The 71,470-nt window shown below is 41.4% G+C and overlaps 5 protein-coding genes and 1 long non-coding RNA gene across 8 annotated transcripts; 3 read left to right on the plus strand and 3 right to left on the minus strand.

The window, feature by feature from the left end:
* Positions 1–1,545: 1,545 nt before the first annotated feature.
* LOC124089723 (trafficking protein particle complex subunit 2-like protein) lies at positions 1,546–3,057 on the minus strand. Its single transcript, XM_046439958.2, has one exon. The coding sequence runs from the start codon at positions 2,678–2,680 to the stop codon at positions 2,351–2,353; it is 330 nt and encodes a 109-aa protein (XP_046295914.1). The 5' UTR covers positions 2,681–3,057; the 3' UTR covers positions 1,546–2,350.
* A 3,213-nt stretch (positions 3,058–6,270) lies between these two features.
* On the minus strand, positions 6,271–25,697 carry Slc19a3 (solute carrier family 19 member 3). Of its 3 annotated transcripts, none has more exons than XM_046439956.2 (6): positions 25,612–25,697; positions 13,801–13,952; positions 10,305–11,118; positions 8,855–9,047; positions 7,127–7,268; positions 6,271–6,517 (listed from the first exon to the last, which is right to left on the minus strand). In XM_046439956.2, the coding sequence occupies exons 2-6, from the start codon at positions 13,948–13,950 to the stop codon at positions 6,359–6,361; spliced, it is 1,458 nt and encodes a 485-aa protein (XP_046295912.1). In that variant the 5' UTR covers positions 13,951–13,952; positions 25,612–25,697; the 3' UTR covers positions 6,271–6,358. The 3 variants fall into 3 exon arrangements, with proteins under 3 accessions (XP_046295912.1, XP_046295913.1, XP_046295911.1); XM_046439957.2 differs by lacking the exon at positions 25,612–25,697 and adding an exon at positions 22,554–22,635; XM_046439955.2 differs by lacking the exon at positions 25,612–25,697 and adding an exon at positions 21,431–21,702.
* LOC131423985 (uncharacterized) lies at positions 13,936–20,027 on the plus strand. Its single transcript, XR_009226282.1, has 3 exons — positions 13,936–14,175; positions 16,965–17,033; positions 19,219–20,027. It is a non-coding gene; the product is annotated as an uncharacterized LOC131423985 (long non-coding RNA).
* A 6,884-nt stretch (positions 25,698–32,581) lies between the features above and the next one.
* On the plus strand, positions 32,582–34,348 carry LOC124089550 (small cysteine and glycine repeat-containing protein 8-like). Its single transcript, XM_058577472.1, has one exon. The coding sequence runs from the start codon at positions 32,630–32,632 to the stop codon at positions 32,933–32,935; it is 306 nt and encodes a 101-aa protein (XP_058433455.1). The 5' UTR covers positions 32,582–32,629; the 3' UTR covers positions 32,936–34,348.
* A 13,505-nt stretch (positions 34,349–47,853) lies between these two features.
* LOC124089603 (small cysteine and glycine repeat-containing protein 7-like) lies at positions 47,854–49,879 on the minus strand. Its single transcript, XM_058577484.1, has one exon. The coding sequence runs from the start codon at positions 49,831–49,833 to the stop codon at positions 49,477–49,479; it is 357 nt and encodes a 118-aa protein (XP_058433467.1). The 5' UTR covers positions 49,834–49,879; the 3' UTR covers positions 47,854–49,476.
* Positions 49,880–51,735: 1,856 nt separating this feature from the next.
* On the plus strand, positions 51,736–54,054 carry LOC124089601 (small cysteine and glycine repeat-containing protein 5-like). The gene has a single exon (XM_058577485.1). The coding sequence runs from the start codon at positions 51,763–51,765 to the stop codon at positions 52,036–52,038; it is 276 nt and encodes a 91-aa protein (XP_058433468.1). The 5' UTR covers positions 51,736–51,762; the 3' UTR covers positions 52,039–54,054.
* Positions 54,055–71,470: the final 17,416 nt, after the last annotated feature.

The following is a 71,470-nucleotide window of genomic DNA, read 5'->3' on the forward strand; positions in this document are numbered from 1 at the left end:
GAAGTCACACACTTTGCAGTCCCTTTACAGAAATCATTGTTCCAGATCTTAAAATAATCATGCTCTGATTAAAGAAAACTGTGAATCCCTTATGCATGCCATCTTGTTTGATAGCTGGAGAAGCTGAGAAAAGTAACCCTGATGTTGCCCAGTACTGGTTTTGTGCAGTAGCTCTGAGTATGTGGTGAAACTTTGGATAAGGAAATAACAGTGAGTTAGTTTGATTGACATGTTCGAATATAATTGCAATTATATTCCTAACTAAAAGGATCAGCAGGGACCCTAGTAAAATTCTGTTGCCTTGGAATCATTACATCTGACTCAAAATCATGGCTCATGCTTCTCCTCAATATTTGCATGGGTGAATATGCCTGCATCCTGTTTTTTGTTTTTGTTTTTTTTTGGTGTGTGTGTGTGTCAGCAGCCATTTGGGTTGCAGGACAAGCTTTTCTATTTGCTTTCTTGGCCTTTTGGCAGGTACAAAGGTGTTGACTTGTTTCATGATAAAAATGCCATAGAAATGAAAGCTGTAAGTGGGTCTTTAAGCACTCAGAAATTAAAAAGGTCATTTTTGACTCATTGTGGGTGCTGTGGTCAGGAGCAGCTCATAAAAAAAAGCAAGGAAAGTCCCACTTCACTTTCAATATTCGTTTTTACTTTCTCTGAGAATGTTTCCATTTAGTATTGAAACACGCAGACATGATTTGCACTTTCTTTTCCTGAGCTCTAATCAAATTTCTAAAAGGCAACAAAATATACAACCAGCAAATGTTAAAAGTCAATAAATAAAACATTTTTCATACCAAGGAAAAGACCTAACTAAGCAATCCCAGAGGAAATTTGAGTTAGCTCTAGAGATGCATATATGGAAAGTTGTTCTACCCATTTGAATCTTTTATGTGTAAAATTATCAGAAATAAAAAAAGGAACTGAGGCAAAAGGCAAAGATTAAAAATGTTGATGATCTTCATCAGGTATTACTTTGCCAATATCACTGAAATGAAATTCTTGAACCTATTCTGATATTGAAAGACATTTCTAATATGGCAGGAATCTAATTTCAGAGTCACACACAGCATTGTCAGCCTCAGCAGACACTTTGGATACAATTCATAGGACGCTGGCACGGTGTCAAGCGAAACGTGAACATAGTTCAGGATGGGCAAGAGGTGCTGGAGCCGCAGCATCCACAGATCATCACTTAAGCTCTATATTGAACACTTGAACTTCAAATGCTGGAATGAAAGTTGATATTCTCTATAACTTAAAATTTCCGGGGATAGAAGCAGTGTGAAGGACCAAGAACTAAGTAGAAGAGTTAGCATGGTCAGGCCCCCTATATGGACAAGGCTGTAGCAGCTCTCAGGGGCTGAATCTAGGCTGAGCTGGTCCTTTGTTTTGACTTAATCCTTCTCATCCTTGCACTTTCTGGAGTGCAACTGTATCCAAATTTCAGTTTCTGCTGCAAACTGCATCCCTCCCTGCCTTACATTTAGTCTAACCAACCCGGTGGTGGTATTTAGGTTTCCAATCAGTGCTGGTTCTACACATACTCTCTCCGCTTTACCTGGATTCTGTACCTGAAAGCGACACACCTGCTCGTTTGACACACACTAATCAAGTTGAGCAGAGCGTTTTCTTATTTTGGTGGTAACAGGGCAAGTAGCTGATCATTCAAACAAAGAAGGGTGATTTGGGGTAGGGGAACAGTGCCTGGAAAAGGGGGCACATTTCTTATGCTCCCCTGACAGGCAGTCAGTTCCACAAAACTGATGTAAGTGACATTTCTATTTCAAAGTTAATGAAATGCTGTAGCACCTTATTTTCTCCCATTTATATTTCAGGGGTCTTCAGATTATTGGGACAAATCCTAGGAGTGGATAACGTACCTTGTAACGTTGTTAAAATATAGTGATATGACTTCAAAACAGAACACGTGCCTCTCTGGCGGGCAATATCTTTATTAAAGACTTCCGTTACCTTGTGAGACTTTTTCTGTCAAGGGTAATAGCACCATTTGAAAGACCAAGGACAGACTCTACAATCTCAGATACAAGCAAAGCCTCGGAATGTTTCAGATCTCAACCACCTACTGCCTTCTTTTTGTATGTACAGAAAGATGAACAGGTAAGACTATGTGAAGCTCACTTAATCTTTTTCATGGAGATTAAAAGAAAATCAGCCTTATTTTTTTCTTTTTCACCTTGAAAGGCCTTTAGTGGAGAGGCACCAAGCACAAGCCCCACCCAGCCCCTAGGGCAGGTCCTAACACTCAGGATAGAAACAGCAAAAGCAGAGGTCTCTAAGCACAGTTCTGCACAAGCTGTGTCTCTTCAGTGCAGAGTTCTGCTCAGCACACCTGGATCATTATAGACGTCACCACCTTGTCAAAGGCCCTGGACTGGATGCGGTCTCCAGAGTTGTAGAAGGGGTTGCACACCATGTCTGTGCAGAAGCTATGCAGCTTCCGAATCATGCTGCAGATTTCATTGTCTCGAAGGGCTGTGTTGGAGGAATCTACCACCATGACAAACTTCACCTTGGAGTTGGTCACATAGCCATATGCCTTATAGTCCTCTATTGGGTAGAGCAGGCCCAGGTAGGGCTCCCTCTGCTTCACCAGGGCCTTCCCCCTGGTGGAGATCGTCTTATCTGCCACATCCATGGAGGTGTGCACCATGTAGTGGAATTCAGCTCATTCTCCATGGGGGTGCTGTGGATGTACAGAGGGTAATTCTCCTTGGCAATCACTGCGATACACACCACCAGCGTAAGTGCAAAATAAGCATCATGTATTCATACTTCTTTGAGGTCACACCTCTATCTCAGATACAGTTGTTCTTTCACAGAAAAAAATCTACCTAAAAAGATGATCACAGCAGTTTTCAAGATGGCGGATTAGAGGAGGTCACTTTCCTGGCTGATCCAGGGAGTGAGGACAAGAAAGTTGACAGGCAGCTTCTGAGCAGGTGGGTGAACAACAACAACAAAAGGGCGGGGAGATTTACTGGAATTTAAAACTGGACATGAGCAGATGAGGGACTCAGAAGGTTGGATGTAATAAAATAAAGGAGAAATCCCCAGCGGTACAGCTGCTGTCTTAGCCAGGCTAGAAAGGAGTGGTCCCTCCATGAGAACAGTGGACGGATCAGGGAAGGAAAGGAACCTGAATGTTTGGGAGGCCTGAGGCTCATCTGGGTATGGAGAGAACAAGGACATGGCCCGACTAAACTGAAAGGTGCCCTGTGATGGAAAGAAGCTGCCATCTCTCCAGGTGGCGTGCGGAGGACAGAGGAAGGAATCATTTTGCAGCCACAGTACAGGCCAGCTGTGGGAGCTGATTCCAAGTTTGGCCTGAAATACAGACCTGGCCAACCCCGACTTGAGCCCAAGTGGCCAGGGGAAAATCAAACATGGAAAGAGGTTTACACAGGGGACAACTGGTTGTGGAAACCCCCAGGATCTCCCACTCCCCCTCCAATCTGGCTGCTTGCAGGACAAATGAATAACCCAATCAATAAATGGGCTAAGGAACAGAACAGACACTTCACAAAAGAAGAAATAGGAATCGTCCACAAATATATGGAAAAATGTTCAACATTGCCACAGTCCGGCTGGCTGGGCAAAATAACCGGGGGGTGACGAACAACTTGTGTACATTACAGCAGGAGTGGGAGCCGTTTATTGTAGGACAGGAGCGGTATATATACATTCCACACAGCTTATCTTAATTAACATAAACTCAATACAGCAGTCAACCAATAAGGAATCTCCACACTTAATGGCTCACTGGCGTTACTGTTACTTCACAAACCACTCCCTCTGGCAAAATGCCAGGCGCCATCCTGACTTGTTTACAGACTCTAACATTTGTCAGGCGCCATCCTGACTTGTTTACAGACTCTAACACAACATCACTAGCAAGTAGAGAAACGCAAATTAAAACTACACTGAGATTTCATCTCACTTCAGTCAGACGGCAGTTATAAAGAATACATGTAACAATAAATGTTGGCAAGGATGTGGGAAAAAAAGTACACTCCTACATTGTTGGTGGGACTGCAAATTGGTACAACCACTCGGAAAAGCAGTATAGAGATTCCTCAGAAAACTTGGAATGGAACATCCTTGACCCAGTTATCCCACTCCTTGGCATGTACCCAAAGGACTTAAAATCAACATACTATAGTGACACAGCCATCAATGTTCATAGCATCTCAATTCACAGTAGCTATAACAGAACCAATGAAGGTGTCCTTCAATAGATAAATGGATAAAGAAAATGTGGTATGTATACACACTGGAATATTACTCAGCTATAAAAAAAGAATGAAATTTTGGCATTTGCCTGTAAGTGGATGGAATTGGAGGCTATCATGCTAAGTAAAATAAGCTGATCCCCCAAATCCAAAGGTTGAATATTCTCTCTGATATGTGGATGCTGACTCACAGTAGGCTGCGGGGAGGGAGGAGTGGGAGGTTCACCTGACTGAAGGGGAGAAATGGGGGCAAGTATGGAGGGATGGGAATGGGAAAGACAGTAGAATGAACTGGACATAACTTTGCTGAGTTCATATATGAACACACAAACAATGTAACTCTACATCATATACAACCACAAGGATGAGAAGTTACACTCCATGTATGCGTGATATGTTGAAATACATGCTACTGTCATGTATAAAAGGACGACAACAACAGAAATACATGATTACTATATGAACAACCCAAGGTAGGCTTTGTATATTTTGGCTGTGATCAAGGATTGAAATGGCAGGAAGCAGACTGACGATTGTAATGTCCTCATTAGAAATCAGTTTGGTAATATTTTATGAAACTAAATTACTTTCCCAAACCCTTTTATACCTGAGGTCATGATTATAGGATAAATCTGGTAGAGTGACTACTGGGTGAGTTCCATGGATATGCTGGACAAAGGGTTGATTCACGTCCCAGGCAGGACAGAGAGAAGACCAGGATTTGATTTATGCTACTTGGAACACCATTCACACGCAGTTTAGTGTATGAATTGTTCAGTTCTGGGATTTTCTACTTACCAGACTGTAGCTGACCCGCCTGAAACGAGGGAAAGCAAAACTGGATAAATGGGAGCTGCTGTGTTGAGTTTGGGACTGAATATTATTTTCAGTTTAGTGAATGAGTTTTGAGATTTCTAACGAAGTGTGTTTGAAATAAAATCTTGCGTCAGTGTTCTTTATTCCCAAAGTCTGACTGCCAACACAGTCTCCACTGTAAGTTCCAAATGGCAGATATGTTCAGATAACTTACAGCAGAATTCCAACAAAAAAATTAGACTCTTTAAAAAATTTAGATGCACTTTATTTAGCACAAGCTCTGCCTTTTAAAAATTAAGTGTTTCTGGGATGGGGGTATAGCTCGGTGGTAGATCTCACGTTTAGCCTGTATGAAGCCATGGGTTCAAATTTCCAGCACCAAAAAATTTAAAAAAAAATAAATACAAATTAGGTGTTTAATTCCCCCAAGTTTATATATATATTTATATATATAAATACTGCTAGAACCCCCTGGAAATTCCCTGTACAGTTTCTATCGTAGATATCACACTGATGCAGCATTACCACATCTATCTGAGGTCATGGTGGGGAGGAGGCTCCCTGCCTCTCCCAGGCCACTGAGAATTGATGTGACTATCTTCCCCTGGACATGCAGGGGTATACAGAGCTATTCCTGAGGTAGAGTTTCAACACAAAATCTCAGCAGAGCACAAAATAAAAAATAATCATGAAAAAAATTAAATTGGCAAAATTATCAAATCAGAGCTTGTGAATAATACTGTTTTCAAAGTCCAAGAGCAGCCCTTAGAAATGGGACCAGATCTTGTTATTCTATCAGAGAAGTGCAGAATTGAAACAGAGATATACTCACGGGAAGAGGAAGAAAAATGGCTCACCAGACAAGACAATGTCCCGGGTGTTGACTACTTAGATCCGATGAGCACCTAAGCCAAGCAACAGCGTCAGCACAGTTAGTATGTCTGTTCAATAACAGGGACATCACCTCCAAGATCATGGTTTGTTTCCATGCCGTTTGCATGTTCTTACAAGTGACTGGAACTAGAATTTCCAGTTACTGCTATTCAAGGGGGTCCCCAACATGGGCTGTTCGTCTGTGATGAGTCCTGCTGACTACACACAGCTCAGCCGGGCTCACAGACATCTGCTTCAAAGCTGAGCTTTTGTTGTGGTTTTGAAAAGGCTCCCTGGAGCCCGTAGTTGCAGACCGTGTCGATGTGTGGCCACCTGTCTCAAGCTCTCCTTCTCAAAAGCCTGCCTTTCCATTCACTGATTTGAAAACCACCACAGTTGATGTAATAAGGTCAGAGCTTTGTCGCCATGCCCATGTTCCTGGGTTCCTCTGGTTGTGGCTGAGCTGGGCTCTGTACTTCCTTTCGGCATTTGGCAAAGTAGAGAATGTATATGCTTCTCATCAGGAAAATGCCAGCGATGACTGCAAAATAACTCCCGTAAACTAAAAACTGGAGAAAAACGAATAATTAGCCACATATAAAATCTGACCACCTATGTCATTGACCTCGTGGAATGATGCTGTCAGTTTGCTTGGATGATGGGGTAACTGAGACCCAGGATCTGAGGATGGGTCATGTTGATTAGACAATCCGCTCTTCTATCTTAGAAGAATCAAGTGTGAAAATATAAGCAATTCAGGGATAGGGAGTCGCTGGTTTGGAGGCAGATTGTCTAAACTCTAATCCCAGCTGCTGTTATCAATAGTGAAAGCACATTAGATCCTACCGATTTATCTGGGTGTCCATGTTTGGAGGCTGGAATAGTGCTTTGTGCTATGTCTCAAACTCTTGGCTTGTGCCACCAGGCCTGACTTACGTGCAGTGTCTGTAAGGGAGAATTTAAGACCCCAAGGCTACTTCTTACCTCCCTTACCCAGGTAAATATTGACCTTCATGGTGTTATAATATAATTAAGGAATCGTGTGTTTTTAAGTTTGCCTAGCCAAGGAATTTAAGAAATCAAAATATTGTTAGCTGTTGAAGAACTTTGGAGGTAACCTAGTTATTCTACATTCCCAGCAACTACATGAGATGGAAAACAGAAGTCCTGGAGCTTACCTGCGTGGTGACTGGCAGGTTGAGCCCTCTCTGATCCACCACAATCACAGTCATGACAGTCTGAATCACTAAGGCAATAAAGGTGTTCATTCCGAACACCAGGGCATAGCGCTCCACGCTTAGGTTCACCGCGATCTGAAATCTACCATGAGATGTCAGACAAGTATTTTAACCACAAGATACAGGAGAGTCTTACCTTCAAACGCTAGCAACTGGAGAGAACACAGTGTTGTTAATTGTACTTCTTGTCTAAATCCCTCAGTATACACGGACAGGCAGAGCAAAGGAATTAATATCATTAAAGGCTGAATTAAGGATAACATGGGAAAAGTCCTCCTATCCAACTTAGTGCGTGCCAGAAATTAAGCCTGAGTGTTCTAGATTCTCATAACATAAGAATATTGGCTGTCATCTGATCTTAGATACTGTTTCCCAGTGATTTTTTTTTTTTTTTTAGTATTATCTGTTTACTGCCAATTGCTGGCATTGACAAAGTTTGGTGTATGAATTATTCTTTGGAAGATCTAGACCTTGAGTGCTTGTACAATTGAGTAAATCTGAATTTAATTTGTAATTATATAGATTTTTAAACTCTTAATACATTCTTTGAAATACAGGTGAAAGGCTTTGGTCTTTGAATTTTTTTTTAATGTAAAGAAAAAACATAGTCCTATCTTAAAATCTTTACCTTAAAAAACAACAACAATAAAAACCTCCAGACAAGAGTTTGACCCATTAAGCCAGGGCAACACAGGGGAAAAATAAACTTGCCAACTTGTTTCTTCTCCTTCCTTTGTCCCATGATGCTTTTCCTGCAGCTCTAACTCTATGTCTTGTCAATTGTTTATCAAAAACTTTTCACAAGTTAAAAACAAATCAACCTGATAAAGCTGCCTCAACTTTTTTCATGCACCTTGAAATTCAAGTGTTTCTCATCTCTTTAGTTACTACTAAAGCACATTTCCTGTATCCAGCTTTAACTATACTTATATGAACCATATCATTCTTTAGTAATTTTCTAAAACATCTCTCTGAAAAAAAATGCAAAGATTATTGGAAATTCTATATCCCAGAGATGTTCTTTGAGAAATAATTAAACACCATTTGGTTCCATGTATCAGGGCAACCACATGCTTCTTTTAATATTTTTATCTACTTTATTTCAGTATTCAATTTTTTTATAACTTTCCCGAGAATATTTGGTTCACAGAAAAGTATGTGCTTGGAATTACTAAAGCAGCTAAATGAGATTAGGGATGAAATCTAAACTTAAGCATTTAAAATTAAATCACATTACACCTTGTTATGGAAAATTGTTGGAAATAAAAAATAAAACCCTGATGAGGTACCATTGCTTCTGTTTTATCACGAAGAATTGCTGGAGATTAAAAAAAAAATCACTGAAACCAGACAATGTATCATTGCTTTTGATTTAGAAGGTAGCAGAACTTTTTCCCTGAATGACTAATCTGAGCAACATTCAGATAACAAATGGTTAAACGGAAAGATGACTTGGTTGCATTGGGTTTAAAATTAAGTAGTTTTAATATTGCAATTAAATTTAATATCGAAAGTAAATATTGCAATCATTAAATGTCACAATTGATTGCAATAGTGTGTTTTAATATTGCAATTACATTCAACATTGCAATTAATTAAAATCCTTCTGAAGTTCTCAGAGGAACTTCAGGAATAGAAGAGTAGAAAAAAATGCTTGGTAATACTCACACTGCTATGGTTATGAGAAGCATATAGCTGGACTTGAACACCAAATAGCCAGTGTAGCACACCCAGATGCTGAGTGTGTAATGCATGAGGAGCAGAGACCCTGCACTGAACGTGGAGAAGATGGCCAGAGCCATCTCCCCTAGGAGATCCCAGTTGATTTTCACATAACCCACTGCGAAGGCAGCCACGGCCCCTGAAAACAAAGCACGGGGAAGATCAACATACTGACTTTGCACACAGAAACCATCAACACACCTCAAACACTCAGCTCTTGAGCAATTCTGAAAGATGAATACATTGCTTTCACCAAAATTATGTGATCTATCTGAATGAAGATCTATCCTTATTCATCCAGGTTTTCTTCTCTTTTCACTTCCTATTTTCCCAGTTACTTTGTCATACACTTTAAATTAGTATCTATAACATACCAGGTATTAGACTAGGCAGAGGGTCCAAAAAGGTTCCTACTCACAGCAGGAAGGTTGGATAATTGTCAAGAGATTGGATAATTGATGGTAATTAGGGTTAGTAATTGTGGTTCTCCTTAACAAAGTGAAAGGCATTTAAGTTTCAAAAGACTGAAAATTGATGAATTAATTTTCCCATATGTTATCTAAGAATGGGCCATATCTACAAAGGAGTATTTCCCCCAAGAATTTGGAAGGTAGGAGCAATCATTCCAATGAGCCAATTTGGGCACAGTTTTGGTTTTCAGGAGTGACACTGAAGCCCCCCCAAAGATAGACAATAACAAAACAAAGACCACATGAGTTTTCTGAAACTTTTTGAATGAGGGTGTGGAAAGACCTCACTTCCTAAAAAATATCTTCAAAGCCTCATTTGACATTTAAGTTTCCATTTACAAGGCTGTAAATATTTATTGTAGAAAAAACTTCAAAGGCAGATTTCTCTCTGATATTAGAGTCTTGACTCTCACACCTCTTCCATGTCTTATTATTTTTTTTTTTTAAAAAACAACATAAAACTACTTTTAAAAATTGGTGGTGTATAGGATTGCTGGGATGAGTACTAGTTAGATCATTGACAAGACTCTTTCAGTGAGATTTTTGGAAACCTTAATGTATTTTCTAAAATGATTAATTAAACACTCATTACTTAGGCAAATCTTTTTCCTTTTGATATTAAAAACAATTCTGAAAGAACAGGGAATACTACGTCACTTGTCCAAATGATGAAATGGAGCCTGAGGAATTCAATAACAATTTATTTGGTTCTAAGGTCTGAGATCTCAAATTACTTTTACCTATACCCAAACATTAAGTAAAAGGTTATGATACTCCCATTTTTCCAGAATATTCCAATCTTGAAAAAAAAAATTAGCATGCTTCTGAACAGAGCTAATTATTTACCACTCTGGAAATGTTTAGTACTAGGAGAAATGAATTTAAAATGTAGCCCATCAAAGGAAGATAAAGTGATGTTTACCTACCTCCAAATGTTGCAATAGCTTCTACTGCTCCATTATAGATGGAGGAATCTTGGGATGAGGCCTTGTCATCCCACAGGATCTGCACATAGTTCAAAACCTGGTTAAAACCCGCTGTGGAAAGAGCCCACCACAGGGACCAGTAGAAAAGACGCTTGGAGGAGTAGCACTCCCGCAGATCCTGGAACCACTGCACGCAGCTCCTCAAAGCCTCATGTCTGGGCTTGGGGCTGCTGGGCTGGCTCTCCTCCCCATGCCTGGAAAGGGTGCCTGCTTCTTGGTGGGCTGCTTCGTCACCTCTATGGGCTTCCTCTAGGACAGCAGTCTGTCCTGGTGTCTTCTGAGAAGCTGGTTTGCTGGGTTTTGCGTGGAAAAACATGCTCTTCTTGGGCATTGGCAGAAAGAGTGAGAAGAAGAAAGCCACGGAGACAGAGGCCAAGGTGGTGACATTGAGGTGGAAGTAGGACACGTTTGCCAGGGAAACCAGGAGCTGGGCCAGCACCGAGGCCGCTGTGTAGGCCACCAGCGTGACACTCCGACAGTAGCCGCTCACCTTCTGGTAGTGCTCTGGGCTGACCACACTGTAGATGTAGGCATAGTAGGCCACCTCAGTGGCCGAGACCAGACCATAGACAAATTCAACAAGCTGCATGATCTTCACTCCTTGGCCAAACAAGAGCAGCAGCCAGGTGACGATGAAGCTTATCCCCTGTAAGATGATGACCGGCTTGTAGCGGACGTAATCAGTGAGGACAAACACGGGGAGCAGCAGCACCAGGTAAGAGTAGGTCCAAACAGGAAGGATCTCGTTGGTGATCTGCAAAGTGAGACACAGCGTGACCACGAGCCCCGGCCATCTCTAGGGGACCTGCAGTGAGCATCTCACTTTCCGTAGCTCACCAGATATTCTTGTGGAATCACATGATTGAAAACAGATTTTTAAGGTAACCTCTAAAAGATATTCCCCTTTCCCATGGGGGTCCAAAAACAACCAGAACCTTTCCCTCCACCAAAGAAAGGTGGGGGGATCCTATCTAACTTACATACTTACACTATCCCAGTAGAATATATTGGGAGAGTGGGTAATCAGAATTTTATTTTATAGTAAATTTAAGTTTTAATAATATGTACAGTTAAGTGTATTAGTTAAAAAGCTACCTCTGCCCCTTTGGTTTTCCAAGTCTTAAAAAAAATAATTCTTTTTTTTTTTTTTTTTTTTTTTTTTTAGTATTAGGGATTAAACCCAGATGCACACTACTTTTGAGGTCACTCTAAATTCAGAAGGTTGGCCTTGAACTTGTGATCCTCTTGTCTACGTGTCATGACTCACTGGGATTACAGGTGTGACTACCATCCCTGGCTCCTTTGTTGTCTGCACTGCTTGGAGTACTGAAACCGTTATCCCAAGTGATTTTACAGAACAGGCTTGCCTTTCAGCCCTGCCACCTCACCACCAATCAGCCCTCTAGGTGGAGCCACCCATAACGTTTTCATGGCTGTGGCTGGAGCCGGTAAAACCAGCCCAGGATACTTTTCTAGCCGGTGGGGACATTTTCTGGTTGCATTCATTATAAAGAAAAAGAATCTTTTTGGGGAGAGGGTACTGGGAATGGAACTCAGGGGAGCTTAACCACTGAGCTACATCCCCAGCTCTTTTTATTTTAAGACAGGATCCTGCTAAATTACTTAGGATCTCACTAAGTTGCTGAAGCTGGCTTTGAACTTGCCATCTTCCTGCTTCAGCCTTCCAGGTTGCTGGGTTATGGGCATGTGCCACCCAAGTCCAGTGAGACAGATCTTTTAAGTAAGAGAATTTGGCTTTCTAGGGAAGGAGGGAGTGCTGGGAGAGAAAGCTGTCAATGTCTCACCTGCTGCTAAATAATTTTTTAAAAATTGTTTTTGGTTGTACATGGACTCAATACCTTTATTTTATTTATTTTTATGTGGTGCTGAGGAGAGAACCCAAAACCTCATACAAGTTAGGCAAGTGTTCTATCACTGAGCCACAACTGCAATACCTACTAAATAGTTTTAAAACTGAATAACAACCTAAAGAAATATGGAATGTGTCACTTAACAATGAGGACATATTCTGAAAAATGCGTCACTGAGCACTTTTCATTGAGAAATTTTCTTTGTGTACTTACACAACCCCAAATGGCATAGATTACTACATGCCTAGTATGACGTATATATGGTATAGCCTATTGCTCCCAGGCCATGATGAACAAAACACCAGGAGATTAAATTACATTCAAGAGAAAAAGATGTGGTCAAGAGATGGTGGCAAACAGGAGATATGTAAACACACACAAGCAATAGAGATGTATGAGGCTGCTGCTGGTGGTCCTGGGCATGCTATTCATACTTGTCTTGTTACAAGTAGGACTATATTCTAAAACAGTGATTAAAAACCACAAAGTGGTAAATGCATAAACCAGGAAGTCATTTATTATTATTAAGAAGTATTAGGGCTAGGGCTGTAGCTCAATGGTAGAGTGCTTGCCTCGCACCACATAAAAATAAATAAAGATTTTAAAAAAAGAATTATTGTTATAGCCAGGCATCACATACATGCCTGTGCTCTCACAAGTTTGAAGCTACCCTGAGCAACTTAGTGAGAGTGTCACTCACAATAAATAATAAAAAAAGGGCTGGGGGGTGTGCTATGGCTGTGGCTCAGTGGTGGAGTGCTTGCCTAGCATATGTGAGGCACTGGGTTTGAGACTTAGCACCGCATACAGAAATAAACAAATAAAGGCATGATGTCCATCTACAACTACAAAAATAAATAAATAAATTTAAGAAAAAGGGCTGGGGATATAGGTAAGCGGAAGTGCACCTTGGGTTTAATCCACAGCAAAAAGAAAGGAAGGAAGGAAGGAAGGAAGGAAGGAAGGAAGGAAGGAAGGAAGGAAAAATACATATACTATATATGGTACACAATTATACACATTATATTTTTATATGGATGGCAGTGTGGTAGATTTGTTGAAACTCATATTGATACAATCACAAGAGTAATGCATTGTGCTGTTACTTAAATTGGCTATGGTATCACTAGATGAAAGGAAGTTTTCAGCCTTTTCAGCTCTGTTGCAATCTTATGGGACCACCATCATGTAGATTCTTCGATGACTTTGTTATGTGATGCATAATTATATTTAAATTTTCTATTAGATATTGTTTATACCCAGCAGCCTTCCAGTTCACTAGGACTAGAGCCTGTGCTTAGAATTGACATTTTTTAGGGTAAGTATAATGAAGTCAATAAAGATCTGAAAGGTTCCTATGCATTGAGACTAATGTCAGGACTATTATACAGGTAATGTGCTTGGCTGCCCAGTTTTGCAAATGTGAGGAGGAAGCATAACTCTATTGTGTGACAAGTACTATGAAAATGGAACTCACTGAGGTTTTCAAATTAAATGAGACCTATGTCCTTGTTCAAGTCCTGTAAAACTGAAGTCCATTAAGATATATATGTGTATTAACTTACCTCTGTGCTGGTCAGGTTTTTACTTGGTCCAGATAAATATGGGATAAGGAATGGTTCTGAGGGTCTCATCATGGAGAAAAATCCAAATAAACAGAGGATTACAGTGGGATAAATCCAGGAATTGCTCGGTGAAGTTCTCAAACAATCCATGGCTAATCAAATGGAAACAAAAACAAAAATTAATTTCTTTCTTTCTTTCCTTTTATTTGGAGGTGCTGGGGATCAAAACCAGAGCCTTATGCATGCTAAGCAACTGTTCTATCTCTGAGCTCCATCTGGGGACCCTCTACATGTTTTATGAAAGGCTAGAGTTTCATCCATTTGTGTTGAAACAAAAAGGTGAATAATGAATAGGTGTTCTCAAATGTTGCTCAGGTGAGTCAGTCATGCCCTCCTCTGTCAATTAACTTCTTTTTAATTATCACTGAGGGAAGCAATAATGGTTATAAGTAGCTAGTAGTTATTGATAAGCAGTGGGCCAACACAGGCACGAACCTAAGGAAAACGCTAGCCAGTGGACTGGTATACGTGGGCCAGGTAAAGCACTTCCAAGAGAACAGATGGAACTACTCCAACCTTCCACTCTCTGCCCACTCCACTAGATAGAGATTCCGAGACTGTCAGCACAAGGGCAGCAATTGTTTATTCACGCGTTCACCTCTCCAGCCGCCTGTACTTGCCTAGCATTTTGCCAGACACAGAATAAATACCCAAGATATTTGTTAGGTGTGTCCCATCTTCTAAGAATTTATAATTCTTCAGTTAAAAGATTAAACTGGACAAAGACCTAACTTGCTGACTTTTGTCACTGGTAGGCTATTACTTTTTTATTTGTATTTTCTTTTGGGGGGACACTGGGGCTGTGAATGCTGGGCAAGCCCACCACCACTGGCCACACCTCTAGCTCTTCTACTTTTCACCATAACTGGGCTCTTCTCGAATCCTGCGGTTTCACACCACTCAATGTGGGCAGGTAGTCAATTAATACTTTATACTTTTTCCTAGCATAGACATTACCTGAAATTCAAACTTCAGACATATAACACAAGAGGCTCTCATTTGTCATCACACAGCAAACAAACAAAACTAGCCTTATTTTATGGTGGCTGAACTTGAAAACATTTGTTTTGTCTTGATGATTACAGTGTGTGCAAGAATGCTCATTCCTATTCCTTCATGTTTGAGATTCAGCTTAGTTGTATTTTTTGGTGGTCCTGATTGTGGTTAACTTCTGAAAATATTCACAAGAAGGAAACTAACCTGTTGTAGGATGCTTTTCTGTGTATTATCTTATCAAAGCCTCATAGCAACTATAAAATACATCATTTCCCCAAATTCTGAGTTGACTGTATAGAAAATCTGTGATGTTCAATGACTACATTCAAACCACATGGTTAAGACCTGAAGCCAGGGGTCCCCAGCTCCCATCAGGATGCTCCCACCACTCCACTGGCCTCACTCCTGTGGCCCCTCCTCTCTGCTGCAGGGGGTAACTAATGACACCCTCTTTTCACAGTGAGGAAAGGAAATGTTTTCATAAACATGTCCACATGTTGTGGCTTAATCACATGTGTGGCTTAATCTAGAGAGCTTCCAGAGGCTATGAAGGTTTGAAAGTGGGCCAGAGAGAGGTAAAAGGGTGCTTTTTCCAGAAGAACTAGTCTCCTGGGTGGAACTCCAGGTGTCCAGGCATAGGATCTTGCTGAGTCATGCCACAGCTTGTCACCTACCCAGCTTTGTCACAACGTGGCTCCAAACAGATGCATAGTTTTTCTCTTAAGTTAAATAAGGTAAACACCATTTTTTAAGAAACAGTGTAGAGAACAAGACGATCAGATTTTGGAACCAGGATTGTGACAACAGTGAACAATGATGACAGTGTAAAAGTTCTGTCCAGGGAAAATCGGGGTTGATGATCCTTGGCTTATTCCTTCACACCAGAAGTCATGGGCTTTCTCTTCTTCCTGGGATGCTGCTGGGTTTGCTGGGAACTTCTCACAGGAAAGGGCATCCTTGCTAGTCAATTACTAAGGTCATCTTTTGAAGGGTGATCTTGATGGGGTGGTATGTGCTGACTCTACATCTGGAACATTCTGTCCATCTGTGCTGACCATGGATTTGACAACCAACTCCAAGTCATCTTCTCCATGTATCTCAGAGACCTAGAACTACTCCCATGGTTGCTGGCTGTCAGAAGGCCCCCGGATTACTTAACTGTTTGTCTCCTTATGCTCTGGATATTGCTGCCCATCTAGATATAGCTGAGAAGGTTAAGCAGAAAAATATAACAGATGTCCCCTAGAGAGTGAGCCCCAGGAGGGCAGGACCTATTGTCCGGTTCACTACTGCACACTGAGTGTCTCAAACAGTGCCTGATACATGGTAGGCCCTCAAGGAAGACGCTGAATAAATGGAATAAACAAACAACTACAGAATGATTAGTTAAGAACAGGCAAGGTATGGGAGCTGGGGAAGGCAGTACTGCAGAAAGGATAACTACCCCAACCCCAACCCCTGCCCCGCTGAGAATAAGAATAAGTGCTGCCTGGTTTTCCAGAGTGAGCTTCTCTTTCAAGTTTCATCAGTGAAAGACCAGGGAGATCCTCGATTCTGCAAGAGTCTTGCAGTTCAGTTTCTCATCTGTAAAATGGGACAGCAACCTTGGCTTCACCAAGATCATTAACTCTCCTCCGGGGGAGCTTGTAGCCTATGGTCTCACTAATACATGGAAGTCATATCTGTCATATTTGTCACCATCTTTCATTTTTATTTTTTTTTAGCAGTTGAGATTGAACCCAAGCTGTTCTATCACTGAGCTAAATACCCCAGCCCCTTTTATTTTTTATTTTGAGACAGGGCCTTGCTAAGTTGCTGAGGCTAGCCTTCAACTTTTGATCCTCCTACCTCAGCCTCCTGAGTTGGTAGAATTAAAAGCATGCACCACTGAACCTGGCTTTCTGCTACTTCTAACCCAGTGACTGTGTCCCACAGTATGTTAGTGTATATTGTGACCACATATGTATGTTTATATATTGTTAACCTAAACAAAAGTTGCAGAAAAAAACTTAACTATACTCTGTAATGCCTTCTGATATTTACTATTTTTTGCCTCATTAAAAAAAAAAAGTGTGCTTGCCACTCACTGGATTTCTTTGACACCACAGTCTGAAAAACACAATATAAAACAATGGAATTGGAATGTTGCAGATACCGCTGGGCTTTCTTGATATAAGGTAAGAGGAAAGATTAGTGAGGCTGGAATTAGAAACACTGAATCCAAGTCCAAGATCTGATGTGAAAACCAGCACAATTCTTATTCCCTCTGGCTTTCCTTTCTCCTTTGTTTGCAGGAGAATAGTAACTGTTTCTCACCTTATGAAAAAAGCCACAGCTCTCCCACCAGGTACCTTAGTGTCCTACCATTCCATATCCAACTCTGTCTATTTTGGGCATTTCCAAACAAGGCCACAGATTTTTATTGCTTCCCTATTGTTCTTTGAAGAATGATAATTTCCTTGCTAAGATATCTAAAGCTACTTCATTGTAAGAGGCTCAGATTTTTTCTTTCTCTCCTATAAAATGTAAAATTTATTTGTATTTGACTTGGTTCAAGTTTGCCTGGAGTGGCTTCTCACTACTTTGTTTTCATCTACCTTGGGAAGATTTCTTTTTATGTCACCTCTTACATGCTTGTAGTTTCTTGGTATAAGAATTCATTTTATTCTCTTCTCTTTTTCCAATTATTACCATGTTGTTGACTTTTTCCACTTTGAACCACTTCCTTTAGTTGTTTTTTCCTTTCAGTAAGAAATAATACCATATTTGAAACTAACATAATTCTTTTTTTTTTTTTTTTGGTGGCAGGGATTGAACCCAGGGGCACTTTAACACAGAGCCCCTGCCTCAGGCCTTTTTTGTATTTTACTTAGAGACGGGGTCTCACTGAGTTGCTTAGGGCCTTACTAAATTGCTGAGGCTGGCTCTGAACATGATCCTCCTGCCTCAGCCTCCTGAGCTGCTGGGATTACAGGTGTGTGCCTCCATGCCTGACAACTTAATTCTTACATTGACTGCAAGATACACTCATTGGCCATCTTAATTCTGTAGTATGGGAGGAAAAAAGCTTTCTTCTTCTGTTTTGAAAATAGAAGAAGAAAGCTTTACGTCATTGCCAGGATCCCAGAAGTGAGCTACTAGAGAAGGTTAGAGCACATTTACTAATTCCACTGCTGAGTTTCCTTTAGTTAGCTTTAACTTACAGAGTTATTGTGTACATTATACCCTTCCCCAACTCGTGCACATAAACGTCTTCAGGTGTTGACCACGTATATATTGGGGGAAGCATATGTGCTTAATTGAGAACTTAAGTCAACTTGCACCTTATCTAAATTTCAGATATGGACAGTGTCTTATTTCCTAACCCTTAGGTAACATGTGTTTATATATACAACAAAACTCTATGGCTGCAGATATTTCTAGGTGTATTCCATTTGTGTGGAATAGGCAACTATTAAAAGCCAAGAACTGCAGAAACTGGCATCACAGGAGGGCTTCCAGAAGCCCTGTGTGGGGGGAGGGTTTCCACCCAGGAGGAGCCTTAGCTGATTGAGTCTTTCCAAGAGAGGAGGACAGTGGAAAGGAATCTCTTCTTCAAATCCCCTCCCATGTTTGCTTAGAAGACATTGTCAGAATCAACCCAGATGCCAAAAACGTTCAAGGAAACTGTCTAGAATCCCGAGTCTCCACCCAATTCCAGTCCAACCCTTCTGCACTAATCACTCTAGCCCTCTGAGACAGGGTGCCTGACAGGGCACCCAATCTTCACATTCCTCCCCAGAGCTTTACTGCAGTCAAATGAGAGCAACAGCTTGATCATTTAAAATAATAATCTTACAGCCTCAAAATTCCAAAGGGTTTGGGCAGCTGAGTCACAGACATATGCAAAAGATGTCACTTGTCCCAAGACACAAGGAGCCTTAGTGTGTTCCGAAGGAAAAGCCAGCTGTTTTATTGCCTTCTGCACACAGGACAGAATCATGCTGTGACCATAGGTGTGGCAGGTGTTCCCCTCACACCAGGCACACTTTGGACACCAACTGGGTGTCTGCTGATTCAACCCAGTCCTGAGGCTGTCCACCTGGAGAAAGTAGATAGCGTCCGATTCCCCAGGTTAAGGACTCAGTCCCACTGAGCTGCAAGTAGTAGGCTGTCATCTATACCTCTGACAGACTGGCTATAAACTGGGTTCCCACTACTCCCTTCTTGAGTTCAGTTAATTTTCTGTGATGGTTCCAAGAACTCCCCTGAACATATTTACTGCCTGCCCCTGCTTCCCTGGTACTGGGGATTGAACCCAGGGGTGCTCTACCACTAAGCTACATCCCAGCCCTTTTCATTTTTCTTTTTATTTTGAGACAGGGTCTTATTAAATTGCTCAGGCTGGCCTGGAACTCACCATCTTCCTGCCTCTACCTCCGGAGTCACTGAGATTACAGGCATGTGCCACTGTTCCTGATGGTTTGCTGGCTTTTTATAAGGGCTATTTCGAAGGACATAAATGAACAGTGAGATGAAGGATGGACGACAGGAGGAGGTATGGGGGCCATGGAGCGCCAGTGCTTCCCTACAAGGGTGCCAGCCCACCAGCATCTGTGTGTCCAGCAGACCAGCTCTTCCATGCTTATGGTTCAAGGGTTTTCAGACCTTGATCTCCAGCCGCCCCCACCCCCACTTCCTGGTATTCAAGCCCTCTAATCTGTAATCACTGGGTCTCCCCAGTGACTAGTTCTAGGGGCCTCACTCTAAGATAAGCTCATTAGCAGAGATCCAGTGTTATCCAAGGGTCATTGTGAAAAACACAAACATTCCTACCACTCAGGAACTTCCAAGAGTTTCAGCTTTGTGAGAGAAACCTGGGAAGATGACCAAACACTGCATTTTTCCTAGTAGTTACATTTTCTAAGGAGTCCACATTTTCAGCTTTCCATACTGCCAGTCAAGCCTCTCATCAGACAGAAGCAAACTAAAAGTCTGATTACTAAAAATAAAAATATTTGCTTTTAGCTGATAGCAGAGTATAACAACAATTATGCCTTTTATCATCTTATTATTTAAAATAGAGAATTTAATTTTGAATAAAACATCCAAATAAAGCAGAGTTGCAGTCTGCTTAACTCAAGGCAAGTTGCTGGAGGAGGCCTGGGTTAGTAATCCAGGCAATTTAAAGAATGAATCATAAAAGAAGGGGGGGGGGAGGGAGGGAGGGAGGGAGAGACAGGACTACGCTATCAATTGGATTTCACAGCTATTCATCCAGAGATACCCTTTAAAACATGTTAAGGGAAGGTGCACACTTAAAACTTAGTGCTGACATTAGACAAAAGAACTGTGTCCAAATAAATAATGAATTCCTAAAATTCAACAATAAAAGATGAGCAAAAGATCTTAATGCTTCACAAAATATAGTGAATTATCAGGAATCACAAGGTAAAATGATGAGAACATCTCACAACCACTAGAATGGCTAAGCACAAAAAGACAAGCAACCAAATGTTGGCAAAGACTTTGAGCCACTGAATTTGTATACACTGCTTGTGGGAATGTAAAATGGTAAACAACTCTTTGGAAAATTATTTGCAGTCTATCCAAGAAAATTCGTATATTCACAACAGCAAAAAAACAAGAAGCAACTGAAGTGTTCATTAAATGGGGAATGTACCCAATATGGTGTATATTAACAACTAATAGCAATGAGCAATAAAAAAAAAAACAGTGCACTACTTCAAAAACTTGGGTGAATATTGAAAACAGGATATTGTCCCAAAGAATCCAGACACAAAAATGTACATAAAGTCCTAAAGCAAATAAAACTAATCTATGATCAGTTTTTGCCTGGAGTAAGAGGTAGGAAAGAACTGATTGCAAAAGAGCACAAGGCACTTTTGGAGGTGATAAAATGCTCTGTATTTGATTGTAGAGAGGGTTACAAACTGCTGTCCAAAGTCACATGCTGCATGCTTATAATGTACAGTTTATTATTTGCAAATCATACCTCAACAAAGATTATTTAATACACGGAGCAGAACAAATGAATGTTAAACACCATTCTTCCTAAAAGAACCCAGACACAAAAAAGACAAGCTGTATGATTATATTTGTATCAAGTCTCCAGACAAAACCACAGTACTTTATGCTGATATCAGAATTATCATTTCTGAGATTGGGGGTCACTGACTGAAGAGGGAAACTTTTGGTTTGATTAAATCGTCTATGTTTTGATGGGGTAGAGTTACATGGATATATACAATTAGAAACAATTAAACTTAAAGTCTGTATCTATACCACATGTGACTCACTCCTCATTTTAAGCAAATGCACCCTTTCCCCCTACACAACTCTCTCAACTTGGACTTTCGCTACTGGAACAACTATGAAGGTTAATCTCAAATTTCAGCACAGGGCAAGACTTCTACATAATCACAAAACAGAGCAAGATCTTTGAATCTGGGTCTGTCCCAGAAAGTTTAGATTGGAAACAGTGCCCATACATCAAAGCTAGGACAGGCTAACAAGTCTAGCAAGTCTGGCCAAGTAGAACACTCTTTAAATTAATTCAGTGAGAATGGGTTACCTGTTCCTCCTGTGCGCTAAATTTCTCTCTCTCCGTAATCAGAATTGGTGTCCTGACTTCAAAGTGAACTCCTGCTCTTTCCAGCTGCCAGCTGCTGCAAATCCCAGTCACAATGCCCCTTCTTCCTCTGTCAGGAGCCTTTCCTCCTCCTTCAGAACTGACCTGTCACAGCAAGATCTCCCACCCCTTTTCCAAGGTTGAGTCCACGCCCTTCAGCAACCACCCTCTTTTGGAATCCCAAAGGAAAAAAACAGATTCTACAGCTACACGGAGGAGACCTGGATGCTTGGTGGGGGAGGGGGAAGACCTTTCCTGAGTGCAGGGGGTGGGGAGAAAGGATCACAAAGGTCTCCAGAACTTTCTCGACATGACCATTAGACAGACACTGAGTCTGAGCGAAAGAAGATTTAAATAGGGTGCCACAAACCCGCCTGACTAGTGCCTCGGGACCAGACTGCACTTCCCGCAGGAGAGGGTGAGAGCTAGGACCGGGATCCACCTATGTGTGCAAGAAGGAGCAAGGTCTCCACCACGATGTTGAAGATCCTGTTTTCAACAACATCTTCAAGGTTCAACAGTCTCCATCTCTACCCCCCCTCCCCCTTCTTGTTTCTCCTCAGCCCCCAAATCTGCCCAGGAACAACTGTCTGGCCAAGCCCTGCTGGCAGCTCTGGACTGCAACAGGCTGGATGATAGAGTAGGGTGGCCTTGGGTCTGACCATTTCCCAGTGCACCAGCCACAGTCTGGCAGTTTGGAAGGTCCAGAGCTGGGGGAAATTCTCCCGGGACTCCCAGAGCCATTGCGCCCCTCTGTACTCACTGAGACTCATGAAGCAGGACATCTACCTAAGCAGAGGACTTTAACACTCCCGCCTACAGCAAGACACCCGTGGCCGCCCTCTCGGAGATTAAGCCCTGGAGACTCAGACCCACAGTGACACCTGTGGCGTGCGGAGGCTGCAACTGTGAAGAAGTAGGGTGCTGGGGCGAACAGGGTCCTGCGCGCTGGCTGTGCGCCCTGGGGAAACAGCAAGTGAGCGCATACTCGCTGCACCAGAAGTGCAGGGCATTCTCCTTAGTCAAGATTCAATTGGGCATCGTGCCCAAGGGAGGGCAAGCTTACCAGCAGCTGGCCCCTGGTATAAGCCATTCCACTCCGAACACAAGGTGCTTTTCCAGCCTGGGAGGTTCCATCAAACCATCCTAAGAGATTTTACGTGACAGGAACATCATAAGATCTCTGTAGCCTTTAACCCTGGCTTTTTTTTTTTTTTTTAAGTATGTAAAATCCTGTACTAATTGTACCTATCCGTTCTGTTTCTCTTACCATCTTCAACACTGTGGTACACTCTCACCCTCTCTTTTCTTGCTCATCATGACACATCAAGGAAAGAAAATTACAGACCAATATCCTTGATGAACACAGAAGAAAAAAATCTCAATAAAATATTAGCAATCTGCATTCAAAAGCACATTAAGAAGATTGCACAACCTGATCAAGTAGGTTTCATTCCAGTGATGCAAGGTTGTTTCAACCTATCAAATTAATAAATGCAATTCATCACATGAATAGAAGCAAGGACAAAAATCATAAATCATCTCAATAGATGGAGAAAAAAGCCTTTGACAAAATCCAGCACCTATTGATGTAAAAAACACTGAAAATGTACGGATAGAAGAAACATACCTCAGTGTCATAAAGGCTATATATGACAAATCCAAAGCTAATATCATATTGAGCAGAGAAAAACTGAAAGCATTTCCTCTCAAATCAGAAACAAGACAAGGACATTTACTCTAACTATTCCTATTCATATAGTTATCGAAACTCTAGCTAGAGCAATCAGGCAAGAGAAGGAAATCAATGGGATACAAAGAGGAAGAGAAGAAGGCAAATTTTCTGTTGCTGACAACATGCAATACTTTCTAAGAAAATCCAAAATGTTCCACCAGAATACTTCTAGAGCTGATGAACAAATTCAGCAAAGTAGCAGGATACAAGACCAATATACAAAAATCAATAGTTTTCCTATAGCATCAAAAAACAAAACAAAAACAGAAAGAAAGAAAGAAAGAAAGAAAGAAAGAAAGAAAGAAAGAAAGAAAGAAAGAAAGAAAGAAATTATTGAATTATTGCTTGGGAATAAATCATCTAACCAAAGAGGTGAAAGATGTCCACATTGAAAACCATAGAACAATGAAGAAAGAAATTGAAGAAGACCTTAGAAGATGAAAACCAATCTATATTGCATTACATATATTCAATATTCCTGTTCTAAAACTGTATCCATTATTTGGATTCTCCTTGTCTGACTGTAACAACCTTACTTGTTTCCTCACTAATGAGCCTTTAACACATGTTTATTTTTATACTGGCAAAGGAGTCATGACTTTACCTTTTTAAAAATATTTTAAGATTTTCATCATGTCTCCAGCTTACCCAAATAAACTCCTATTTATTCTTCTGAATTGAAATTAGTTGCTACTAGTTGTTAAATTATTAAATCAACTTTAACATTTTGATACCTCACTGCAAACCTTCCCAGCCAACTTTGAACTCCAGCCTACGTCCAGGTTTGGGTTTGCAGTGTGGTTCAGTGGAAAGAGCCTGACTTTGGAGTCTGACACTCACCTTTCCTCTGGGCTCCACCCTTGCTTATGGCATGTAAGTAACCTTTCCAAGCCTCCTTTTAAAATGCAGGTGTTTATACCTCCATCACAAGACAGTCTTGGGAAGTGTCAATCAGGTTCTTAGCAAATAATAGATACTCTATAAACCTTCTTTCCCATTCCTTCTCATGCAGGCACACAGTGTAAATTCAACCAGAATTGGTAATTCTGTGCAAAGTCCAGGGACAGTAATCTCAGAAAGGTACACAGTAGATAACTTTACCTTAGCTGCTAAGGCCAAGAAATTAATCTTTGACTAGTTATACTTGTTAAATCAAAGATATAGGAGTTCACTGTTTCAGATGAAGCTCCCTAACTTAGGGTCTCATAGAGAGGCTATAAATAAAAATGGAGTCACTCAAGCCCAAGTTCCAAGCTGAAAGTAAGTTGTTGATCAGAATGAAGTTCCTTCTGCTTTAATTCTTCCATAAAAGAAGTAACCTGAAATAACCTGATGCTAGCTAATCAGTTGTTTTTCTGTTCTTTTGCCTTTGTCCCCACCTGCTAAAGGACTTTAACTTGACCCATGGATTCTTGGTTTTGTTTGTGCTTTCTTCACTCTTTCTCTGCCTCAGCCCATTGGAACACTTACTCCATGTTACAGTTAAGTGTTGCACTAGAATACAAAATAAAGCCAATTAAGACCACAAAGCTAAATTGCAGTAATTCTGTACTTGGACATTCTTGAATTACATTTGCGCTACCCAACTTCTTGTTCTGTTATCAAATATGACTGAACAAAATTGGTATTTCTGTCCACTTCAGCTACTTCTAAGTGTGAAGAAAAATATATCTGGAATGTTAGTTATGTTTTGGTCTATTTAAAACAAATTCCTTAATAAAGAAACACATTTTGCCTAAGCAGAAAAACTGGGTTCTAATATTGGGTAAGAACCAATCACCTCTGTGAAAGTAATTTTAAAAACTATTATTTTCTTCATCATTTTCAAACTTGAAGCGTGTCATAGGCTCCAATCTTCATGCATTTTCGGCTGGTGACTCTGACCTGATTAATAGATGTCATAAATGTTAATTGATGATCAAGTATCTCTTCCAGGAGTGTTACTGCAAGACGTGGTTGTGTTTTCTTTTAGTTTCAATCAAAGCAGTTCTCGATTGAGTCTATGTTCTCTTAATCTCACATTCGTTTTTCTTTTCCTCACTAGAAAGGACCTCTGCCCCATCTTCGGTTTGGGATTTGGAATTTTGCGCTAAAATTTCTTTTCAACTGAAACCTGTGAAACAGGGTGTGACCCTGGGAGTTGCTGATACTTTGACCAGAGTCGTGGTTGTATTTAATCTGCTTTTCCAGATGGTTGCACGGGAGAGTTCCAGCCAGACTTGGCTGGGCGGGACCCAGCCCCAGGGCCGGCAGAACCCAAAGGGCGACCGCACCGGCAGGCGCTGGCTGGCCGGCAGGTCCCGCAGAACGCAGCTGCAGTTAGCCCCAAACTGAGAAAGAGGGGAGAGGGCTTCGCCAGGGGGCGCAGGAGTTTCTCCAATTAACTCACCCAGAGATGTTCCTGGAGAAGCGGTGTCGCTCACTTGCCCCCAACAACCAACCACCGGTGGCCTTAGGTGGACCCAGGAGGTAAGGAAGGCGGGGGCGGGGCCGCCAGGGAGCCCTGACCCGAGGCCACACCCCAACTTTGCATATGCTAATTTAGGTTCCTAGGCCCAACTTAGCTATGAGCCCTTTTTTGCACAGAAGAAAGCAGTAAAGCTAATAAGTAGATAATTCTGGATTTTAGCTGGGACATCCTGGCTCCAGAACCAAAGTTTTTAATCAGTGTGTGCGGGTGTGTATGTGTTTAAAGGAGGTGGGGTGGGATGGCCCTTTGAGAGTCTTTGATACAAATAACTCATATATTAAAGTAATACTTCTTATTAAGCGAAGTTTTTTTTTTTTTTTAACATAAAGTTGCTATTGATTAAACGGAAAATTTTCAAGTAACTTTTTAGCTATCTGTTGATGGAATTAAAAACACTCTAACCATAGACATTGACGGATTTCAACTGGTTACTAGCAGAAGTAAAATTGGTGAAAAGTCCTCCAGGTGTCTTGCATACCTGTTCCACTGGTTTGGATTTTTCGTGCTCACCCTCGGATGATTTATGAGAAGTCCGTAGATTACTGAGCTACTTGTTGTGCAATGTGTTGTCTTTGCAAATTACTGCATTCTCCCAGAGAACATTGTGAAACTTTGTGAGAGCTGAAGATGCCCTGATTTCCCCCAGACCTCTCCAAGAGAGATGATCTCAAGTGGGATCTAGAGAAATTTACTTCTGTTTCTCTCTTTCATACCCACTGTCTAAGTCGGAGAGAGATGAGAAGGAATTCATTCATAGCAACATAAAGGTCACTTTGCAAATAAGAAGATGGTGAGATCTAAATTTTATTCCATGTGATCCAGTGGTGGGAAGGGTATGGGTGGGGTCATAAATGACAAGAGATTGGTCATATGTTTCTAATTGTTGACTTGGATGGTGGTTCTTAGAGAAATTTATTGTACTATCTCCACTTTTGTGTATGTTTGGCATTTTCCATAATAAAAAATAGTTTTTAAAGGAATCATTCACTAAAAAATTCTTTATTAGCAGGACATGATGGTGCATGCCTATAATCCCAGCAATTTCGGAGGCTGAGGCAGGAGGTTCATAAGTTCAAGACTAGTCTTAGCAACTTTGTGAGACAATCAACAACTTAGCAAGACCCTGTTTCACAATAAAAAGAATTAAAAGGACTAGGAATGTAGTTCAGTGGTAAGTGTTCCTGGGTTTAATTCTGAAGAAGGAGGAGGAGGAGGAGGAGGAGGAGGAGGAGGGAGAGAAGGAGAGTGCCGCAGTCTGGCTGGGCACAATTTAGGAGCCACTTGTCAAAAGAAACTAACTTTATTTTTAGAACCACACACACCAAACAAAACAGCTCCTCAGGAAAAGCCCTCAGAGCCCAACTGCCACCACCGGCTTCCCACAAGCCTCTCAACCTCCCCCACTCCTCCTGCTCTTGAGGCCGATTGGCTGGGTTGCGTGGGCGGAGCCAAAAAAGTCCCCCAATGAGCAGCTCCCAAGTCTGAAAGGGCGGGGAAACAGCCCAATGAGCATCACCCCAGCTGAGCCAATCAGCTAGAAGTTGCTGGGGCTGCTGTGAGCCAATCATCAGCTGGCAGTCTGAAAGTTTGCTGGGGCCCTTTGGTCTGTGGCTCTCAACAGGAGAGGAGGAGGAATTGTTATTTATACAGTAAATGCTATGTGCTGCAAACTGTTCTAGATGCTTGGATTCATCCATGAACAGAGTTCAAAATACCTGCCTTGAGGAATTCACACTCTGGATGAGGGCAGGATGCAGTAGAGGGAACAATTGTAAACATAAATTCATAAATTTTATGGTATGCTGGAAGTAGTAAGGGCAGTGGAAAAGAAAAATAGAAGATCCTGTGAGAATGTAGATCTGGTGAATGAGAGGATTCGGGTCTGAGACTTGGGGTTCTTCCTTCACCTTACAGGGGAGACTGAATAGGAACAGAAACAAGGGCACAAGAACAGCAGTGAGGTGAGGAACTTTATTAGGAAGGAGAGAAGAAAGTCAGGGGAGGAAGTGCTTTGGGAAGGAAAGAGTGTCAGTTTACCAGATGTCATGGGAGGCCACATGACTCCCCCCCCCCCCACCATGGGGAGAATGGTCAGCTTATCGAGCAAGTGAATCAAATGGCTCTTTTTTTTTTTTAAAGAGAGAGGAGAGAGAGAGATAGATGAGAGAGAGAGAGAGAGAATTTTTAATGTTTATCTTTTAGTTACTGGCAGACACCAAATGGCTCTTGAGGCTGTGCTCAGCAATGTGGCTACGCTGGTGCTCACAAAAATCTATTTGAGTAGTTGGTATAAGAGTAGAAAAGGGTGACCAAGCAAAGAAAATCTGACATTAGGAAGCTGATGGTGTAGTTGACTCTAATTTATCTGTTTCCCTCCTAGATGCTAACCAATGCTTCAGACATAACTCAGCTGCAGGCACTCCCAAGAACTCTAGGAGAGACAGAAATTTCCCTGTATGACACTGTTGGCCAAAGTTTGGGTATCTATCTACTCTCAATTTTTACCTTCAGTGTAAAGTGCATTCTAGGACACTATGAGACCAAGCATCCGCTAACTGAAAGCTCTCCCAAGTCTTCCAATGTCACCCACTATCCATTGTGCCATCATCCTCGCCCATGAAAGGGAACACATCGTACAAACAGACAAGAAACACAATCAGATAAGGAGAAAATTTGCAAAAATTTATTTTAAAAGTTTTTTTTTTTTTAACAGAGACGTAGAAATAGGAAAGAAGTTAGTGAATGTATAGTATGAAAAAAACAAAAAGTTTATTAACATTCATAATTTTTTCAAGAAAGTGAAATATTAGCTATCATATATATATATATATATATATATATATATAATTTATTTATTTATTGTTAAACTCATAATATAAATACTTTTTTTTTTTTTGCGTGTTGACACTGGGGATTGGACCCAGGGCACTCTACCACTGAGCCACATCCCCAGCCCTTTTCATTTTTTTATTGTGAGCCAGGGTCTCACTCAGTTGCCCAGGCCAGCCTGGAACTTGAGATCCTCCTGCCTCAGCCTTGGTAGGAGCTAGGATCACAGGCATGTGCCATGGCACCCAGCTTATAAATACATTTTGACACGAGTGGCTATACTTTTACCATTATTGTTGATAACATATGCTAGTATTTTATTTTTTCTTCCGAATGGAGATGCAATTACAAAGAAGAAAAAAAAATAGTTATCAGATGCTAAGTCCTAGAAGACACAGAGGAAGAAATGGAAGTAGTCATGACATCACTGTGAAGGGAAAGAAACAACCCTGAAACCTTAGAGCACGATGGTCAGAAAGAGTAATTCCAATGCATCTAGTAGACAGGGCAGGGAGGAGGCCCACAGGAGAGGTGGAGGGAAGTCTTACCAAGTACTTGGAGCAACCACCATCTCTCAGCCTAGAGGCAGAGCCCCAAGGCCGCCTAGCAGCAGCATTGCTTCTGACTGCAGCACTTCTGCTGGCAGCAGCCCTTCCCACAGCCACAGCTACAGGAGCGGCAGCAGGTGCGGCGGCAGCAGCACGTCCTGGGGGTGCAGCAGCCACAGCAGCCACAGCAGCCACAGCAGCCACCACAGCCACCACAGCCACCACAGCCACAGCTACCGCAGCCACAGCTACCGCAGCCACAGCTGCCGCAGCTACCACAGCTACCGCAGCCACCGCAGCCACCACAGCCTCCACAGCCTCCACAGCCTCCACAGCCACAGCAACCCATGTTGTCAGTAGAGAGGACTCAGGTGCAGAGAGGAGAGGACTCAGGAGAGGAGAGGGAGGTCTGGAGCCCTTTGCTTCAGGGGCCATTAAATACCCCTCTGGGGCGTACCTTGTGGCACGTGGCCACTTCCTTGTTCCTGAAGCTCCCCTGACAGAATTTCACAAGACCCTGAGTGGATGTCCTCATGGAACGCTCTTCCCCTTACACATGTGCTTATTTTAGCACTTACTTCCTCAAGTTGTGCTTCTAATAAAAAAGATTTCTAAAATATTTAGCTCTGCTCTAATCTACGCCTTCAAGGGCATGCGTGACCCGCTGAGTCGCATCTGATGAGAGCTCATCACCTGTTTCCCACGTGTGGGACGCCTCACCCTAGTGAAGACCTCGGTTTAGCAGATCCTTTTCTGTGATCAAGGGCTCTCTGCCTAGTGGAAGAGGAGCTGGCATCTCTTGCAGAGTGACAAAGGCCCCCAAAGCCTCTTCTCACATGTCCTGAGGTTTTGATGCTAGAATGTCAGTTTTTTCATTTATTTTCAGGTTGATGTTTGTCCTGGAGTCACAATTCAAAAGGCAGGAATATAGGATTGGAAAGAATCGCCTGGGATTGGAGGCCTTGTCATGATGTATTTTAAAATGAGCATGCATTTCCCCTTTTTCCTCAGGTATCCATAGGGTGGTGGGTGGTGGATCCCAAAGCCCCTGCTACCAGCTGGCTTCATGTCTCTTAGAAAGCCACCACCTGTCTATGACTCAGTTTCTTTCATTGAGATGAAATCATTTTAAGTTAAAAAAATACTTTATGCTTTTAAGGCAGTTTTAGGGTGGTAGCAGAGTCGAGGGGAAGTAGAAGGAGCTCCTGTGTACCTGGTACAAGTGGCCTCCTCTCTGTCACCATCTGTCCCAGAGGGTTGTGTTATTAATGTAGATGAATATTAACATATCCTCACATACAGTCAGTAATTCACACTAGGATTCCCTCTTGGTATTGTGCATTCTGTGGGCTTGGACAAATGTAGAACCCTACTTATTCATATCATATGTGGTATATAGAGTAGTTGTGTTGTCTGAAAGTCCTCTGTACTCTGCTTATTCATCTTTTCCTGGAAAACACTGGCGTGAAGTAAGTTTCCTGTAGTTATTGTGACTTCGTGAAGTAGTAGTCAAGATAAATGTGCCATTATTATCATATTATTTCAGGCCTGACAACACAAATATAAACAGCACATGAATTACATAACCTTTTTAAAGAATCTAGACTTGAATTATGACTCCAACTTTCTAATAAAGGCAAGACTAAAGAGACAGCAAAATGGTTAGCCAGTGCAGTGGCACACACCAGTTATCCCAAAAAGCCCAGTGGCTGAGGCAGAAAGATCTCAAGTTAAAGCCCAACTATGAGAAGTTGGTGAGATCCTATTTCAAAATAAAAGATTAAAAAGATTGGAGATGTAGCTCAGTGGAGAGCGCCCTCGAGTTCAGTCCTCAATACTGCCAACACACATACACACACACACACACACACACACTCCAATCCCAGGGCGATTCTTTCCAACATTCTGGCTCAAAATGTCAGTAGTGCCAAGGTCAAGAAACTTTGCTGTAGTATCAATCTTTTTCTTTTTCTTTAAAGTGTTTTCAGTTGTTGATGAACCTTTATTTTATTTATTTAGTTATATGTGGTACTGAGAATCGAACCCAGCGTCTCACATGTGCTAGGTAAACACTGTACTGCTCACCTACAACTCTAGTCCTAGTATCAATGACTTCAAAGCATTTCCCCATCTATTATTTCAAAACAATATAATTGCCTGAGACTGACCCAAAAGGATACATTTTTTTTTCATTTACTTAACAAAGATGCATCAAATCCCTGTCATCTACAAAGTCCCATGCTGAGAGCTTCCATAACTGAACAATTTTTGTGCCATTGACTTTTGATTGACAGCAGGAACTAGGGTGGGATGGGGTGCCATATGTATCAGACCAGGGGAAGCTGTGCAAAAGAGGTTGTGTCAGTTGGTTTCAAACGTGTTTATATATTAACTTGTTAAGTTCCTTCCATGTCCCCTTCCCTGCTTACTGTCTAGCCCACTGTGCTTCACTACACCTTGGTTTTGTTGGCTGCTTCTGCCTCTACATTTGACAGCTGCCTCTACATTTCTTATTATTTCCCCTATGTGCCTCTTTCTTGGTGGCCAGTGTTAGTGTCTGAGAAAACCAGTGGAGATTTAATTCTCTTCTATCGCTTTTGACAAACCTGTATAATTATTTTTAGTAAAATCCATACTGATGGCTACTTGATTATTGTGCTATAAATATTGCTCATGATAGAGATAAAATAGTCTACCATGATTAAATTCCTTTCAATACAATTTTATTTTAGAGATTGCTTTAATTTCTCTCTCTCTCTCTCTCTCTCTCTCTCTCTCTCTCTCTCGCTCTATCTTTGGTTTTACTTCTTTTAATCTATCTGTCGTTGTAGGCTTTATCAGGTGACATATAGATTTACCTCTTGGATATCAATTCTTAAAACTTTATGAGCTCCCAAATTTAGTTTTAGTTCTAATTACAAAATGCTTATCTATTTTAAGTGCAATAAGAATTTACCAGGAAAAAAAAATAGACCCATTGCAAAGGTTTACTTGAGCTTTCCAAGTAATCAGTGTTCAAGACATTGGTTCTATGCTTTGCAACTGTGTGAGAGGAAGTAAAACCTTTCTTTCCTCAGTGGACAAGCTCTGGCTAGGGTTTCAGGACTGCGTCTGCCGTTGTGCCTGAGATGACTTTCATTTCTCCAGCCTTTTCTAAGAAAACTTTAGGGCATTGCAAAGCAAGAGTTTTCTGATCATTTTTGTACATTGTTCAAATGTGAGACCAACAGATCAAACATTGTGTGTTGAACTGTGTGGGTCACCTGAGTGTCCCCATGGCTCCCAGGAGATCTTACTGCATTTTTTAGGGCATTTCATTTATAAAAATAAACAAAAGGAGCAATCTAATACACCTAGCTGGCATTCCAAAGGGAAGTAAATACACACGTGAGATTCTTTTGTGACAGTCGAGCCTGGCAACAACAAGGAAGTGGTCATGTGCCCGTCTTCTCCTCTCCCAGAGTTGGTACTTAAGGGCGCCCAGCAGAAGGAGGCTCCAGACCTCCCTCTCCTCTCCTGAGTCCTCTCCTCTCTGCACCTGAGTTCTCTCTACTGACAACATGGGTTGCTGTGGCTGTGGAGGCTGTGGTGGCTGTGGTGGCTGCGGTGGCTGTGGTGGCTGCGGTAGCTGCGGCAGCTGTGGCTGTGGTAGCTGTGGCTGTGGTGGCTGTGGTGGCTGTGGTGGCTGCGGTGGCTGTGGTGGCTGCTGTGGCTGCTGTGGCTGCTGTGGCTGCTGCACCCCCAGGACGTGCTGCTGCCGCCGCACCTGCTGCCGCTCCTGTAGCTGTGGCTGTGGGAAGGGCTGCTGCCAGCAGAAGTGCTGCTGCCAGCAGAAGTGTGGCTGCAAGAAGCAATGCTGCTGCTAGGAGACCTGAGCTGGCCATTGCTGCAGGTGACGTGGTAAGATTTCCCTCTCGTCCTGCCAGTCCTCTCGGATTCAAAACACCTGCAGGTATTTCATCCAACGTCCCCTGGGCTCTCAGACTCTGAAAACACCCCCATATACCTTCTCTAATCTGAGCATAAGCCCAGAAAAAATGGATTAATGATTTTTAATGCTATGCTTTGTTGAAATTTAACTGTTGGGATATTTATTTCTATTTCTTCCCCTTTATCTATAGCTTCTATGTTCTATGTTGCAGTGACTATTTTCTGTTTCTGTAAATCTAACGAAATTCTTTCCCCAATAAACCACATGAAATTGGCATCAAAGATTCGTCATTCTCTTCTCCTTTGTCTTATTTTAATGTGCCTAATTAAAAGTGCAATTAAACCCAGGAAAGGCAAGTTCTTGTGTTTGGTTGAGATGGTTTTAGGTTAGTTATGGATAATCTGTCCCTGTAATTCCAGTGGCTAGGGAGGCTGAGGCCAGAGGATTGTGAGTTCAAGCCACCCTCAGCAATTTATCGAGGCCTTATGCAACTTAGATAGACCCTGTCTCTAAACAAAATATAAAAGAGTTGGGGCTGGGACTCAGTGGTTAAGTGCTCCTGGGTGAAATGCCTGATACCAATTAGGGGTTTTCAACTATTTTCTTATATAAGTCAGAATAAAGATCCTGAACCTGATATCAATGAATATCATATTTCATCAGTTTCCTTTCACCCTTAGATTCAAGTTTTCAAATAGATTTTAACCTCAGGGTTTATAGCCAGATAAAATACAACACCTAAAGCAATGTATCAATTTAGGTGTTGGTTATTTTAGTTTGGTTCTGTTAACAGATTAAAACTTGATCATGGTTTAACCAGTTTTTCTTTTTTTTAAAAAATTCCATCACCAGAGGGAGAGGGAAGATGGCGGCGAGGGGAGTGCATTGCCCCCGTGTGCTACTTCACTGTGTGGGAGTATGACAAGTCAGGACGGCTAAAGGCTATCTAGTTAGGAATTTCCAGCAATAGTGGGGTGCTCCGGAACCTGGAGGAAGGATTTCCATTGCACGAGGATCGGCTACGGGGACTCAAACGCGAGAGGTTTGTCGCACGGAGGGTAACACTGCTTATTCAGCAAATCGCCCCGCGGCTAGAGTCTGCAGCGCGCGCTGGGAAACGAGGAGATAGCGACGCAGGGACACAGCGCTGCAGTTTCTGCCAGCCGTGCAAGCACCGTACTCAGGGCTGAATTCTGGGTTCGAGGCGGGGGAAGGAAGCGGTCCATCTCGGTTCTCCACACCGGTCAGACCACAGAGGAGGCCAGCAGCCACCATGTTGGAAAGCTGACGTCACCATCCCTGTTTTCGACTGACCGCAGCTCATTCAGCCATAGAACAGGTAATTTCAGGCTGCCATTCGCCTGCGGCTTGCAGACAGATTGCTAGGGTTCAGTGCCTGGGTGCTTCTTAGAACCTGATCTTATCGGAGAGAACACCGAGCGCGGGGCGGCCGAGTTCCGGTTCCCGGAACCGCCCTGGCCCAGGGCTGCGGAGCCTGCAGAGGCTGCTTCTTGGACCCTGCTTCTATCAGAGCATACACCAAGCACTAAGCGGCCGAATTCCGGCTCCCGGAACTGAGCCCACGGGGAATGCTTCTTGGAGCCTACTCTTATAGGAGTTTACACCGAGCACGGAGCGGCCGAGTTCCGGCTCCCGGAACTTCCCTGGCCCAGGGCTAGAAGCCCGCGGAAACTGCTTCTCGGTCCGGGTCATGCTGAGGGCCGGTCAGGACTCACCCGTTGCTTTGGTTGCCCGGCAAGGAGAACGAAAGGCTGCCATTCGCATAGGATACCAACATGGCAGAGATCTGATGTCATCAGAAAGTGGCGGAGGAGAGAACTTCATCAATACCAGCGGTAACAGAAACAGTTGGTCTCCTGGTAGGGGGGGTGAGGCACAGACACCCGAGTCTCCTCAATTTGTCGTTGAGCCAGAGGGGAGGAGCCGGGCCGCCGCCAGCGCCCGGAGCAGGCCCAGCGGCTCGCCAGCGTGGTGATCGCGTGACCCCAATTGGAGAGGGGGTGGAGCGGAGCCGCCACCTGCACCTGCAAGGTGGGCAGACCCGCCACCCTGTGGTACATGGGCATGGTAGGAGGGGCAGGGCAGAGCCACTGTTCACGCTTGCAAGGTAAACAGACCTGTGACAGCCTGGTGGGTCAGGCCCAGTGGCCTGCCAGTGTGGTACACACGTCACCCCAACTGGAGTAGGGGCAGAGCAGATCCTTCTCCCACGCCCGGATCAGGCTCTGCCGGTGTGGTGGCCACGTGACCCCAATTGGAGTGGGGGCGGAGCGGAACCGCCACCCGTGCCCGCAGGGTGAGCAGACCTGTGACCAACCTGCAGATCAGGCCCAGGGGTCCGCAGGCGTGGTAGGAGGGGCAGGGCAGATCCGCCGCCCGCACCTCCAAGGTAGGCAGACCTGCGACAGACCAGCGGATCAGGCCCAGGAGCCTGCCAGTGTGGTACACACACAACCCTAATTGGAGTAGGGGCAGAGCAGAGTCGCCGCCCGTGCCAGGAACAGGCCCAGCGTCCTGCAGGCGGGGTAGTCACGACACCCCAATTGGAGTAGGGGCAGAGCAGAGCCTCCACCCGTGCCCGAAAGGTGGGCAGATCTGCGACCGACCAGCGGGACAGGCCCAGTGGCCTGCCGGTACGACAGACACGTCACCCCATTTGCAGTAGGGGAAGAGTAGAGCCACCGCCCGCGCCTGCAGGGTAGGCAAACCTGCAACCGACCGGCGGATCAGGCCCGGTGGCCTGCCGGCGTGGTACACTCGTCACCCTAATTGGAGTAGGGGCAGAACAGAGCCGCCGCCAGCACCCAGAACAGGCCCAGTGACCTGCCGGCGTGGTAGCCACGACACCCCAATTGGAATAAGGAGAGAGCAGAGCCGCCGCCCGCGCCTGCAGGAAAGATACGCAAGCAGTATGAAAAGACAAGGAAAGAAAGGACCACAAGCAATGCAGGTCAACGCAACTTTAGAAGAGGTAACAGCTGCAGCAGATGGAATGTCAGATAAAGAATTCAGGATGTACATGCTTCAGATGATCTGGAGTATCAAGGAAGACATTAAACAGCAAAATCAGACAATGAAAGATCACTTCGACAATGAATTACGCAAACAAATCCAGGAAGCAAAGGATCAACTATACAGGGAGATAGAGGTTATAAAAAACAAACAAACAGAAATCCTAGAAATGCAGGAAGCAATAAACCAACTTAAAAACTCAATGGAGAATACTACCAGCAGAGTAGAACACTTAGAAGATAGAACATCAGACAATGAAGAAAAAGTATTTCAACTGGAAAAGAACATAGACAGCTCAGCAAGACTGTTAAGAAACCATGAGCAGAACATCCAAGAAATATGGGATAACATTAAGAGACCAAACTTAAGAGTCATTGGGATACAGGAAGGTACAGAGCTCCAAACCAAAGGAATGAGCAGTCTATTCAATGAAATAATATGAGAAAACTTCCCAGACTTGAAGAATGAGACAGAATCCCAAATCCTAGAAGCCTACAGGACGCCGAATGTGCAAAATCATAAGAGATCCACACCTAGACACATTATAATGAAGATGCCCAACATACAGAATAAGGAGAGAATTTTAAAAGCTACAAGAGAAAGGAAGCAGATCACATTTAGGGGTAAGCCAATCAGGATAACAGCTGATCTTTCAACACAGACTCTGAAAGCTAGAAGATCCTGGAATAACATATTTCAAACACTGAAAGAAAATGGGTTCCAACCAAGAATTGTGTTTCCAGCAAAATTAAGCTTCAGGATGGAAGATGAAATTAAAACCTTCCACGATAAACAAAAGTTTAAAGAATTCGCAGCTAGAAAACCATCTCTTCAAAACATCCTCGCCAAAACATTACAGGAAGAGGAAATGGAAAATAACAATGAAAACCAACAGTGGGAGGTAGGACAGTAAAGGGGGGGAAAATAATCAAAGAGGAAAACAAACCATGTTTAGTAACAGAAATAAACAAATATGGCTGGAAGAACAACCCATATCTCAATAATAACCCTAAATGTTAATGGCTTAAACTCACCAATTAAGAGACACAGGATAGTAGAATGGATCACAAAACAAGACCCAACAATATGCTGCCTACAGGAGACTCATTTGATAGGAAAAGACATACATAGGCTGAAGGTGAAAGGTTGGGAAAAATCATATCACTCATATGGACTTCGGAAACAAGCAGGAGTGTCCATACTCATATGAAATAAAATAGATTTCAAGCCCAAGTTAATCAAAAGGGATAAAGAGGGACACTACATACTGCTTAAGGGACCCATACACCAACAAGACATAACAATCATAAATATATATGCCCCAAACAATGGTGCAGCTATGTTCGTCAAACAAACTCTTCTCAAGTTCAAGAGTCTAATAGACCACCATACCATAATCATGGGAGACTTCAACACACCTCTCTCACCACTGGACAGATCTTCCAAACAAAAGTTGAATAAGGAAACTATAGAACTCAATAACACAATTAATAACCTAGACCTAATTGACATATATAGAGTATACCACCCAACATCAAGCAGTTACACTTTTTTCTCAGCAGCACATGGATCCTTCTCAAAAATAGATCATATATTATGTCACAGGGCAACTCTTAGACAATATAAAGGAGTAGAGATAATACCATGCATCTTATCTGATCATATGGAATGAAACTGAAAATCAAGGATAAAAGAAGGAAGGAAAAAGCATACATCACTTGGAGAATGAACAATAGGTTACTGAATGATCAATGGGTTATAGAAGACATCAAGGAGGAAATTAAAAAATTCTTAGAGATAAATGAAAACACAGACACAACATATCGGAATCTATGGGACACATTGAAAGCAGTTCTAAGAGGAAAATTCATTGCTTGGAGTTCATTCCTTAAAAAAAGAAAAAACCAACAAATAAATGATCTCATACTTCATCTCAAAATCCTTGAAAAAGAAGAGCAAAGCAACAGCAAAAGAAGTAGAAGGCAAGAAATAATTAAAATCAGAGCTGAAATTAATGAAATCGAAACAAAAGAAACAATTGAAAAAACTGACAAAACTAAAAGTTGGTTCTTTGAAAAAATAAACAAAATCGACAGACCCTTAGCGATGCTAGCGAAGAGAAGAAGAGAGAGAACTCAAATTACTAGCATACGGGATGAAAAAGGCAATACCACAACAGACACTTCAGAAATACAGAAGATAATCAAAAACTATTTTGAATCGTTATACTCCAATAAATTAGAAGATAGTGAAGGCATAGATAAATTTCTTAAGTCATATGATCTGCCCAGATTGAGTCAGGAGAATATAGACAACCTAAACAGACCAATATCAATTGAGGAAATAGAAGAAACCATCAAAAGACTACCAACTAAGAAAAGCCCAGGACCGGATGGGTATACAGCAGAATTTTACAAAACCTTTAAAGAAGAACTAATACCAATACTTTTCAAGCTACTTCAGGAAATAGAAAAAGAGGGAGAACTTCCAAATTCATTCTATGAGGCCAACATCACCCTGATACCTAAACCAGACAAAGACACTTCAAAGAAAGAAAACTACAGACCAATATCTCTAATGAACCTAGATGCAAAAATCCTCAACAAAATTCTGGCAAATCGGATACAAAAACATATCAAAAAAATTGTACACCATGATCAAGTAGGATTCATCCCTGGGATGCAAGGCTGGTTTAATATACGGAAATCAATAAATGTTATTCACCACATCAATAGACTTAAAAATAAGAACCATATGATCATCTCGATAGATGCGGAAAAAGCATTCGACAAAGTACAGCATCCCTTTATGTTCAAAACTCTAGAAAAACTAGGGATAACAGGAACATACCTCAATATTGTAAAAGCAAGCTATGCTAAGCCTCAGGCTAGCATCATTCTGAATGGAGAAAAACTGAAGGCATTCCCTCTAAAATCTGGAACAAGACAGGGATGCCCTCTCTCTCCACTTCTGTTCAACATAGTTCTCGAAACACTGGCCAGAGCAATTAGACAGATGAAAGAAATTAAAGGCATAAAAAGAGGAAAAGAAGAACTTAAATTATCACTATTTGCAGATGATATGATTCTATACCTAGCAGACCCAAAAGGCTCTACAAAGAAACTATTAGAGCTAATAAATGAATTCAGCAAAGTGGCAGGATATAAAATCAACACGCACAAATCAAAGGCATTCCTGTATATCAGCGACAAATCGTCTGAAATGGAAATGAGGACAACCACTCCATTCAAAATATCTTCAAAAAAAATAAAATACTTGGGAATCAACCTAACAAAAGAGGTGAAAGACTTATACAATGAAAACTACAGAACCCTAAAGAGAGAAATAGAAGAAGATCTTAGAAGATGGAAAAATATACCCTGTTCATGGATAGGCAGAACTAACATCATCAAAATGGCGATATTACCAAAAGTTCTCTATAGGTTTAATGCAATGCCAATCAAAATCCCAACGGCATTTCTTGTAGAAATAGAGAAAGCAATCATGAAATTCATATGGAAAAATAAAAGACCCAGAATAGCAAAAACAATGCTAAGCAGGAAGTGTGAATCAGGCGGTATAGCGATACCAGACTTCAAACTATACTACAGAGCAATAGTAACAAAAACAGCGTGGTACTGGTACCAAAACAGGCGGGTGGACCAATGGTACAGAATAGAGGACACAGAAACCAATCCACAAAACTACAACTATCTTATATTTGATAAAGGGGCTAAAAGCATGCAATGGAGGAAGGATAGCATCTTCAACAAATGGTGCTGGGAAAACTGGAAATCCATATGCAACAAAATGAAACTGAATCCCTTTCTCTCGCCATGCACAAAAGTGAATTCAAAATGGATCAAGGAGCTTGATATCAAATCAGAGACACGCCGTCTGATAGAAGAAAAAGTTGGCTACGATCTACATTCGGTGGGGTCGGGCTCCAAATTCCTCAATAGGACACCCATAGCACAAAAGTTAATAACTAGAATCAACAAATGGGACTTACTCAAACTAAAAAGTTTTTTCTCAGCAAAAGAAACAATAAGAGAGGTAAATTGGGAGCCTACACCCTGGGAACAAATCTTTACTCCTCACACTTCAGATAGAGCCCTAATATCCAGAGTATACAAAGAACTCAAAAAATTAGACAATAAGAGAACAAACAACCCAATCAACAAATGGGCCAAGGACCTGAACAGACACTTCTCAGAGGAGGACATACAATCAATCAACAAGTACATGAAAAAATGCTCACCATCTCTAGCTGTCAGAGAAATGCAAATCAAAACCACCCTAAGATACCATCTCATTCCAGTAAGATTGGCAGCCATTAGGAAGTCAAACAACAACAAGTGCTGGCGAGGATGTGGGGAAAAGGGTACACTTGTACATTGCTGGTGGGACTGCAGATTGGTGCAGCCAATTTGGAAAGCAGTATGGAGATTTCTTGGAAAGCTGGGAATGGAGCCACCATTTGACCCAGCTATTCCCCTTCTTGGTCTATTCCCTAAAGACCTAAAAAGAGCATGCTACAGGGACACTGCTACATCGATGTTCATAGCAGCACAGTTCACAATAGCAAGACTGTGGAACCAACCTAGATGCCCTTCAATAGACGAATGGATAAAAAAAATGTGGCATTTATACACAATGGAGTATTACTCTGCATTAAAAAATGACAAAATCATAGAATTTACAGGGAAATGGATGGCATTAGAGCAGATTATGCTAAGTGAAGCTAGCCAATCCCTAAAAAACAAATGCCAAATGTCTTCTTTGATATAAGGAGAGTAACTAAGATCAGAGTAGGGACGAAGAGCATGAGAAGAAGATTAACATTTAACAGGGATGAGAGGTGGGAGGGAAAGGGAGAGAGAAGGGAAATTGCATGGTAATGGAAGGAGACCCTCAGGGTTATACAGTGGAGGGGGTAGAGAGAGAGGAGGGGAGGGGAGGGGAGAGGTGGGGAGGGGGGAGGGTGGAGGATGGGAAAGGCAGCGGAGCACCACAGACACTAGTATGGCAATATGTAAATCAATGGATGTGTAACTGATGTAATTCTGCAATCTGTGTATGGGGTAAAAATAAAAAAAATAAAAAATTAAAAAAAAAAAATTCCATCACCAGTACTAGTTAACTATCTCTCTAGCAGGTTATGGTCATACAGTAGTTGAGTAAATTTATTCATATGATTTGTGAATTACTGAATCAACTTATGTGTTTGATTACATTATCCCATAAGTAAGAACATTAGAGATGCCTACAATCCCAGCTGCTTGGGAGACTGAGGTGAGTCCAGGAGCTGAAGACCAGCCAGGGTAACATGGTGAGAACTCATCTCAAACCAAATCAAACCAAACACAAATACAACAATGATAACAATAGCAGCACCATGATAGGAACATAAAGAGGTCACAAGGGGTGCATCTCTGAGTCCCCAGCAAGTGAAACAGCATGCAATGTATAATGTCCATCAAGCTACCTTCTGAACATAGTACCCTTTCCTATAAGCAATCCCTTGAATTTTGTACCTGACTTTGTCAAAAGTGAGGGATGGAAAAAGTGGCTTAGGAGGTGATTTACTACCACTGATTCTTGTTCCTGAACCACAGAGGTCTCTTCTTTTCTACTTGTGGAAGTACCCTCAGAGAGTCAATGTTTTGGAAATATGACAATGAAAAAAATTGCAGAAGAGGCCCGTGCAGGGGCAAGCTTAAAGTACAGGTCAAATATCAATGTCAGGCCAGGTGTGGTGGTACATGTCTGTGATCCCAGCTACTCAGGAGGCTGAGGCAGGAGAATTCAAGTTGGAGGCCAGCCTCAGAAATTTAGCAAGACCCCTGTCTCAAAATAAAAAATAAAAGGGGCTGGGATGTAACTTAGTGGTAGAACACCCTTCCATTCAATCCCTAGTACCAATAAATAAATAGATAAGTTAATTAATTAAAAATAACAATGCCAGGATGCTTCTAAGAAGAACCTATGGTGATGTCTTCACAAGGCTCAAGAAAAATGGACACTTCCTCCCAGGCCCATGTCTATTTTCAGATAAACATAGTGTGACTGAGGGATGTTATTCCTTATTATTGCCTGCCAGACTCAGCACTAATGTGCATCCATAAACCTATACTGATATAAAGTGGATGAATTTCTTTCAACATACACCTGTCAATCACCAACTTCAAGTCTGACACTGGTGCACACAGAGGATATGCAAAAGTGAGCCCTGGCTGTGACTGTGACTGTCCTACTGGAGGGGGTTAGATGTGAGTGGTAGTCCTTACTTCTAAGGATAATAGTAAAATAAAAAAAATTATCCTTAGAAGTAAGGATAATACTTTACAGATACATTGTAACCACTCATTTGATAAATATTTATGGAGTGCCTACATTGTGTTGCACACTGTTCTAGGCACCAAAAATACTTCAATGAACAAAACAGGTCAGAACATCTGACCTAATAGAACCCTGACCTATGGTCTGCAGAAGTTGTCCCAGAAAACCAACTCATTGTCTGTCATAACCATCCTAGTAGCCAGCCTACTGTTGACATGGGACTTACAGGAAGTCACTACTGTCTCATAAACACTCCAGCAATCCCAAAGATGACAATTGGCCCTAAATGCCCAGGACTTGGTTAATTACTGACAGCTTCTCTAGTTCTTCTCCAACTTAGGACCAACCAGAGAAAGTCACATAAGACCCTCTAACCAACCCTAGAGGAGGTCTCATTCCCAGTTAACCCATCCAGGGCTTCCCCTTGCAAACAGCCCCCAGCCCGGCACCTCTGAGGGCTTTCCTTTTTCCACTATGCAATTCTTTGCCACTCCCCTGCATGCATTTGAATCTCTGCCAAAATATAAGCAGTGAACTAACTTCTTTGCTATGACAAACACTGGGTAAAATAGGCTTTTTCTGTGCTCACTTAGTTCATGTATTTCCACAAGACTCAGGAATTCTACTTTGTGTATAAATCCTTGCACCTGGGTTCCAGTGGACACATACAAGGATGCTCCTAGCAACTCTATCAAAAATAGCAAAACTCTGGAAAAAATAGGAATTCCCATTGTCTAGAGAAAAGGTGCACAAGTAAATTATTGTATATTCACAGAAAGGAATGAATTTAGATGTTTTTCTTTTCCAAAGAAAAACAAAGTCATAGGAGCTGGGGATATAGCTCAGTTGGTAGAGAGCTTGCCTCACATGCACAAAGCCCTGGGTTCAATACCCAGCACCAAAAAAAAAAAAAAAAAAGCAAAGTCATGGCAAACACAGGCTTTAGGGTAAGGGCTATTTTGGGGGTAAGGGTACAGGAGAATAGGCTGTGTGGTGACAAGCCTTATTGTTAGACTGTATTGTCAAGGTCCTGGACTGTTACATGATTAAAATGAACAGCAAAATGAATAAAGAAGGCTAGGCTTAAAGTATTTTATAAAAGAAAGAGATTATGGTCCATAGTTTTTGTGTTCCTGAAAAATAAATGTTGTTAAAATGAGGCAAGTTTTAGGTGAAAAAATAAAAGAATAGGAAGGATTGGAACTGAGAGAAGAGTGGGTGAGATTGCAAAATTGGGTGATCTAAAAAGGACTCAGGTGGAATATGACACCTGACTACAGAGTGGTGAGGGAGTGGGCGCTCCAGTTCTCTGGGACTTTGTAGAGCATTCTAGAAAGTGGGAAGGCTGCACGAAAAGGCAGTTCGACTCAATCAACTGAATAAGGGTGCCACTAGAGCAGGGGTCAGGAAAGTAAGGGATGGGAGGGCTGTTGCATTTCACAGGTGTTAGTTTAGGTCATTCCAGACTTTGGCTTTGACTGCTGGTGAATGGGAGAGATGGCAAGTGTTCAGGTCTAGAAAGGAGATCTTCTGCCTTCCATGAAAAAGAATCATTATAAACAGTTCCCTAGGAATGGACCCTAGAAGGGCCTACATGGGCCTGCACCATCCTGAGGAATCCTTGCAGGGTGGAGCAGATGTGGCTTGGACCTGTGGGAGAGGGGTGCAGACCATGAGGGGTGCTGACCCATCCAGTGCAGGGTGTGAAAGGAAAATAAGATACAAGGGGGTAACAGTGTCTTTTTGGTCAGGGTTTGAGTGTCAGGAGGTACTGAACATGGTGGCTATTTTGTCCTGAAATGACTTAAGCCATGAACTTGGGCAAAAGGAAAACCCACATGGGTAGGAGGAGGTTGGGTTTTACCCTGAAGGGAGCAGATAATCTGTCTATCCATTACTTTAGGGTCCTGGGAACAGGGCGTAGGCTGAGGCCCTGCTGGAGGGTGTTTCTCCTCCTTTCATTGCAGTTTAATTGTGGTTTCTGGCTGAACTCCCAGGAGAGTGAAGAAACCTGAGGTGTGTGGGTGGGGGGGAGGTGGCAGGTGCTGCCAGGCTGGAGGGATGGTAGAGGGAAGGTGGGGCCCAGGTCTGAGCCCTTGCAAGGCTTCCAAAGCTTGTGTTTGGTCATGATTTTAAATTGTCATCTGTTGTCCTTGGACTTTTAATAGAACATTGCCCCTAAAATTATAACCTGGGATCTGAAAAGTTGTGCTCCGCCCTTGAAAGATTAGCCTGAGTGATGGACAAACAGTGGATATCAGGAGAATTTATAGGAATTTGATATGATATATGGGTTTTATGTAAACACCACCATCACCACCACACTCACACAACACTATTTTACACTGTGCTATAGTTGTGTAAGAAGGTACCACTGGGTTAAGAGAATCTGGGACCTCTTCATACCAGTTTTGCAGCCAGAGCCCGTGATCATTTCAAATTCAGGAAAAAAGAAAAAAAATATTTTTGTCATTTCATTTTTATGGTCAGGATCCAAGTTTTTTTTCCAAGTGGTCAGCTAAATATATAATTGCTTGGGCACTTGATGGATATGAGATGATTATAGAAATTATGCACATAATTGCCTATTATGTGATGCTGTGGCTTGAATACGGTTTGTATCCAAAACTCATGCTGGACTTTAATCCCCATTGTGAGGTACTTGGAGCATGGAAACTTAATTTAACTATGGGAAGTGACTAGGATTAGATGAGGTTATTATTTAATGACCATGATTAAATTCTGCTAGCTTTCTAAAAAGAGGGAGAGAGACCAGACATGCAGACACACAGGTGTGCTTTCTGTCTCTTCCCAAGTGATGCTTCTCACCACCTGGGGACTCGACCAGCAAGAAAGCCATCTCTAGATGCAGCCCTTGACCTTGCACCTCCAGAACCATAAACCAAAATAAAGTTGTTTTTGTTAAGGCTTACCCAGTCTGTGATGTTATTATTAGAAACAGAAAACAGATTAATACATGTGGTCATTTAAAAGTTTCTAAAATGTAAATATTTAACAACAAGGGTATTTATCCATGATTAAACATTAGGTTAAAAATCGGGTCACAAAACTATACATTCATAATGCTTTTAATTTTATTATATAAATGCACAAGAAATAGTGCCATATAAATTAAAGGGGAAAGAGGGTATTAGCAATGGAGGAATCTGGTGGACATCATGCTAGTTGGGAGGTCACACTGAACATCCCCAGTAATGGAATAAACTGACACTACACACTTCTTGATGTGATCCACAGAGAAAACATACACCAACTGCATCACATTCCCACAAAAACGCTGAAGTGGAATCTGATCACGAGGAAACAACCATAATATCCATATCAAGAATTATTTTCCAAAACACAAGTCACAGGGGCAAAAAATACAATGTTGGAGGACCATTCTAGATTAAAGCTGACTAAAAATACCTCTTTGACTGGATCCAGGGTGAAACATTATTACAAATACAGATGTAAACTATAGGACATTCCTGGGATAATTGGGGAAATTTCAGGTCAATTGCATATTACATAGTAGAAAGTGTCACTTAAATTTCTTGAATTTGATTCTTGTTTGGTGATTCTATATAGGACAGTATCCTTGGGAGATATATACAAAAACTTTTAGGAGTGAATGTCATTTCTGTAACTTACTCTCAAGTGGGAGAGAGAACAAAAAATATATGGCAGAATGTTCCCACTGATGAGCTGAACTAAATGGCATACCTGGTGTGAATGTAATGTTCTTTGGACTTTAATGTGGTTTTGAGATTCTACAAAATAAAAATATTGGGTAAAAATAAAGCATAGGGAAGTGATGGAAGGCTAGATGATAAAATGGTTCAGGTGGTTGTCACAGACATGTTCATTTTCTCCTTTTTTAATTTCCATAAAGAAAACACTTTAAAATTGTTTATAATGAACTTGCTATGTTAAATTCATGAAAAAAAAAACTTTTAAAGAAAGATGGGAAAGGCTTTTTATCTTCCCCATTTTTCCCTTCCAGTACGCCAGGTCAGTTTCCGTAGGTAACAACAGGTGGCTTGGGAGCAAGGTAGGGGTTGGTGTTCAGGTGCAGCGCCACCTCCAGGATGCGGGAGGCCCTTACTATCCAAAACCTTCTGGAACAGCCCTCACATCTGCTTGTTGAGTGTGTTTTGGGATGAGTCTCTCTCAACTGGATAGTTTTCTTGGGAATCTAGGTGTGGTCTAACTCCCTGACCTAAGAGGATCTTTTGGACAAAATCTATAAGAATTTGAAAACCTGCAAAGAATAAGATTAGGATAAAACCTAATCCATTTAACAAAATCTTTTGACTGAGCCAACTTGAAAAACAAGAATTCCCTTACTTCCCCCCGTGTGGCTTTACTTTCAAAGGATGGAGACGGTAAAACACTGAGGTCTTTGGCTAATAGAAGGTCAAGAATGTGTACCCCTCCCCACGGTGAAGGCAGCCCTCATTGCTGCCACTGCTGCTGTTTTTGCCTGGATCCCCTCAGCTGGTATGTGTGCTTCAAGAGACCCCCAGAGGTCACCCCGGAGCACTACCCTCCCTGGTGAGTAGCTCTTGTTTCTCAGAGTGACCTAGTGACAACACAAAAGTGCACAGGATGTTCATGGCCTCTGAAACTGGTGGGCTTCCCATGAGGCAAGCGCTCCATTCTTCCTGAAGTCTTTCTGAACCCCTTCTTTGCCCCCCATACAGCATCTCACATGCACCTCACTGGGTAAAGCTTTCATTTGAGTATGTGTCATGATGTTTTTGGATAAATTTCTATTTACACAAATGATATCACACACAATCCACTTCTTTCTTCCATCTCACACCATTTCTTCTTTCTTAGAGATCTGGCTCACTCTTTCTGACAACTGTGCGATAATCCCTTGTATGGCTGTGTCACCCATTTAATCTGGCTCTAGTAACAGCCAATTAGGATTTCCCTAGTCTTTTATTCTATACACTTCAATAAATAAGAAACAATGCCTTTGTCCAGGATGAGAAAGTTCTGAAATGAAAGTCATGTGCTTTTCCTCTTAAATGTACAGATGAACATATTGCTGTCCTAGGGAATCTCTCATTTAGCATTCTTACCAAAATGGTAGAGAGGGCATTGACGATTTTTCTGGGTCCTTGTTGACAGTTTGTGATCCATTTCCAAAAAATCAAGTTGTGGGGACTGAGAAAGAAATTGTTCAAGGGACATGTGAAGAAAGGGTGCCTGGGGGCAGGAAAGATGATGGACTGAGATGGACATCATTACCCTGGGTATGTGTATGGCTGCACATATGGTAAGACGCTACATCATTTACAACCAGAGAAATGGAAAGTTGCACTGCAATTGTGTCCAATGAATCAAAATGCATTCTGCTGTCATAATACCTAATTAAAATAAATTAATTAATAAAAAAGAAAAAACCTAACATTTTAATAATAATACATTAATAAAATAAAGGGCATGTGTAGGATGAGCTCTCTATAGCCATGTCCTTTTAGTGCAGGATTGCTGTGGTGTTGCCCATGACACTTCCCTCCTAAACACTTCGTTGTTGCAAAAAGGATGGCAGACAGAGCTCACGTGAAAGCTTCAGAGCTCCAAAGGCTGATTTGTTTACATCGAATGTGAAAATGAAATTCTAAATCAGGAGCAGGGTTGTGTTCTGTTATAGAGAACATTTAGATTGTAGGTAGACCTGGACTTGGCTAAAAATCTGGGGGAATCCATCTTTTGTGACTAAACTAAGTTTTAAATTCAATTACAGAATTCCCTTTGTCAAAAAGATACCTTTCCCAAGTTGAATTTGAATTATATGGGAAATCCATATTTTTATTAGAATTATTTTTTCCTATGAGGAAATATGCATGAATAACAAGGGCAGAAATTCTGATGCCCAAGGTGGATTTTGTCATTTGTGTGTGTATGTGTGTGTTTTTGTGTGTTTACACCTCCACATGCACACATGGCTATTATTATAAGTTAATTTACCATTTTTGAAAAAAAATATTTCAGGTCTCAATATAGATGCAAAACAGATGAAATATTAAAAATTTAATGATGTTTTCTTTCTTTCTTTTTTTTTTGGTACCAGGACTTGAACCCAGGGATGCTTAACTACTGAGCCACATCCTCAGTCCCTTTTATTTTTTATTTTAAGATAGATTTTGCTAAGTTGCTTAGGGCCTTACTAAATAGCTGAGGCTGGCTTTGAATTTGCAATCCTCCTGCCTCAACCTCCTCAGCCTTTGGGATTACACGTGTGTGCCTCCACGCCTGGCAAACATTGATTGATGTAGATCTGCCATTACAAAAGTAGTTCAAATTCACAGTAAATTCATTGATACAAAAATTATTTCCTCTCTACTCAATATTGAACCTCTATCCTTTCTCAGAAGTAGTTACCAAATAAGAGACTTTTGTGAGTCAATATTTTAAGGTCAACTTAGTATCATTTATTTATTAGACATTGAAAGATTGTGGAAATACAATGCAGCAACAGAGAAATCAGGAATCCACTGTACTCACAGTCAGGAAAGGTGGATGTTGGTATACAGAAGCCATAAACACATGCTAGGAGCAAAATATTGAGAATCTAGATCCCATTGGTCTAGATCCCATAGGGTTGGTGTTCAGGTACAGAGAGGCACTTGTATCTTTGAATGTAACTGGTCATACTGGTTTCGACACTCTTCAATTGGGAAGGATCACAGAAAACCAAGATTCAAAGACAGAACTAGAAGAGATCAGTCCCTCACAGCAGGGCTGGTGGGTCTGGAAATAGCAGACAGGACCAAAATCAAGAATCATCCCCCATCCACAGCTACAGACTCCCCTAGGGCAGCCCAATGAGCAGCATCTAAGTGCCTCAGTCCCGACAGAAGTATTGCCAGGAGGTTTTCTACCTTTGCTCTGGATGACATTGTAGAAGATATCCCTGAGACTATAAAAATGAAAATGACTTCTTAAGCTACAGAGCGGGAACGTCAAGGAGAAATGTGCCCTAAAGCCCAGGTGACGGGGAGATAGCAGGGAGCAGCCAGGAGGGGAAGGGTTCTGAGCAATGAGAAGCAGCTGACTCCCAGCAGCTCCTGCAGACCCACCCACCTAGCAGCAGCATTGCTTCTTGCAGCCACACTTCTGCTGGCAGCAGCACTTCTGCTGGCAACAGCCCTTCCCACAGCCACAGCCACAGGAGCCACAGCCACAGGAGCCACAGCCACAGGAGCCACAGCCACAGGAGCCACAGCCACAGGAGCGGCAGCAGGTGCGGCGGCAGCAGCACACAGGGGTGCTGCAGCAGCCCCCACAGCAGCCACGGCAGCAGGGGCAGCAGTTGGAGCAGCAGCCGACCCGGTAGCATCTGCATGTGGTGCAGCTGTTGCAGCTACCACAGCCACCACAGCCACCGCAGCCACCGCAGCCACTGCAGCCACCACAGCCTCCACAGCCAGAGCAACCCATGGTGTCAGTAGAGAGGACTCAGGTGCAGTGAGAAGACTCAGGAGAGGAGAGGCAGGTCTGGTGCCTCCTTCTGCTGGGGGACACCCTTATATACTGCCCCTATCCCCTTCATTTTTAGCCCAGTTTCTATGGAAGGCTCTCACAAGATCTATTATTCACTTCCTTCTTCAGTTTACTTGACATAACATTGCTATTTAAAGACTGCACAACAGTCTTTATTATAAAGTCTTTGACTTTTCTGGTATGAATGTAATAATTGTGTTGGTTTTTGGTTCAGAAGTAGAAAATCAATGGCCAAAATATAGGAAAAAGGAGTCCTTGCCCCTGCCAGTGCTGACCGAGTCTCAGCCGTGGGCCACTGTCAACATTTCATGAGTGTCTCATGCATGCAGTCAAACTTCTCAGGTCACTGGACATTGGAAATGGAGAGCAAGAAGGATCCCTCCAACCCCTTGGTTGATGAGAAATATATCAAGTGAGTCATTTTAAGGTTTCTTTCTCTAGTTTTTAAAATGTAAGCTTATGAAGCAGATACCCTGGTAAACCCAGGGACACCAGCGTTCTGTGGGAAGCACAGCCCCCGAAAGCCAGGTCATCCATGATCCTGAACCTGCCATGTCACCAACCGGAAATCCCCAACCAATGGGAACTCTCCGGGAATCCCCGGGAGAACTCCAAAGTAGCAGGCCGAGGCGGACAGCAGGGGTCTAATACACACAGCTTAACATAATCATTATCATCTCAATGGCTTGCTGGCGTCACCTCTCAACCACTCCGTTCTGGCAAAAATGCCATGCGGTCATTCGGATTCGGCTATGGCTCTCAGCAGTAAACCCCCAGGCTTTTTCAGTGGGTTGCCTGTAGGACCTGAATTGGGTAGTCCTTAAATTCCAAAGGTGGTAAAGCAAGTGCATACCCCTATGGGCCAATCCTCATATGCACAGGCTTCCTGGGACAGGAAATGGAAGCCTGGCAGGTAGAGTCAGCAAAGCACTGCAGATGAGCATCCATCAGTGCATGGACAGGCTGACACCGAGTCCCAGCTACAGTACATGTCAGAGAGGTATGAAGTGACCAGTCACCAGATGGAACTTTTTAAAATTTTTGTTTTCTCAACTATTTAACAGAAAAACAGCAAATAGTTGCCTTGCCCTTAGCAGATAACTTAGGACTCATAAAATTTATTTTTAGCATCTGACATCACACAATTATTTTAATATAGTTTTCAATAATCAAGCAGTTCTGCTGAATGAAGGATCTCAGGCAGTCAGAAAAAGAATAGCTGTGTTTTAAGATGAGATAGAATGTGATATGTAAATATGTAAATATGATTTGAAATTAGGAGTGCCTACTCTGTACCATTTGTTTATGGTTTTTTTTACTAATTCTTTCAAGAGCATTGTCCTAATTTTGGGGTGTGAGGAATTCTTATGTGGAGAAAATGTTTTGTCTAACCTGTGATGATTAGGAAGTATAAATGGAAACACAGAGCTTTTACTTGATTAGATTCAGACTCTCATGCTATAGAAAGAATTATTTAAAATATATTAGGCATTTATTATATCCACTGAATACTCACATTGTGCCAGGTACTATTTAAAGCTCCAGAACAAAACGTACATACATTTACGTTCTCATGGACCCAAATGTCTTGGAAATATGTTCTAATCTAAATATAGAGTTAAGAAATGAGGAAAAGTTAAATCTAGCAATGGTGAGAGTCATCAAGGAAGGATGCACGAGGCCTCACGAGGTCTTTTATGGGGATTGGGATAAACAACAACAGGAAACTAGCTACTGGCTGCATATGTAGGGCTGAGATTGTTGGAGTTGGTATATAAGCAGCTCCCCAGCAGAAGGAGGCACCAGACCTGTCTCTCCTCTCCTGAGTCCTCTCCTCACTGCACCTGAGTCCTCTCTACTGACACCATGGGTTGCTCTGGCTGTGGAGGCTGCGGTGGCTGCGGTGGCTGTGGTGGCTGTGGTAGTTGCAACAGCTGCACCACATGCAGATGCTACCGGGTCGGCTGCTGCTCCAACTGCTGCCCCTGCTGCCGTGGCTGCTGTGGGGGCTGCTGCAGCACCCCTGTGTGCTGCTGCCGCCGCACCTGCTGCCGCTCCTGTGGCTGTGGCTCCTGTGGCTGTGGCTGTGGGAAGGGCTGCTGCCAGCAGAAATGTTGTTGCCAGAAGCAGTGCTGCTGCTAGGGGGCCACAAGCCTCTGGGCAGGTGCTGCCAGGACCCTTTCTGTTGATTAATCCACCTGTCTGCAGGTGCTGCTGGGAGTTTGCTTGTTCCCCTTGTTAAGGCTTTCTTCCCTCCCATTCTTTCTGTTGCAGGCTGTCTCCATGGCACCTGGACTCCAGCACAATCCTCCTTGATTCTAACACCCCGTAGTTTTAGTCTTTCCTTCCTTCATTCCTCCTTCCCTCCCTCCCTCCCTTTTTCTCTCTCTCTCCCCTTCCTTTCTTCCTTCCTTTCCTCCTTCCTCCTTTCTGTCCTTTCCTCCTCCCTTCCTCTCTCTCTTTTAGTACTGGGGATTAAACCCAGAAGGGTGCTTCACGCATGAGTTACATCCTTTGTCTTTTTAAATTTTGAAATAGGGTCTCAATACATTGCCAAAGGCCTTGCTATGTTGCTGAGGCTGGCTTTGAATTTGTGCTCCTCCTGTCTCAGCTTTCTAAGTCTCTGGGATTGTAGACATGTGCCAGCATCTTGACAATTTTTCTCCCCTTTTAAGGAAATTATATGGGTATGCCATGCAATGCCACCCAAGAACAAAGATGGAGGATATCTTGATTATTGAGACCAGCAAAATGGAATAATGGTTTCTACCGTGTTTTCTACTTTTAATTCTTTTCTATCTCACATGAGATCTTCTTATGTGTACCAAACTTGACCTCAACTTTCTGTAGTCTTCCTAGACAAAGTCTTAAAAATTTATTAATAAAATGCAAAAATAAAATCTGAACAGTTTCCTTTGGTTTTATTCTTTAGTTATTTTCATTAAACTACCATTAATTATGATCTTCCATGAGTTGCAGCCATCACGGATGCACAAATAACTATGTCCCTGTGTGATTTAAAATCCTGTCATATACAAATGACCAAAAAACACAAGGTAAAACAATAATGAACATGGTAAAAAGTCGATGTTGATGTGACATATAATGGGCAGGAGGTACTTTGTGTTGGATGGGGAATAGGTGTACTTCAAAAGAGCTGAAATGGTCATATATAATAAATTAAAATTAAAAAAAATATTTTAAAAAAGAGCTGGAATGACTTCAAGAAGGAGATAATGTTGTGATTTGGACTTGAGTTGTCCGCCATGTGTGAGCTCATGTGTGAGACAATGCAAGAATGTTCAGAGACGAAATGCTTGGGTTATGAGAGTTATAACCGAATCAGTGGATTAATCTGCTGATATGGATCAACCAGGTGGTAACTATAGGAAGGTAGGATTGGAAGAGGATGTAGGTCACTGGGGGCATGTCTTTGAGGCTTATATTTTGTCTCTGCTTCCTATAGCCATGTCCTGAGCTGCCTTCCTCCACCATGTCCTTCCTCCATGACTTTCAGTCTCACCTTAAGCCCAGAGCTATGGAGTCAATCAACCATGGGCTGACCTTCTGAAACTATGAGCCCAAATAAACTTCCTCCTCCGCATTGTTCTTGTTGGGTCTTTTAGTCACAGTGAAGCCAAAGCTGACTAAAATAGGTAACATTTTGGAGTGTGTTTTGCGGAGTTAGAAATGTTTTGATAAGTGGAGTTGATTGAAGACAGAAGTTCCAAAAAGAAGACCAAAACACAAGGAATGAAGAGTTTAAGACATACATGGGAGCTTGCCACCGTAATTTTGATGAAAAGCCTATTACCATAAATAGTTAGAAATAAGCAAGGAAAGGAAGAATAAGTCTTTGATTTGGAAGTCTGATAGTTTAACCACAATAGCAGCATCTACGGTCAAAACAAGGAGCATTCATGCTGCCCTTAAAAGCCAGGCATTCTCCTAAAAAACTACATGTGTCACGTATCACACGGTAATGGGAGAACTATTATTGTGCCCACTGCAAGGACAGGAAAGAGTACAGAGAGGAAGCAAGTGACTTGCTCAGAGCACACGTCTGCTGCTGCTGGAGCTGGGACACACAGCAGTGGGATGGGCCTGGGAGGCTGTGGAGAGGGGGTCTAACTGCAGCCGTGTGCAGCATTGGTTAGTTCCCTGGGGAAACTGAGGCTGTGGCAGTAATCCTGGGGACAACACTGCGGGCCTGAAACAGCAGCAGAGGGGTGATGCTGGGAATCGTGGGAACTAAAGGCACAATACAAAACCAAATAAAGGAGGGCGATGCCTACAATTGCAACACGGATGACAACGGTGACCTAATGATACATACTGACTTCTGACAGATTTGGGAACTCTACAAGGTAGCCCATTTAAAAAATTATATTAAGTGTGGTCAACAACTGGGTGAGAAACCAATCATTTCCTTTAAAGTTTTTTTCTTTTATTTGTTGTTGTTCTGTAAGTTATAGAGGGAAAGAAAGTTGATAAACCAAAAAAACTCTATAATAAAGGTACATAAAAATTCTCTCATAAATTGCTCTAATCCTAGTCACGACGTATTTTTTTCTTTTATAGATGCAACCTTATCTGGTTACTTTGAGAAGAGACAGATCTACTCGATTTTCTTTATTAGTCTGATCAGAAAAAACTAGGCTTGAAAAAAATTGCTTTTTTGTTCTACTTCTCTAATATTGATATTGTACATTTATTTTTAAGAGGAATATTTGCTCACAAATTATCATCCTAAAATATACTCTATGTGGATCATGGAGTTGGCACACATTGTGGTTTGCTAATAAATATTTTAGAATGAATGGAAGCTGCATACATTTACATGCAGCATCATGTGTAACCTGATGTATGTTATACCGGTAATATACTTGTATAGCTATTCATATTAGTTACAGTGTGCTTATGTATATAGGTCATATTGTAATATCTAGATTATAAACATGTTATTAATATGGGATATATATATATATATATATATATATATATATATATATATATATATTTAGTCAGCTAGATTGTATTGTTATTTATGTTAAAAACTCTACTTGCACGCCTATACATGTGCATACACATATTCATGTTCCAGAGTTTGAAACTCTATGGCTCAATAGGTGATTCTGTAACATGGCAATTTGGGAAATGTGTTCTCAAATGTAGTCTTTCCTGTTTTTGAGACTGGCATCCATCTCCCTCTGTTCCTTCTCCATCTTGGGGTCTGCTGGGATTCTTAGGACTTTACCTTTGTAATTAGCTCATGCTCTAAGGCTCCAGGAGCCAAGTTATCATCAGTTAGAGTGTCACCATATGAAAGACATTTAGGCACTTCAATTCAGCCGAAGCAATGACATAGGGATCTTTCATATAGATGGCTATATCATTAATGATGGGGTACATTCTGAGAAGAGTGTTGTTCTGTTATTGTGCAGCTATCATAGAGTGAACTTACACAAGCTTAGATGGAATAGCCTCCTACACCTGTGGGCTACCCAGTGTATACAAGTATACGTGTGTGTGTAGCCTTTTCCTGCTAAGATCATTATGGACAAAACAATATGAAATTCAATTCAATCTAGCATGAGAGGAAACCTGCGTCTGGGTAAACATAAGATGTGTGAGGCTGCTGCAGGCATAACACAGCATACTGTTTACAGTGAAAAACATTTTTTTTTTTAAATAAGTGGAACCTACTCCAAAATAATAATTAAAAATACAGGTACATACACAAACCAGTAGCACAGTTGTTTATTATCATTACCAAGTGTTATGTCCTATACATAATTGTATGTGCTATACTTTTGTGTAAAGACTGGCAACTCTGTAGGCATGTTTACACAAGCTTTTCTGCAAGCACGTGAGTGATGAGCTGCTCCACATCACAAGGGTTACGAGGTCACTAGGGCATGAGAATTTCTCAGCTCCATTAGAATCTTATGGGGCCACCCAATACACGTGGCCTGTTGCCAATTGAAATAGCACACAGCTCTACTTATAATGTGATGAATGTCCTTGAATTTCGTGTTCGTGCTGGATGGCTGAGGAGGAGGAAGGCAGGCATTGTGAGAGGTTGGGAGCGAACTCAGGGAAGGAGGAAAATGAGGGCAATTGATGGTGGGCTTGCCCTTAGGTGCTGGAAAGATGCCAGATATGGTCAGAAAACTACCCGAAGCTAGAAAGGGGTAAGGAAAGACTCCCCTACAGGTTTGAGGGGAGCATCTTGATCCAGCAACTTGATCTTCAACTTTTAGCCCCCCAAACCATGAGGCGACAAATCTGTCATTTTGAACTACTTGCTTTTTAGTCCTCTGTCTTCATAGCTCTAGGAAACTAATATGCAGGTGAAGTATAGGAAGAATCACTGTGGATTCCTTTCACTTGGTCTAATATCCGTTCACCTTCCTGAGCTCTCTTGCTAGATGCAATGTCTTGTCAGTTGATTCTGTTGATATTTCCAGTTATTCTTGTCTTGTTCCTCATAATAAATGGAGTACAAGGAAAGTCCCTCTGTCACATGGGATGTCTGCTGTACCTTATCTGGACATTGGAGCAAGACGCGTTCTTTTTAAAAAACAAAGTGGTACTGATTTTATGATAGGCATTTTCTGTGTCAGTTGAGGTAGATTTCTAATTTTTCTCCTTCTATCTACTGTATTTTGTAAGTGAAGTGACTTTATCCATTTCTTTCCTTGATCCTTACCTGTTTGAAATCAGTATTATATCTGCTCCAATAATGATCCAGACAACTTTCATTATTTTCTACTTCTAGAATAACTTTGTAAATGAGGAATTAGATATCTTAAAGAAATTGGTAGATTTACTAAAATAGGGATGTTTAAAAATGTATGTATACTTCCTTATAATTCTTTTAAAATGCAAAGTAAAATAAAGAGTAAAATGATTGTCTTCCAGTGGAGGAAAGAGGAAACAAAGTTATACTTTTCTGAATGCATGTTGTTTTCTACATTTGACTTCAGAACCATGTGAATATTTTACATCATTATACAAACAATTAAAAAATTTAAAGTCTCTAAAAACTCAAGGTAAAATAAAATAGGGGAGCTTAAATGTAGGTTAAGGGGGTGGTGTAACCACATGGAGGAAATAGCTTAAATAACTTTAAAGAACAGTAATTTGTCATGTATGTCTCCAGTGTATTGTACTCTAAGGACAAACAAACAAACCAACAAAAAACAACAAAACCAAAATAAAACACAACTGTGTTTAGTAATTTGTGTGTGTGTGTGTGTGTGTGTGCTGTACTGGGGCTTGAACCCAGGTTTCGCACATGCTAGGTGAGTGCTAGAGCTCTACCACTGAGTTACATTTCCAAACTCCTTCTAAATTTCTTTTGAGACAGAGTCTCCCTACATTGCCCAGACTGGCCTAAAACTTGTGATCCTCCTGCCTTGACCTCCAGAGTAGCTGGAATTACAGATGTGTATCACTTTGTCTGTCCTTCAGTCATTATGTTTTTGGTTGTGGTTTGATGTTAGGCAGAGATGTGTGTGTGTGTGTGTGTGTGTGTGCGCGCGCGCTTGTGCTCAGTAGAAAATGAAAAAATGCAATTATGTGGATGTTAATTTGTAACTGGCACTTTTTTTTTAAAATATGGAAGGGTGGATGTGAGATAAGTGAGGATAATTAAGTTAGAAGTATCAGTCTGAATTTATGGCATATTCAAATTTCTTTGCTCTATTTATGGAAAAGATACAGAAATTGATCAGCCTAGTAGCAATGGCTACTCCTGGAACAGATTGTGGCCTCTAAATACCATTTGCTACTAACAAGAACCAGGGCTTTACAGAGGCCTCAGGAATCAACTTAGGAGGTCCCTACTGGTCCCTAATGATCAGACAATCTGAGCATCCACAAGAACAGGACTTCGATAAATCAGAATAATTAATATGTCTAAATCCATGAGTTCACGCTGATTCTTAACCCAAATGAAAACAACCTATTGGTCACATGTTGGAAGATACTGGAGAATCAACACATTGTCTTGAAAATTGGTAAATAATCATTCATCCTGTCTTTTCATTCTGAATCCTAATCTCAGGGTTATCAAATAGTTGACAAAGAACATTTTTAAATAGAGAAATAGTCAAGCTAGTAATCGGAAAAGAGTTGATAAAATTAAAATATCACCATTTTTTTTTTTACCACTGAATGAGGTAACAGATGTCTTAGTCAATTTTCTGCTTCTATAACAGAATGTCACAAACTGGGTAATTTATTAAAAAAAAGTTTATTTGGTTCACAGTTCTTCAGGAGGGAAGTCCAAGAGTATGGTGCTGATATCTTGTCTGAGAACCTTCATGTTGCATCATAACCTGGCAAAATAGCAAACAAGCTTGTGTGGGACAGAGGGGGAACTGGATCAAACCTGTCTTTTTTATAAGGAACACATTCCTGAGATAACTAAGCCACTCATATGATGTCAGCATTTGTCCATTTGTGAGGCCTATTTAAAGTTCCCTCTCTTAATACAGTTACAATTACAATTAAATTCCAACGTGAGTTTTGGAGGGGACATCCAAACAAGAGTAGTGGATATGGATTTTATAAAGCTAAAAACCTGGCTACCAATTTATAGGAGAGACAGCCCAAGAGAACAAGTGAGATACTCACTATTGCAGTGTATGACTTTGTTTGGATCATGAATTGAGCCAACTAAATATCTGTCTCTCTATCTACCTCAGGGAATTTAAATTATGAGTTCATGCTGGATGATGGAATCATGTTTCTTTCTTATTTAATTGTGATGATGGCATTGTATATTATAAGATAAAGTTTTTTTCTTTTATCTTATAGAGCTACTAAAAATAATTTCAGAACTATTTATATTGAAATGCTATGTATGATGCTCCAGATTTATTTAAAAATGGTCTGGGAAAATAATGAGTTGGGTTGTTACACACACACACACACACACACATACACACACTCACACAGCCCCCAACCTGATAAGTCACTTGTAAAATCACCCAGCGTGGGTTTTCCTCTCCCACCGGGAAGTCTGTAACATCTCAATTTCTCCTATATTAATTTCCAATCATTCAGTTTTGAATACTTTTTAGTTTCCTTTATGGTTTCTCTTTTAAACCCAAGATTATTTAGTAATATGTTTTTTTTTTAACATGTGGGATTTATCTTAATTATTCTTTTACAATTAATTCTTGATCTTATTACATTTTTAATTATAGAATACAACATCTCATAGTGATCTTTTAGCCTTTAAAAAAAATAACTTCCTGAATGTGCTAGGTTTCTACTGCTCCCCAGTTTCATTGGAGGAATGTGTGTTCTCTGCTGGATACTGAGTTTTTCATAGATATCATTGTTTGGGCTTATGAATTGCATTTTTCAGATCAGTGAAGAACCAAAAATAAGTGGTAATTATTTTTTCCTGTCAAGGAGTCATGTTTTATCACTCTCATTGTTAGAAATGGCTGGTTCAGGGCAACAACACTGACTTTTATTGTGATTTATTATTATAAGATTCTCTACACACAATGCACCACCTTCTTGCTTGGGAGGGGCCACTTCCCTTGAAATGCCTGCCTCCCCCACCCCATGCCACTGGCTCATGTCTTCAGCTTTTTCTTTGGGTGAAATCTGCCATTCTGGTAGGATGATGTTAAAAGTTTCAGATTAAAATGGTTGGTTTATCTCTTTCTTCCTGAAGTCTGATCATTTGGGAATGTGAAGAATCAAATCCAAGGTGGTCTCTCCAGTCTACACCGGTTTTCTTTTGTCAGCAGGCCTTTTGTTCTGCCCAAAGATTATTCCAAGCTAACATGAATGAAACATAAAAACTACCAAATTTCCTATCGTTTTATGTGGTTGCTTATTTTAGTCAGCGTTTTTGCCACTGTGATCACAAGACTTGACAAGAACAACTTGGGAGGAGGACAGGTTTATTCGGTGCTCCGGGTTTCAGAGGTCTCAGTCCATAGATGGCCAACTCCTTTGCTCTGGGCCCACGGTGAGGCACAGACATCATGGCAGAAGGGCACGGAGGAGGAAGGCAATGTGGCAATCAGGAAGCAGAGAGAGCTCCCCTCACCAGGGACAAAATATGAACCCCAAAGCCATGCCCCAGTGACCTACCTCCTCCAGCCACACACTGCCTGCCTACAGTTACCATCCAACTCATCCCTATCAGGAGATTAATCCACTGCTTAGGTTACAACTGTCATTGTCTAATCATTTCACCTCTGAACCTTTTTGCATTGTCTCACCTGAGCTTTTGGGAGATACTTCCCATCTAAACCACAACACTGCTGTGCCCTTACTTCCCTCTGCCCCATCAAGAGTCACTCCCCAGCCATCTGTGCACACGGGTTCAGACAGCCTTCAGACCCTGTGTGTTTCATTAACTTCAAGTCCCAGAGTTTTCCTTCTGCTTCTAAAACTTCCCTGGGGCTCATGTTAGGGATGGAAGCCAGAGCCTGTGATGGTTTGGAGATAATATGAAATGGAGATAATATCTGGACAGCACCAAGCCAAGGCTTGTTATGGAGAACGACCTGGAGTGGGTATGTCAATTTACGGAGTCAGGACTCAGTCTCTAGGAAAGCTCAGTGGATAGGGCTGCTTCAGAGAATGCCACCGTATTGGGTTATTTCCTGTTTGGCAGTACTGGCTATGTAAGCATGTCTGGTTTGCTTTCTTTTAAGGTTTTGTTTTCCCTCCTCCTGCCCTACACTTTCCTGCTTGTTAACATTCCTAACCAACATCTATCAGGATAGTCTCTATCAAAATATAGTTAACTGCTTTTACTACATTGTGAAAAAAGTACATGTTCCATTTATCTACATCCATTGCAGATTAGCTGTGTGAAGGCTCCTGGTCCCTTAGCAACCAGTGGGAGTGTGCAGACATAAGGATTGGTGTTAGGGTTATAGAGAGGGAAATAGTGATCTGAAATAACTGGAAAACTAGCATTGGATGTGCTCATGTTTTGTTTCACCAGGGGCAGAACCCGGAGAGGGTCGTTCAGGTGAGTGCAGCCCCTCTCACTCTATTCTTCTCAGCCAGGCCCCATGAGATCTAGGACCTAGACTTTCTGCTCCAGGAGCCAGGATGTAAGTCTCTGCTTACCTTGGTGTGATTATGTGGAAGAAAAGATCTCCATCTGTTCAGGCCAGCTCTGGATTTAGTCATGTGTCAGGTAGTTGTCTGAAAAGTATACCTGTCTAAAATTGTTTGTACAGTAACATGTCAGAGAGACAGATTTTGCTGTTTGTGAGCAGTAGATACTTTTAAATTTATGAATCCAAACTGCTCAGAAGCAAATAGTGGGCACACCACAAGGGAGAGAGACAAACTGTGATTCTCCCAGTTGCTGAAGGACGGTTTTCCATGAAGTTGTGAGTACATCTATGCATGATTTGGTGCTTTGCAGTCACTGTCCTAGAAATTTTATATGGAGGGGAAAACACAAATGATCAAGTCAAGAGACTCAGAAGAGAGAATGAGAAGCCAGTATACCCGTGTTTCCAAAATTGGACAAGGACAGTACTAAACACCAAAACTATAGGGCAATTCTTACTTGTGAACATGGATGTAAAGCTTCTAAATGAATTGTTAATAAATGGAATTCACATATAAATGATATAATAACCAAGTAGGCTTTTCACTAAGAATGTAATAATGACTTCTTTAGCAAATCTATTAATGGAATTAACTACATGAAAAGAGAAAATTCACAAGACTATATCAATAAATACATATAGAAAAAATCTGATAGATTCTCCCATCCACCATGCTAAAATACATTAGATTTGGAACACACCACAAAAGTCATTAACCTGACAAAATACAGTCACAAAAATCTATAGCAATATTGTATTTTGAAACTTAGCTTTAAATTTAGGAACAGGATGCTGTCACCATTCTTGTTCAATAATAGTGAAGGTCTTAGCCAATACTATTAACACACGTTAAAAAAAAAAGAAATATAAGAATTGAAAAAAAGAAAAGCAAACCCTTACTATTGATATATAAGATAATTGTTTCTATAGAATATCAAAATGAACCTCCAACCACTGAATAAGAAGAAATGTTGCTGGAAACAAACCAACATAAAAAATTAATTATATTTTACTCACCTGCAACATCCAACAAAAATGTAATAGAAAAACACCATTTACTCTTCTAAAACTATCTTCACCTAAAAAGAAATTTAGAAAAATGTGGAATATCATCATTGGCAAAGTAGCAAAGTATTTAAAGAAAATTAAAGAAAGCCAGAGCTAATGAAGAGATAAACAATGTTCATGGATGGAAAAACTCAATTTTGTAAAGATGTCTATCTATTTTCCCTCAAATAAATGCCTAAGTGTAATGTAATCATGAAACAAAACAACAGTTTTTTAAAGGAATCTGATGAGCCAATCCTAAAATGTATGTCAATGTATGAAAGAACAAGAGAAACAATACAACTAGAAGAAGAATAAGGATGGATATTTGTCCTTACAGATGTTAATGCAGTAATTTCATGTAAATGATTTATACCTTTTCAGTATATATGAATGAAACAGATTAAAGGGTCTAAGAACAAATCCAAACCTTTCAAACACTTGGTCTGGAATGGTGTGGTTATTATAACTCAATGGGAGAAATGAAGGTTAAATCAATTAACAGTGTTGGAGAAATTGGCTCATCATATTGGAAAAAATAGAACAAATTTATATCCTTATATAAGGGACATTAGTAAAAATAAGCTGCATGTGGTTTAAAGATTTAAATGTGAATAGAAAAGCTTTAATGCTCTTCATTTTGTTTATTTATTTACAGTAGTGAGGATTGAACCTAGTGATACTTTACCACTGAGTTATATCATCAACTGTTTTATTTCTATGTTCTATTTTGAGACAGGGTCTTACTAAGTTTTCTAGGCTATTCTTGAACTTGCCATTCTCCTGCCTCAGCTTTCCAAGTACCTGGGATTACAGGTGTGTGCCACTGCACATGGCTTTAATGCTCTTTAAACAATATAAAGTACATAATATCTTTACAATATCACAGTTGTAAAAGATTTCTTAAACTAGATGTCAAAAGTACTAACCTAAAGGAAATGTTTAATTTGATTTCCCATAAAATTAAAAGCTAAGTGGTGAAATATTTGTGACATGTAAGACATTTTATCCTCTGAAATATATGAACTCATCCACAAGTTTAAAAAGTGCCTAGAACCCAGTGGAAAAATAAACTATATAGGTAATTTAAAAGGAAATTTAAAATAATCCTCAATCTCAGGGAAACATAAATTAAAAGTATAATTGTATTCAAAGGACTTAAAAACAGTATACTACAGGTACACATCCATTTCAATGTTTATAGCAGCACAATTCACAATAGCTAAATTGTGGAACCAACTCAGATGCCCCTCAGTAGATGAATGGATAGGAAAACTTTGGTATATATACATAATGGAACATTACTCAGCATTAAAAGAGAATAAAATCATGGCATTTGCAGGTAAATGGATGGAGTTGGAGAATATAATGCTAAGTGAAGCAAGCCAATCCTTAAAAAAACAAAGGCCAAATGTTTTCTTTGATATGAGGATGCTGACTTATAATGGCGATGGAGTGGGGGGAGCATAGGAGGAACTGAGGAACTTTAGCTAGGGTAAAGGGGAGGGAGGGGAAGGATGGGGGCAAAGCAGGTAGGAATGATGGTGGAATAAGATAGACATCATTATCCTAAGTACATGTATAAAGATATGAATGGTGTGAAAATACTTTATGTACATTCAGTGACTTGAAATTTGTGCTCTATATGTGTAATATGAAATGAGTTGCATTCTGCCATCATGTATAATAAATTAGAATATATAAATTAAAAAAAATATAATGATGTATCATGTTGTATCTCTCAGCTTAGGGGTGTATGTGTTGTGTTGTGTGTGTGTGTGTGTGTATGTGTATCTATGTGTAAGAACAGGGACTAGTAGAGATTCAAGGAAACAGTAATTAGCATACACTGTTGTTGCAAACATAAATTGATACAACCACTTTGGAAAGCAAGTAGGCAATATGTTTTCAGCTGTGTATATAGTTCAACTCAGCAATTAAATTTTGATTATAAATGAGAAGGACATAAATTTTATGACTGTCTTTTGGAGCCCAAGAAGAAATCTGTTAGTCCTGTTTATTAAGAGGGAGTCATAGCTTGGCACCCTCCTTGCTAAAATAATCTGAACCAAATGTGAGTATGCTTTCAATTCTGTTGATATGATGTTGAGAGGGTCTGATAACGTTTCACCTGAACAAAGCCATCAAAAAAATTCTTTATTTTTTCTCTTTATTTTTCTCACATCATGATTGGTCTCCGACATTCAAATCACAACTCCATATTTTTATTGTGTATTCATTCAATGTTCACATCAAGAACATTTCTGTGAAATACATCGCTGGTCAATTTTGTCACTGCAAAAATATCCTAGAATGTGCTTGCACAAACTGCAATGTCTATGATGTCACCAGGTGGCATAACCTTCTGGGACCACCATGGGATATGTGGTCCACTGCTGACCAAAACATAACTCTTCAGCACATGAATGAACTCCATGATGCAAGTACTGCCAATGGAGACATTTGAGATCCCTTTTCATGACCTCAGAGAATCTCATCCTGTATGGAACTCACTCCAGACAACATTTTGTCTTTATTATCCTTGTTATCCCTTGTTTCTGTACTTGGGGAAAAAAAAAGCATATGTGTGCTTGAAATAAAGTGGTAGATGACTTGTAAATAAAAGAATGAAATGTTCAAAAAATATTTTTCTACTTTATTTTTATAGAAGACAAATAACTTTTCTAGTGGTTTTTTGGTAAAGAAAAAAGCTTTCTCACAAAAAGTAGTTTATGAAATCTTGCATATTTTCTTAATCACATCACCAGTTCCACATGTGCCATTCAGAAAACTCCCATCTCAATGGCTTTCTTGACCTGTTTCGGTTTCAGTAAACACTGTGCCTTTTCTCCAGAACTTGAACTTTACAGATAAAGACAATTAACAAAGTCCATAGACAGCTCTCTGCAGCGTGGGATGCTGACATCTCTGCATGGTGCATGGATGCCAGTCACCCCAGTGATTCTGGGCATCCAGTGATGCTACTTAATGAGAGGTAGTTGGCAGAGTCCAGTTGAGGGGCCTGGCACGGCAGGCCTGAAGCACTTGGTGAGTAAGCTAAGGTTGGCCTTGGTGTCCCTGCTGCTGCTGTCACCATTCTGTGCTTCAGGCTGCTGGCAGGGCTGGGGACCATGCCTTCCCCTGAGTTCAGGGTTCCAGTGTTCTCCTCCCTATTCAAAACCAACTTTGAAAGAAATATTTAATAGCAGAAGTCACTTATTAAAAGCTGTGTGAATATATTTAAGGTGACAGTCTGCACACAATTTCATTTAACATTTTATTCTTAACTGGCAACTATCTGTGAAAGATCATCAGCCATGATTACTAGTTGGAGCTGGAGCACTTTTGTGACATTTGGAGCACATTGAGGTTTAGAGAGGAACCCTGGGTATGTGGACACAGTGAAGATGCTGATCACTCAAGTGGCAGTTCTGCAAAGCAAGGGTTAACGGTGCACGCAGCAATCATTCAACACTACTGTGTTGTCACTTTGGCACTCTGCACAGAGACTAAAGGGCACCAAATCCAAGACAGAGTACATTTAGTAACTAGCTATAACATCTTTATGGCCTTTCCCCCAGACTATTTTTATACTGAGAAGAATGGCTCCTTAAATGATTAACACCATTGACAATTATTGCTGTTTGTCTTCAAAGGCGCTTGTGGAATTTTGTGGAGTATGTGCACATTTTTGCTTGTGTGGGCACCTTAAACATGAACAAACTCGTGAAAGGTTCTTTGTTTTCTTTTCTTGTTTTAGCCATCTGAATCTCATTGATCCCACTGCTGAAGTGGGAGCACTCTCATGGCAGGTGCAGGTTGGGGTGCAGGACCTAAGATAAAATACCATGAATGTTACAAAGATACTCGCCATGTATGCTTGGATATGCATGCCTTCCTGCCACCCCAGAGTATTTGAGTTTCAGAGCTCTGAGTGAAAGAAACCCAGAAAGACAAAATATATTTAAAATAGAGAGGAGAGAGAAGAATTAGATCAGGTAAGGCAATAAGTGAGGTTCCAAGAGAAGAAAGCCTATATGGAGTTCTTTGGGAATTTGGGAATTGTTTACAGGGAAACTGGTGTACTCTGTTAGGGAGGGACACTGGAGAGATTCATGTTTCAAATGTTTTTCTCTGGCTCCTGTAATTGCCTTCCCACATTTTGTTAAGAAATTGTAGTGGATTTTCCTGTGGAACCAACCTAGATGCCCTTCAATAGATGAATGGATTAAAAAAAGGTGGCACATATACACAATGGAATATTACTCAGCTATAGAAGAGAATAAAATCATGGCATTTGCAGGTAAATGGATGGAGTTAGAGAAAATAATGCTAAGTGAAGTTAGCCAATCCCCAAAAAACAAATGATGAATGTTTTCTTTGATATAAGGAAGCTGATTCATAGTGGGATAGGGAGAGGAGGCATGGGAGGAATAGACAAACTCTAGCTAGGATGGAGGGGTTGGAGGGGAAGGGAAGGGGCATAGGGTTGGAAATGATGGTGGAACGTGATGATCATTATTATCCAAAGTACAGGTATGAAGACACAAATTGGTGTGAATATACTGTGTATACAACCAGAGATATGAAAAATTGTGCTTGATCTGTGTAATAAGAATTTTAATGCATTCTGCTGTCATATATAAATAAAAAAATTAAAAAAATATATAAATAGGGAAATAACTTGAAAATTTATAATAAGCTGTCATGACCATTATACAGTCAAGGAAAAAGAAGAGTGTGTGGGGAGATTTTTCTGTATTTCTATATTTTTGAAACTAATTTACTCAGTGTCATTAAACAGAAAAATCATCCCCCTCCCCCGACAAAAAAAGAGAAATTGTAATAGATTCTTATTCTTTTTTTCTTTTTTAAAGATAACTGTGATTCAGTACTGGGATGAACCACATTACAAAGAATGCAAATACCTGTGTATCTACTCCTCTATCTAAATTTACATTAATGTTACATTGAAAAAATAGAGTCTATCCACAATTGCTAACAACACAGCCAAGTACTACCTTTAATTTACATTTCTTTTTATGCCTCAAACTAATCTCTCCACAGGGATTAGTAAATTGGTATATGACCTTAAAGACAAACTAATACATTAGATTCTGAATAGTTCAATTAGATGACTGCTTCCTGTATTGGAAATTGGAAATGTAATTTTCCATAAAAATCTCCTTAGAGTTTTAAATATGGCCAAGCGACTCAATCACATGCGGTGTGTTGTCATCTTTGTTAATATCTAGAGTGGCATTTCTCAGGTGCTGTCCACTGGCCTTTTGTCTCATAGTCAGTCACCTCTGAGTCTATATAAAATGCAGATTCCTGGAACTCAGAGGCTCCAGGCTTAAGTGATCAGAATCCCTGCAATGCTGCTTCCAGGAACCTGCATATTCCACAAAGACCGTTGTCATCCTGCCTGCCTTTTCTATGGATCCTGGCACATCTGAAATGTTTCGGGGTTCTCAGTTGTGCCTGGCATGTGTGGTGCTTTGGGTGGCTGAATAATGGCACCCCAAAGATGTCTGCTTCATAATCCCCAGAATCTGGGAATATGTTACCTATGGAGCAACAGGGATTTTGCAGACCTGATTAAGTGAAGAATTTGAGATGGGGACATTGTCCTGGAATATCTGATTAGGTTAATGTAACCTTCAAGGTGCTTAAAAGAGGGAGAAAGAGGGTCAGAGTTGGAGGAGCTGTGAGGACAGAAGCAGAGGTTAGAGGGACGTGCTGGCAAGGACTGTGAACCAAGGACCTCTTCCAAAAGCTGGATGAGACAAGAAAATGAATTCTCCCCTAAAGGCTCAGGAGAGAGCACTGGGCCCACAGACACCTTGAAGGGAAACCCATTTGAGACTCTGGACTCCAGGACAGTACAATAGTAGATTTGAATTTGAAAATACAAAGTTTGTGCTGATTTGTCATAGCAGCAATAGGAAACTAATACACCAGGTGTCATTATCTCTCTGGAGATGGATTTGTTCTTGGCTGAATGTGCAACTATTATCATGGCTATTAATGTATTCTCAGAGCTAGCCTAGGAGAAGGTGACTGGCAAGGATTTGTTAATAAATAAATGAGTGAATGATTACTGCCTGACCTCATGTGGCTTTAACTTGATCCCCTCTCTAAGAAAGAAAGTGGCTAGGATCAGAACGGTAGCCTTCTTAGAAACGTGTATGATGTATTTGGCTGTCATGGTCCAGCTTCTGGTCCAGGAGGAGATGACCTCCTCTGTTTCCCTCCCCAAACCCCCTTGCCCCCCTGCTTTTTTCGGTACCAGGGATTGAATTCAGGGACACTCAACACCTGAGCCACATCCCTAGCGCTATTTTGTATTTTATTTAGAGACAGGGTCTCACTGAGTTGCTTAGTGCCCTGCTTTTCTCGAGGCTGGCTGTGAACTCGTGATCCTCCTGCCTCAGCCTCCTGAGCTGCTGGGACTACAGGTGTGTGCCACTGAACCTGGCCCCTTTCTTTTTTATGATGAATCATAACTTGATACTTGGTAAGTCAGACATTTGGATTTTACCTGGGACTAAAATCTCAAATTTAGATTTTTAAGCATGTAGACATTTCTTGAGCATTTTTATTTCAGAAAATTGTGAGTATGCTTACTCAAATAAATGCTACTTTCTTGTAGTCAATAAATTTCTAAGGTAAATTTGATACATTTTTTGGATGTAAAGAGTTATCATCAGGTGACAATTTTTCTCCATCTTACTATAAAATGGGAAGGGTGAACCTCAGGTAAAGTAGCAAAGGATTTATGTTCCATTCAAGTCCATTTATGATACTTTTAATAGGCTCTGATTTTTTCCCAGGCCCTGGGCTCAGAGAAGGACGGAACTCACCTGGCCCTGCCTTAGGGGACTCCAGTCTCTTGTGTCTGATTTTCCCAGGCTCTGACCACAGATCAGCATGGGGCAGGCCTGTTCAGTCAAACTTTAGAGTAGTCACGTGAGGCAAAGGCGGGATTCTCCAGAAAACTCATTAGGAATTAATGGGATGAATTAGTATTTAATTAGCGGAATTAGAATGTAAGTAGTGGAGCTAATTAACTAATTAAGTCATGACCATAAGAGTGATTATTTCTTTTATATATGGCTGCATCACCAGGCACCCCAAAGTTAGAGGCTTAAACCACAGACATTTCATTAAGGTTTGCATGCTGTGGGTGACAGGTGGCTCCTACCGCCTTTGGTGTCACTCAGATGACAAGTGGAGCTGGAAGCCTCTTGGCTCTGTGGGGACAGGAAGGCTGGTGTCTCCCTCTCCTCATAGTCACAGTTCACTCTTCCTCAGGTGACCTCTGCCTCGCTTGGGAAGAGTATGAAAAGAAACTCACAGCCATCTTGACCGTGCCCCATTCCTCCTCTATCACTCAGCATAAATTCCTGAACTTTTAAGGTCAAAGCTCTTTATTCCTGCCTCCAATATAGTCATTTTGATGGGGGAAAAAGATGCATTTACATATAACTAAAGATTAAATTAAAAAAACCAACTTGTGGTAACTACATGAAAATCCTTGTATGAAAATCACATGGCAGCACCAGTAATTATGAGGCTGCTCGACAATTTCCCCCCAAGGAATATAATACAAGAATGTATCATATTGCATTACAAGAATGTGACTACCATTATAGTGGCATGTACAACATGAAATGAAAATACACGGGAGAGGTATTTTGGGGGTGAAAAGGTTGGAAATCTTCATCAGAGAGCAGTTCATGGGCTGGGGCTGCAGCTCAGAGGTAGAGCACTTGACTATCTTGAGTGAGGCCCTGGGTTCAATTCCTCGTGCTGTGGAATAAAAAGCAAGACGGAGGGAGGGGTGATGCAGACGTAATCTGGAAACCCACTGGGCCTTGGGAAGCTGGGAAAAGGTGCTCAGATATTACCTCCAGGCCACTGTGAGCCAGACAGAACTTTGAAGCAGGGGTGTGGCTGGTCAGAACTAGCAGGAGACATTTCCTCTGACAAGGGACTAAAAAGGCAAAGGCGTTAAACAAGCAGCTCACAGGGGGCGTTCACAAAAGGCCCGGAAACTTGAATAATTTGGAAAAAAGAAACCACAAGGATAGTATTAAAGGGCACCTCTGAGGTGGATTCTTCTGTTCATGTTTGAACAGGAAAGATTAATCAAAGTCTGCTGGAAGGAATAGGCACTAAACAGAAATTTATGACACAACAACAGGCATCTATATTGAGCTTTTCACCTTGGGATTTTTGAAGCACTTTTTATATAAGAGCTCACATAATTGACACAGCAAACTCATGAAGCAGATTGTTACTCTTTCTATTTAACAGAGTCAACAAGTGTCCTTGATGGTCTTAGCAGAACAGGCATTTGAATTCAGGCAGCGTCTCCTGACACAGAGCTCTTAAACACAGCCCTGTGCTGCCACCTGATGGCTGCCTGTGGTAAATGCAAAGATGGAGGTGTGGCCAGGCCAGTGTGGATTACCAGGTATGGCTCCCTAGGGGATGTGAATTGAAGCCAGAAATGAGAAAGACTGGTTTGGAAGACAATCAGAGGGAGCAGCATGAACCAAGGCATGATGTTATTGCACCACGAGCGGGAACAAGAAAAAAACTGTTAGGCGATTAAGTGTAGAGGTGGTGTGCACTGAGCTACAGGAGACCTCTTAGGACATGGTAAGTTAGGGACTTGGACTCTGTTCTGAGACTGATGAGAAACCACTGAAAAGTGGTCATCACAGCAGTGGCCTGGGCAGATTTGCATTTTACATACATTCCTCAGTGGCCGCAAGGAGAATGGATGTGGGGGGCAAGATCAGGGGCAGAAGGCAATGAAGAGCAGCCAGAAAAGAGGTGGTGAGTATCCAAGTGTCCAGGAAGTGAGCCCTGGGGTGTGTGGGGAGGAGCACCAAGTCAAGACATGCTTAGAAATAGATAGGAACAAAATTTTCAGGACTTGGTGAGTGGGTGGAGGGAGTGGAAGACAGAGTAAATGTCATAGTCAGGTGCCAAGCCCAGGCAACAGGGTCAGTGATCTGAGATGGACAAAGCACAGGAGGAGCAGGTTCCAGAACCATGGGAAAATACATGGTTACAGCTCTTTATTAGCTGCTCTTGAAGCTGAATAGCAGTTACCCTCAGCCAGGGGCTGAGTAGTTCCCTAGTAGACCCTCGGAAATGTCACAGCTGAGCAGGTGGGTAGCAGAGCTAGTGGGTACTGTTAAGCATCCTTCCTCTGTGCACAGGACAGTTCCCATCACAAAGAATCCTCCAGTTCTGAAGGTCAGACTTAGAAGAACCCAGCTCCCTGGGGGGCTCAGCTGCAATGATGCTGGGTGGGAACCAGGTGCAGGGGCACAGGCTGTCTCTGTCATGCTGCATCTGTCCCCTGTCACTCTGCTCAGTGAGGCCACAACAGAAGA

The sequence above is a fragment of the Marmota monax genome, unplaced genomic scaffold (assembly GCF_021218885.2).
Source record: "Marmota monax isolate L192 unplaced genomic scaffold, Marmota_monax_Labrador192_F-V1.1 WCK01_AAM20220418_F8-fsc00041, whole genome shotgun sequence".
Lineage (NCBI taxonomy): Eukaryota > Metazoa > Chordata > Mammalia > Rodentia > Sciuridae > Marmota > Marmota monax.

What these genes read in the sequence shown, in the direction of transcription:
- LOC124089723 (XM_046439958.2), bottom strand. Translation starts at nt 2,680, where the DNA reads ATGGTGCACACCTCCATGGATGTGGCAGATAAGACGATCTCCACCAGG.
- Slc19a3 (XM_046439956.2), bottom strand. Translation starts at nt 13,950, where the DNA reads ATGGATTGTTTGAGAACTTCACCGAGCAATTCCTGGATTTATCCCACT. An exon ending in CTTCTCATAACCATAGCAGT is followed by an intron (nt 7,269 to 8,854) that starts GTGAGTATTACC and finishes ATCTCATGGTAG; the next exon opens with ATTTCAGATCGCGGTGAACC. An exon ending in ACCTGCCAGTCACCACGCAG is followed by an intron (nt 6,518 to 7,126) that starts GTAAGCTCCAGG and finishes GTTTTTCTCCAG; the next exon opens with TTTTTAGTTTACGGGAGTTA.
- LOC124089550 (XM_058577472.1), top strand. Translation starts at nt 32,630, where the DNA reads ATGGGTTGCTGTGGCTGTGGAGGCTGTGGTGGCTGTGGTGGCTGCGGT.
- LOC124089603 (XM_058577484.1), bottom strand. Translation starts at nt 49,833, where the DNA reads ATGGGTTGCTCTGGCTGTGGAGGCTGTGGTGGCTGCAGTGGCTGCGGT.
- LOC124089601 (XM_058577485.1), top strand. Translation starts at nt 51,763, where the DNA reads ATGGGTTGCTCTGGCTGTGGAGGCTGCGGTGGCTGCGGTGGCTGTGGT.